The sequence below is a fragment of the Macrobrachium nipponense genome, chromosome 45 (assembly GCF_015104395.2).
Source record: "Macrobrachium nipponense isolate FS-2020 chromosome 45, ASM1510439v2, whole genome shotgun sequence".
NCBI classification, from domain to species: domain Eukaryota; kingdom Metazoa; phylum Arthropoda; class Malacostraca; order Decapoda; family Palaemonidae; genus Macrobrachium; species Macrobrachium nipponense.
In genome coordinates this window covers 26,761,748-26,833,836 of record NC_061105.1, presented here as the reverse complement: position 1 = coordinate 26,833,836, position 72,089 = coordinate 26,761,748, and the positions used below count along the sequence as shown (strand labels likewise).

The window sequence follows — 72,089 nt, the reverse complement described above, 5'->3', positions numbered from 1 at the left end:
CCTCTTCTCTCAACTTATCACATTAACAATTATTGTTCCATCTTCCAGATAACCACATACCCTCAAAACCTTATTCTTGCTCTCATTTAATCACAACTTTCGCTTACAAACACTTTCAAACTTTTTCAATAGTTCCTGTAATTTTTCTTCAATATCTCAAATCAGTATTTTGTCATCGGCAAACATGAGTAAACGAATTGGCATAAAAACAAACCATACAACTCATTCTTTTTTTTTATCCTACACTTTGCACTTACCTCAAATACTCTTTCCATGACTTCTTGAATCACTTCACCCATAAATCGTATTGAACAGTAATGCAGACATAGCACACCCTTCTCTCAGACCAACGTTTGCACCAACTCAATCACTCACCTGTCTGCAAATATAATGTACTTTGTTTTACATTATGTAAACTTTTAATCACTCCCATCAGAATTTCCTTTATATGCCATACATTCCCAGTTCCTTCCATAATGCCTATGGTGTTATTGTTATGGGCTCTTTCAAAGTCCATATATGCCACATACAGCTTGCTTTCAGGCTTCTTACTAACGGTGCAGCGAAAGGTTCAAGGGACGGTCAGAGTCCACAGCTTACTGATATATGCAGATGTTGTTTTTGATTATGCTGGCCTCATGCCAGCACGGGCTCTTGCTCTTAAAGCAGCCCGTAAGTATATTCAGACAACAAACACACAGGTCAATAGCTTTTGCGAGCGGAAATGTAGCGCCTGACATCAGGCGGACAGAAACAGATTAAACACAATCACTTGCGTTTGTTAACAGATAGAAATATATACATATGGATTGGTACACAATACAGGAATGAAGTTAAGATACATATGGCTAAAGAGCTGATATTATAATGCGTATGTTGATGACGATACATTTAACATGACAATAATAATAATAGAGATATATGTATAAAAGATGCGTGATGTATGTTGTTTCTTGTGTCCGCCTGTTGGCGCGCAGGGTCGTTGTTGTGAGATTAACCGGCCGGTGCGATGATGTGTGGGGTCCTCGTTGGGCCCTACAACTGTTTCCCTACAAACATCTATTCCTTGTCTAAATCCCCACCGTTCTCCTGTATCAATCTTTCAGTCACCTGTCATAACTTTCTGAATCAAAATTTTAAATCCACTCTCTCCGCTACTGATACGAATAATTCAAACTTAAGCCTCTCTTCTAACCTCTCCATAAACCAAACTCACGTCATATTTACTTCCAGATAATTTTATGCATTGACTGCTAACATTTGAATACAACACATGTTGATGTTTAGTACTCGATCCTTCTGAATTCCATTAGCTCTCATAACCTTATTCTTGATTGTATTTATTATCAACTTTCTCCTTGTCTTCTTCTGTAAGCATTTCCAAATTCTCATTGCTATCCAGAATCAGTTATTGTAATATCTGCATAGCTCAGTCATTTCATAGTCTGTTCATGACATATTTTCTAAGCCAAGTTTGCGTTTCCATAAACTGTTTCTTCTTTGACTTCTCACATCACTCCATCCACTAAGTCTTAGTGTTTAATTTGTTTAAAACTGGGGTTTTCAACCTGGGGTACGCGTGCCCCTGGTGGTACGCCGAGGGTCTGTCAGGGGGTACGCGCTCGCCACGGGTTATTAGGATTATGGGTCTGGCCGCCTACTTGCTGACAGCAGCTCTACTGTATAGTTTAGATGGTAAGCTTATAAGAGTGGATTGCCTTTTCTCACTGCAAAATGAAATAGACAGGTACTTTTATGATGTGTCTAAAGGAAACTTAAAGCTAATTAAAGACCCTTTCCATGCAGATGTTGCTTTTGTTAATGATGCTATAAAGGAAGAGTTTATTGAACTTTTAATTGGCTCCAGTGCTTGTGATCTATTTGAGAAAAAGTCTTTAGTCAGGTTCTGGTATAAAATATCCAAATCATATGTGAAACTGGGTTTTATACAGCTTACTTGTCATAAAATCAAAACTAAGGTTTCGAATGAATATGGAAGCCGGCCTTCGATGTGCTTTAGCAAAAATTGCTCCTTGGCTCACTAGTCTAGTTGATGAAAAAGTTTCAGCAATCTCATTAACTCTCTTTGCTGCTGATGTAATAATAATGTATTTTGTTTTTGCCGTGCAGTACAATAACCTTGAAAATTTGCTGCATAGAAACAGGTAAATGTTTTTTATGGAATTCTTTGTTTACAATAATACTGGTTATGTCAGGAGAGTTATGTAGTACTTCCTTCCCTTCAGCACAGTACTTGCAAATGTACACACTGGGATTTTTTTTCTGCCATTGTTTTGCTTTCTTTATACGAAGAGTAGGGGGTACATTACTGACATTAAAAATACCCGAACGGGTACGTGGTGAATGAAAGGTTGAAAAACCTTGGTTTAAAACATGTGCCACCATTGTTCTTCCAGGTTATTGTGGTAATGATGCACAATACAGAAATAGTGATGTAAAATTATGTCAGGAATCCCATATGTAAGCCCATGTATCCAATACATGTTTTTATTGCCAAACATTTCTGTACAAGTTTGAATTATAAGTCGAAGTTAGCTTTTTTTCCAGTTTTTGTTTATCTAAACCGAATATAACAATGTCCTATGATGAGAAAATGTGACATTGTGTTTAGATTTTTTATTTACTGCACGCGCGAGGTTATGATTCGAACATGCAATGAACAGGCTTTGTCACTTTAATCTATTTGGTATTAGAGTTGGAAGCCAGCCACTGTCAGAATTTTCTTCGTCCAAGAAACGACACGTTTTTTCATGATTATGGATTATTTGCTTAAAGGCCCTATTGTATTCGATGTGTGATAAGTTATCCTTGGTAAAGTCAAATTCCTGATGGCACCTAGATGTCGCACACATCTCTAAAATAGTCCAATTTGACTTTTTGTCGCATGAACACAAGGTAGCCAGCTGTTATAGTGCATCAGATAGAAGAACAATTTTATTCTTTCTGGGTCGTTTATTGAAACGGTAAACTTAATTTGAACTAGAATTCATTACAACAACCCGGTGTCAAGCTATGGTACCTTCGTGTTAAACATGACCCATTTGACGAATGCAATGTAAGAAACTTGCACAAAAGTTTTTTTCAACAAATGGGGGAAAATGTATGTTGTCTGCATGGCCATACCTAGAGGCTTATAATGAAACCGACAGAGGTACTGTAGAGGACGATGAAAACATATGGTGCTGCAGATAAAATGTTGATTGCTAGTTGGAAGGTCAATGACTAGTTTGGTTGAAAAATGGGCTGAGACAAGGCCGTTTAATATCGTGGCGAAGAACGATTAAAATACTCAAAATCATCGACCATCTGGTTCATAATTTTATAATAGTTACCTTAATGTTAATCGTTTTCTTTGAAGGCTCCGGAATCTTTCATAGAAAACTAGGTTTTATAACAGTAACCATCATAATTACGCAACATACACACACGCATATATATATATATATATATATATATATATATATTATATATAGATATATATATATATATATATATATATATATTATATAATATATATATATATATATAATATATTATATATATATATATATATATATATATATATATATATATTATATATATATATAGGCTAGTATATATATATATATATATATATATATATAATATATATATATATTATATATATATATATATATATATTATAGATATATATATATATATGAAATTATATATATATATATACTATATATATATATATATATATATATATATATATATTATATATATATATATATATATATCTATATATGGGTCTACTTGTCACCTATCAAGGATAGACAGCAAGTTGTCGATTAAGATAACATTTATTTGCCAATGCGTGTCGTAACATCATATTACATCTTCAAGGCTACAAAAGAACAATGAAAAATTCAAAGCACATGGAAAACTACTTTAAACAATAGAAATGAAAAATAAAATTAAGATTACAGTTAAAATCTTATGAAGTATTTACAAAAAAACAGGAGAGTTAAAAAAGCACCTGTTATATGGAAAGTTGAAGACTAAGTGACTACAGTACGATGGGCAGAGAGCAAAAAAAAAAAAAAAAATAATAATAATAATAATAATAATTTAGGCCAAGTACAGTTCAACAGAGGAAGTGTGCGAGTTTAGTTTGGGCGCTAACTGGTTGATAAAGAGAGATTCAAGAATAGACAGTTCGTAAGAATGGCTTGTTTGGCCCAAGACAGAAAAATCAGAGTATATAATATCGTTGTTACAAATACGAGAATGGTTTGTAATATTGGAAAATTCGGGATTGGACAGCTTACAACCTGTTCAATGACTGACACCTTTATGAGAATCGGCCCTGACCCTCAGCAATCATTTGGTCGATCCGACATAGATCCCCGAGTCACATTTAGGGTAAGTATATTTGTAAACGACCGACGATTGCAGTGTTGGACAGAGCTTATCTTTAAATTTGAAAAAATTAACCAATTGTCAGAGGATTTCTGGGGATTAAAATAACCCATAATATATTGTAATGCTTTTCAATGGTAGATTTGAGAATATTCTTAAATTTGTCAACTTGAATATAAGCAATGCTGGCAAATAATTTCTTACGTGGAACAGTACTAATTCCAGGTGAAAAAATCATTTTCATATTTGGAATATTTTATAATGTTTATAGAAAACTGAGAAAGGAAAGCAATTATCAGAAAACTATTTGCATAAAAATTCAACTTCTTTATGGAAAGAAGCCTAGGACGAGGTCAAGCAGCGTAGATATTGAGCTCAGTTTAAATCCACAAAAACAAGCACTGTTAAAATTGGAACCAAGACCAGAAAACGTCTTTTTTCTAAAGACAGTGGTATTAAAACGATCACCATACCTTGAAAACAATACGTCTAAAAAGGGTAACTGATTATGAGCCTTTCTTTCTAAAGTAAAATTAATTTTAGGATGTAGATTATTAATGAAGAAGAGAAACTGGGGTGCATGAAAGGGTGATTTAAACAGAACAAAGGTGTCGTCAACATATCGTTTGTAACTAAGAGGGTAAAAGACAAAGGGGTAGTTATCAAGCATGTTTTCCTCCAGGGAGCACAGGAAGATATTGGTAAAAGTAGGGCCGAAAGGTGATCTCATCGCCATCCTTTTCACTTGCTTCTATAAACAATCATAAAAATCAAAGGCAGTGTCCAACAACTTCTTAAAAAGAGAACGATCAAAGTTAAAATAGATTAGCCAGCCCTTTCAAAAGGAAGTATTAGCATTAGTGCACGGAGTAAAAAAACTTCCATATGTATCTCTATGGTAGGAAAAAGTCCACATGAGTTACTGACTACAAACCATTGTTAATGATTTTAGGTCCAAAAGCAAGTTTGTCTACGTTAGTAGCTGCAAGACTACAACGTTGGGCAATTACATTAGCTGCGTATTGACCAACATCAAAGATGGGTGATGCAGACGCTCTGTCAAGATTGCTGTAGACAAAGCACCAGAACAAGATGATGAAAGTATTCTTTTAATTTCTGTATATAACTTACCTATTACAGCTAAGGAAATAGCACAATAATAACATATCTACTAAAACAATTCTTATTAATCTTCTTAAAATATTCATCATTTCTGGTTTGCCTAAGGAGCTGCAGTGTGACAAGGGGACAAACTTCACTAGTGTGTTGTTTAGGCAAACTTTAAAGCAGTTAAATATCTCCCATATTTTTGCTTCACATTATCACCCACAAACATTATAATGGAGCCCTTGAACGGGTACACCAGACGATTAAAAGCCTCCTGCGCAAGTACATTTGTGAAACTGGAATAGATTGGGGGCCTGACCGGGATCTACTTACGTTTGTGTCACGCATACGCTCGATCTTGACGGATTGTGAAACTCATTTTGTTGTTTCTCTGTGATAATGGACAACATGAGTGTAGTCTATTAGTGATATTTTGCTAGTTCATTATCCAGTGGCTTACGATTCATTTGTTCTTTGCAGTAATTAAGTGGTTATTTTTTATTATTTTTTATATTATATATTCTGACATGATTTGAAATAAGTAAAGTTTTTGTTTAATTCCAACTTTAGTTTGATAATTCGACTCTCACACACACACACACATACACACACACACACACACACACATATATATATATATATATATATATATATAATATATATATATATATATATATATATATATATATATATATATAATATATATATAGATATATATATATATATATATATATATATATATATTATCCTGAGTATGACTGCATATACTCGGTCTCTATAATGTTAATTTGACAACTGCAATCTCAATTAAGAAAAACGAAGTAGAAATTCTGTCGCCCCCCCAAACCCCTACACCATAAGGATGAGATTTGAAATTTTTTTCTCAAATGTATTTCCCTATCTGCGTGAGGTCCTTTCACTGAGCCATATCTCATAAGTCCTCTTGGGAGCGTTTTGACTTTCGATTCATCAATATAAACTCGGTAAGATTTCCTCCCTTTTAATACTTGATGATAAATGGCCTGTCATACGCCTTCTCGATGGAACCGACCCGTCAGAGCAAGGCACAACCCACACCTGCAAATTTCTTTTGGGTCATGCCCCCTAAACCGCTTCAAGCGTAAAGAATACCTGCTGGGTAGTAGCTACTTTCCCTTACCAAGTTTAACGTTTTTCAGCCCCGCCCACGGTCAGCTCCTTGATCGACCTTTGACCTATTTAGCATGGCCTCAGGCGTCGTTCTGTTAGCTTTGACAATCGCTACCTCCTCTCTCTCTCTCTGTGAACAAGTGCACCTCCCCCCAACTCCTAAAAATCTCGGTCGTGGCCCAATTGTTGTTTTCAGGATTTGTGCCTCCAAGATAGAGGAGCAAAAGGCCACAGCGCTATCACTACCCTGAGAAATCAGAATCATCACAGGGTATAAATACGCCCTACAGAGTTCATACCCTTGCAGTGTCGTGCAGATAAGTCTAGACGTGTAAGAATACCTGCAACAGCTGATCCTAAGTTCAAATCCAAAAACCTTAGTATACAGTTCCAGCTATATGCCAACCTCGACTTAGACTCAAAACCACACTCAACTGAGTCCCAAACACAGCTACCATTTGTGTCAACCTCCCCCTATAGTTTCATTTCATACAACAAGTTCGCACTCTCACAGTGCCATTCTAGTGCCAGGCCTCTGCCCTTACCCTCTCTGGTCACTACACTCGAGACCTCTGCCTGCTGTAGCCTCGCCATTCAGAACCTCGCTCTGTCCGAGGACGTGACAAGGGTTGCTTACGGTCTCTTGGGTCAGCACATGGCTAGTAGCGTACCGCTACCATCACAAGTTGAGCTCCTGCCGAGCTCCTCCTACCTGCTGTCCTATTACTTGGTTCCCCGTGGAAGAATCCAGTTCGCCCACGCCCTATGGTGAAGCCATGCAGCCGGCTGACATCCCTCAGTCCCCTACGACAGACTCCAAGGAGATAAGGTAAGAGAACCGCAGTTGGTTACCAGTATTCACCTCTTTATCTTGCACTCATGATTTCTTCGCTGTCAAATTCCCAGTGTTCCAATTCCCAGAATTCTTTAAAGTCCATTTTAGTATTGATTGCGTAATGGTGTGTTTCCATGCGTACCGTATGCTTTCCCCCTTATTGTGAAATAATCAGTCGAGTAAATTACTGTTTTGATATATGTCAGTTTCATAGTGCTAGAATTGCACAATCTCGAACTCTTGTGTAATTACTGTATGCCTTGTAGACCCCTTGCCGGTCCTCTGTTGTGTGCCAACATTCGTAGACTTCAGCAGAACCACCTGAAGTCTAACCACCATGAAGATCCAGGGGTGCTATATCTGCAAAGTGATAATCATTCTCTGTAGTGTTTTACCAATGTATATTGTGATATATCTTAAGCTATATCAGTTCCTAATCCTTAGTACTACTTTTAGTTGTAGTATTGTTTACTTGGTAATTGGCGCTAGTGTTCTCTTTTACCTTGTGATTCAACGTAGACGTGAAGTACCACGGAGACTGGCGAATTAAGCGGCTTAATTGTTCCATCTGAGTATATTTTAAAATCCTTATAAGATTACTCAAGTAGAGTTCCTTCTTCAATATATATATATATATATATATATATAATATATATATATATATATATATATATATATTTATAATTTATATATATATATATGCAATTGTAATAGCCACAATGCCCTCTTAACATCTTGAGTTCTTTGCTCTTTTTTGGATATGCTTGTCACTACAAAGCCTGAAGATCCAAGTTCAAAGAAATTTGATGAAGAAATTGTGATGTCCGGTACCGGGAAACGAACCCAGGTCCCATAATCACAAAGAGGGCATTGTGGCTATTACAATTGCATATGTATCTGGTAAAAAAATTACCAGTAGATTCTATATATGTATATATATGTATATATATAATGTATAATATATATATATATATATTATATATATATATCTATATATATATATATATGAATAACTTGATCACGAATTATATAAAACGTGATGCTATGTATAAATAAAGGTTTTTTTGCCACGAAGGAAAAATGAAAAAGCGAGTTAGCCGAGTACTTGGGTTCCTATTCGAACCCTTTACTCAGTATGACTCAGTAAAGGGTCCGAATAGGACCGAAAGTACTCGGCTAACTCGCTTTTTCATTTTTTCCTTCGTGGCAAAAAAAACTTTATATATATATATATATATATATATATATATATATATATATATATGTGTGTGTGTGTGTGTGTGTGTGTGTGTGTGTATGTAAACATATATAATATGTATAAGCACACACACTCGGCTAACTCGCTTTTTCATTTTTTCCTTCGTGGCAAAAAAACCTTTATATATATATATATATATATATATATATATATATATATAGATATATATAATATATATGTGTGTGTGTGTGTGTGTGTGTATGTAAACATATATAATATATAAGCACACACACAAACACGCGCACACACACACATAATATATATCTATATATATAATATATATATATATATATATATATAATATATATCTATATATATATATATAATATATTATATATACACACACACACACACTAGTTGACTCTCTCTCTCTCTCTCTCTCTCTCTCTCTCTCTCTCTCTTCTCCTCTTCCTGTTTAGATTGTTGCTTCAGTTACATTGTTCTGCAATTTTGACATTTTATATCACCACCTCCCACTCCTATTCCTATTGGGGCTGAACCTGGACTTGACAGGCACTAGGAGTGTCTATGTCCATCCCATCGGGGATAAACTTGGATTTAAACGATATCAGAAGTGTCACTATTCATTTGGCGACCTTGAAAACTATAAATTAGGCACTGATATCTCTTCTTTTTGGTTATTTTTATATTTCATCCCTTTTGTACCCTTTCTCATTACCCTTTCCTATTGAGGCTGAACTTGGACTTAAAGGCCATTGGGAGTGTCACTGTTCATCTCAGCACCTCATAAACTATGGAGAAGACAATAACATCTCTCATTTTTGGTAATTTCTACATGCCACCCCCATCTCACCCCCTTTCCTATTGGGGTTAAACCTGGATTTAAAGGGCATCAGAAGTGTCACTATTCATATCAGCGATCTCGAAAACTATGGATTAGGCATTGTTTTCAGGTATTTTTATATGTCACCCCCTTCCCAACCCTTCTCACCCCCTTCTCCACCTCTTTCCACCCACTTCCCTATCGGGGCGAAACTTGGACTTGAAGGGCATCGGGAGTGTCACTATTAATCTCAGCAACCTCAGAAACTAAGGATTAGACACTAATATCTGTCATTTTCAATTATTTGATTTCTCTGCTTCCATAATGTGTAACATGTCATCTTTTTCAAGGCTGCTGAACACCTTTAAAAACTTAACAGGAACATAACAATAACACATACGCTTTCTACATATGAACAATTTTAATCATGTAATTAATTGAAAAAATTGAAAGGAAATTTTATTTTGTAGAGATATTATTAAAAGAAACATTATAGAATCTAGCATAAGCCCAGTAGTAGTTTTATTATTAGCAAGGGATAATATAAACTAGATAACTGGCTTACGAAATGTATTATTGACATTGTAACTATGTAATTGACTGCTTACTAGTTTCATTTCCGTTTGTAGTAGTTGTCCTTTAAGCATAGTTTTGGGCTGTGGAACATTTGGTTCTTGACTAGGTGCTTGGTTGTTCTATATTCTACATTTTTGTTGTTATTGTTTTTTTATGTTTACCTTTGAAATTTCAAAGCTGTTTTTCATTCTCATTTTGAGGTGTATTTAGAATATACGAAAGCGCTAGGCACTGCTGCTTTTCATTTTTACCTGCGGTAATAGGATATATATATATATATATATATATATATATATATATATATATATATATATATATATATATATATATATATATATATATATATATATATATATATACGTAAACTTTGATGCTCCATAATGGCCAAAAATGAATGTCTTCTACTGTGATCCAACGGTATACTATGAGCATAAAAGACCTATTATGGAACTTCAAAGTTTACGACAGATTTTCGGTTTTATCCCGGCTATCAAGCACGTCTTTAGACGGCATAAACGACAACTAGTTCATGGGCTACACAACAAGAAGAACCAAAAATATTTCTCACAAGAATGCCTACAAGAGCGAGTTTCTCCCAGAATGTACGGCTTCACGCTATGTATCCCATTTCCAAAATCCATCTACACGTTCCTCCGAGACATGCCACACACCAAGACATCTATGTGATGAGAAGAAAAATAAGTGAGTCAGCCACATCGCTTCTCCTCCTGTGCCAGAATGATGGTATGTACAGATATCCTTTTTTATTCTATCAGGTGATTTTGACAACAGTGAGACCCACTCTATAAATCTGCGTTGCAAATCAAAAAGACCCTTTAGGAATAGCGTATGGAATAATCTTGGATTACCCAATGATATGCTGAACCTCTCTAACCAACTATCTACTTATCGCAGAAGAAAAGACGATCTTATTAAATCTTTGTGTATCATTCGCTCTAAAGTAATGTCCCGAGAGTAATCGTTACTTCTTGGTTGCGTTCGATAAACTCTTTGCAAACAACAACTATGATAAAAAAAATGCGTGTCTCAAAGGTGTTTTGCTAAATGCGTTTATTAGGTTACGGAAAAGGAAGGGTATCGTAATAAAAAAGATTCTGATAAAAACGGGAAGAGTCATACTTTAATAGAAAGGCTATGAAAAGTGCAAACAGCAAAAGCGAAAAAAGATTTTCTTGTAGCACCCAACTATTTACTGGAAATTCAGTTGACAAGACAACAAGAACATTAATTATGCCCCTATTTTCTTCAAGGATATCTTCAGTAAGCTTAACATTACATAGCAGGGACTTCCATAATATTGGTTAGTAAAGGCTTGTAAATGCCATCTTGTGAACAACAAAAGCCGTCATAATGGGACTTTTAAGTTCCATACACAGCTACACAATGTCTTATTACAAATATTTGATGTGAGCATCTTCTGCCGTTTCTGGAACCATCTTGTTCATCTCCAAGCATTTTACCATTCTTTTAGCTTATTGTGAAAAGGTATTACAACTGATCCTCGTGCAATACTTTTATAGTTGCTATATTCAGTCAAGTCACCTTTCTTTGCAATATTCAGCAAGTCACCTTCCTTTAGTATCTACGCTGTGATTTCAAATTCCCAGTCATCAGAATTTGTTTCCTTATTCCATATTCTGCAAACCAGCCTAGTTAGTATACATTGTACCTTTTCAACTTCTGTAGTGATTTCATCATGACCTGGTATTTTCCATCTCGTGTCTTCATTACTAATTCCACTTCAAAAACCGCGAATTCCTTCATAAGGACATTCAGATCTTCTTCAGCTTTTGGAATATCCATCAGATTATTACTCTTATGCCTTTTATTCACGACCTCAATCATAAAAATGTTCCTCAGCATTGTCTTTCTACTTGTGATGTTATTATTTGCTCATCCCTACTTTTGATAGATATTTTCATCCTTTTTTTAACCTATGGATAATTTTACGGGCGATCTCAACAAACTACCACCCCCTGAATAGATGCCTCTGTCAGCATTCCCAGTCTTCTTGTTTCTTTTATCTCTTCTTGATATTAGACCAGCTTCACCATGAGTTCTTCATCTTGTCTGTGAACCTTTTACTTCTGTTTACGATTCATGGCATCCCAAGTCTCTTCCGATATCAAAGATTTCCATCTTGTGAAGCGACCTCCCGGTACTTCTCCATCAGATTGATTGACATTGACGTGGTAGATCTGGTCGTATTGTTTTTGTCTGCTCCTCCTCAGATATGTTTCAAGAACTAAGAAACTTTTTCGAAACTGAATTCCCTCAGTCTACCGAAGTTCTGCGACGATGCACTTCATGCAAGAACTTGCCTTTCTTCACCGCTCGTTACTTGAACATCTCATTTTGGGGATCTCACGTTTCTTCCATTGTAACGATTAAGCATGAAAAATTGATTTTTCTAAATATTTAGAAAACTAATGAACCTTGGTAAAGATACACAAACGCAAACACACACACACACACCCATATATATATATATATATATATATATATATATATATATATATATATGATATATATATGTATGTATGTATATATATATGATATATATATATATATATATATAGATATATATATATATATATATATATGTATGGATATATATATTATTATATATATATATATATATATATATATATATATATATATATATATACATATATATATATATATATATATATATATATATATATATATATGTGTGTGTGTGTGTGTGTGTGTGTGTGTGTGTATATGGGCGTGTGTGTGTGTGAGTGTGTGTATAATAAAAGGAGCCCATAAAAATGCCAATATATAGAAAGTAAGTACTATATTTCGCATACTCCCGTGTCCGAGGACACAGGAGTATATGAAATCCCATGCCTGGGACTGTGACCAATCTTTTATCGGTTTTACAGCTATTTTTAACTGTATAAATAACCCTAACCGCAGAATAAACTGGAATTCGTCACATATAATTTACAGCAGCAGATGTCGGTACAAAAGCCAAATGATAGAGTCAGCCTTGATTAACAAAGACAGGTAATGAATACCTCAAAGAGCGCCTGAGATTCAGATATCAGTGAGAGAATCTTCCTTCAACCAACGCTTAAGAAGATTAAAGAATTATCAGTGGGGGTGACTTAGAAAAACGTGCTACCTGTGGATGGATCTCTTGGTATAAATACCTCCTTTCCAGTAACTTTTCTCATTCATTACCTACCTGAAGAGAGAAACAGCAATCTCTGAAATATAGTACTTACTTTCTATATTTTGGCGTTTTTATAGTTTCCCACCCTTTTTACCGTATATATATATATATATATAGATATATATTATATATATATATATATATATATATATATATATATATATATATAAGATATATATGTATATATATATATATCTATATATATAATATATATATATATATATATATATATATATATATATATATATATATATATAATGTTATATATATATATATATATATATATATATAAATAAAAGTTTGTATACATGTATACAAGCGTCTGTATCAACTTCAGTTCCGGTGTAAACACCTTGTTTTTCGTCAACTGCGCTGTAAGAAAGATGACTAAAATAGCGGTAAAAAATTTAATACGTCGAAGGCAATTTTAAGCACATGGTAATTAAACGCATGCGCAGACCGAACCTCCGTATCCTATTTTGAATAACATTTTTTCTTTCTATAATACAGGATGAATACTAACTAATAAACATTTTTAGTTTCCAATTAACTAAAACATCTTTTTTTCAAAAATGTATTAATGTTCCTGATGATGCGAAAGAAATTGCATAACGCGAAGACTTGAAAGGTGTTCGTCTGATTGTTTTGATGAATGGTCATTTTTCAATGTATGCGGGTTAATAATAAGCACATTCATCCCAAGTGTTCCTTTCATTCTAATAGCAGATTGGAGATGATGAGGCTGAGTTTATCTGCAATGTTGGTTAAAATAAAAGGACGGTGAATAAAATTGTGAATAAACGTCTTGAGTATTTAAAATGTATTGTGTTTCAATTTTCAATGACGTGTTTGTTAATAAAAAAAAGAATATTTAAATATTGATCGTGTTTTATAGCTAATAAATGATTAGATACAAATGAAAAATATTATTTTTTTCTCATTGGTTTCTAACAACGTTTTACATTCTATGACGGCGTATATATGTATATAATACAAAAAGAACCCTCATGTTTTAACAGGAGGCATATACGGACTTTGATCTGTGTGCGCTTTCTTGTATACAGGAAGAAATCATTATCTTGAAAGACAATTTGTCTGTTTCGTTGTAAGGTATGTGGCTGTTTTTCAACGTCACACCGACCGCTTCTCAGATGGCCGTTTTCAGTCGCCTACGAGCAAGAGCTGATGAACGTGGCAGTCATGCCGCCCTCGTTGAATCAATACCGAACTCCGCCCTTCTAACCTCAAACGTTCAACAGCTTCAGCCTAATATCGACGGCAAACTCATATTTCAAAATAAATGGACATAGATTTCTACAGAAGGGAAAACAGAAGGGGACGACTCATTAATATGAGACCGAGTATTCCGCCCCTACAAAGAATGGCGGCACTCAGGGCGTGGTTGTGCATATGCGAACATTTCGACGGGTACGCTTCTGCAGGGGAAGGTCCTGCGAAGTTGCCAATTACGTCATTTGTTGGGCTTTCCTTCTGTGTCGATGTAGTCAGTCTCAAAGTACTACAGAAGGTCTCGCGATGGGCACTGGCACCACACGTGCTATGCCACGCCCGAGGTTGCGTTGAATACCGTATTGATGTACTTTTCGATAATAAGACGTTAACAAATTGACTGAAGTGAGACGTTTGCTGAGTCAAAAGTACCTTGCGTTAGGCACTGCAGTATAAAGAAGGGATGACTTACAGAACGAAGATATATGAGAATATCCATAAATTTTCATTCGTTTAGCCATCCAGGAAAGTTACCTTACATTTAATTGGCACGCACTGTGGCACTTCTCGCCACTAAGAACGCTTAATCATTTGCCCGCTAACGTTCATTCATGGTGTTCTCATTGGCCTGGCCGATGACGTCAGACTAGTAATTATTGATAAGTGTCAATATTAACTGCCGTTACTACTTGCGGATTACTACGTTCCCCTCTTGGCCCCATCCAAGGGGAATAAGAAAGAAAGAGAGAACATATAGCTGTAGGAAATACATTATGTCAAGTTTGATTCTCTCTCTCTCTCCCTCTCTCTCTCTCTCTCTACCGATCCATTCTTCCTTTCCAGGAGGCTTCCAGACTCACCCCGAGTCACCCACTCTTCCAGTGTTTTCCCTCACTCGGCTGCGTGAGGTCGTCATCACTCTCCCTCTCTTCTAGTGGTTCTCTTCCCTTCTCCCCCTTCTTTCCCCAGCCCTTCCCACCACTGCTACGCAACAGAAATAACAAACAGCCAATTATCTACCTTTATATCACAAAGAAACCAGGACATCGGCGTAAGGAGATTCTATTTTGATATCGTGAATGAAAACAATTTTCCCCCAACACCGATTTCCTGCAGGATACAGGACTGAACTGGTCGGAGTGCGGGAGCGGAGATAGATTCTATCAGCGGCGACATAAACACAGTTTTGGCTGCTTTCGAGTCTTGTGTTCGACAGTGGCTGTCAACGTTACCCACAACGAACGAGTTCGCGATGGACCTTCCACAGCTGGAATTGAAGAGAAAATTCGGCTTTGCTCCGACTGAACGGAGTCACTGACAGCGTGAGCAGTGTGGTCAATCCCTTTTCCTCATCCTCTTGGTCGTGCAGTGCATTGCTGTCAGGCGATGTTACGTGAGGATACGATATCTTGCTGCGTCAAAGTATGCTCGACTTGATGCGTTCATGAAAGGTTTCCATGGACGTTGGTGGTCATGAAAACGTGCTGGTGGAAGACATTTTAGCAGTGGTAGCGGAAAGTGCCAGTGATAAAAACATCGTTCCAGTGAAATGCAGTGTTGGATTTAAATAAATATTGCTCCTGGGTGATGTGGTGCATTGCAGTCTGAGTGGTTAACAAACACAATACTACTGCGCTCCTCAAGTGTAATGGATAATTCAATCAGGAAGAGCATTACTATACATATTTCACTCAATATAGAATCCTTTTCAAGCTAACTTAAACGAATGAAATGAAAGCTGTCATATAACAGAAAGCCATATTCCTTTATTTTCCATCCGAGATAGACTTAGAATGAGAGAAACCACAAAGCTGAAATATGACAGATATCTGGACAAGTTGTGAATGTCGAGTACGGAAGGTCCCCAGGAGGACAAGGCGCCCCTGACTGGAGGGTGAGAATATTTTCAGTTACTGCCATGGAGTGTGACCGGTCACGAACATCATCCAAGTAATGGCAAGGCATTATAACCTACGGTTGAGGTGAGTCAGTTTATTATTGTGATTAATTTAGAAAAAGATTACCGATGTGTACATTAAGGAAAAAAAGTAAATGTAGAAAGAAAGTGTAGAATTGATTATATGATACAGAGTTACATATTCCATAACAAATAAAAGCACATTGAATTCATAATGATCATGAAAAAGATAAATTGGTAACTGATTAAATAAAGGGAAATTGTGATTCAGCTCACTTTTAAGCAAGGGATTCAAACCCAAGTCAGTGGAAAGTTTTTACTGAGATTTGGGGTATGTCCTGGGTTTGAGAAAGTTGGGAGCATGCCCCAACTGTCATGCAAGGGAATGAAGAAAACCCACAACTTCCCGAGATATCGTCTGCAGATCGGAAAAATAGGCGTTGGGCTTAATGAAACTTTGCTCACAATAAAGGAATTTAAAAAATCTTCAAGATGTAATGTCAGTAAAAACTCATGCTGGTCATGGCAGTTTTGAAAACAGAGAATTGTTAAACGAATATAGAACTTTGGAAATATCATTAGCTATAGGGAACCGATGACAGAGTATTTGATCGAGAATATGTTGCAAAATAAAAATAATACATTGTTACTTCGACACTAAGGTCAAACTAAAGTCAATTTTATCAACTTGATTTACGTGATAATGATATCATGGCATTAAACCTTGGACGGCCACCATACCTTACTTGCAAGATGAATGGAATCAGTAGTGATATCAAGGCAGTAGGTACAAGAAGTTTCATGCAAATGAAAATGCTTCACAGAAGGGCCTATGAGGCCAGAGGAGTGAGTCTACTTGAAAACGAAATGAATAAAAACAATGACATTAGGCTAAACGTTTTGCCATTTGACCGAGGTGGTTTAATAGAATGGTCATTCACCAATTAATTAACAAAAAATAAATGAAATTGACAGTGACAGGATTGAATTGGGCCTTGGAATTCTAATGGAGTGAGAGCTATGGAAAAGATATGTATAAATGAAATGACAATGCATTATGAATTTAGGTTAAACATTTTGACATTAACTGAGATGCTTCGATTAAGTGACTGGTTAATACGAGTCATGAGGTTAACAGTGACATCGCTATATCAGGCCTTGGAAATCCAATGCAAATGATAACAGGTCTCAAAATGACCTAAGATGGTAATGGAGTGAGAGCGCTTGAAAAAGATGATTGGAATCAATAGTAAAATACCATGACATTAGTCTAAGAACTTTATATTTACCGAGGTTCTTTGATTGAATTTCTTGTTGTCATGAGCCAAGGACTGAATGGAATTAGTAGTGATATCATGGTATCAGGCGTCTGATACAAATGACAATGAGTCTCCAAGAGGTCTAAGAGGCAACTGGTGAGACATAGGAAGCCTGTGGAATAAGTGACTGGAAAGATGTGAATACAATCAGTGGCAATACATTGACAATATGCTACATATTTTGACATTTGCCAATGTACTTTGACTGGGCGGCTCACAAATTTATTCTATTGGCACTGGCCCCCAAAATACGTAATGACAGCAGGATGTTAAGAGCCAAATCCCTCTGGCATTCATTTATGATTACCAATCTAAGTACTAACCAAGTATTTTATGTTGGAGTTTGGCTTTACTGAGACCTGTTGTTTCTGAAAACAGGCGCCCCACCCCCCACCCACTTTTTTTTTTTACTTGTGCTCACCTGTCTTCGCTGACATCGGCATTAGTGTATGAACTCATAATACAAAGAAATGTAGGTAATAGGATGACATTATGACGGGAGCTTATTGAGGAGAGATTATTAAAAGCAGAGGGTAGTAGACGTCTTGACATTTGGTTGAACCGATATGAGAAGAGAATGACAAACAATTATGAGATTGATTGAGGAGATGAAGAAAATACCTGCTGGAGGCATGAAATTTATCTTAGGAGAAATGATTGAAAGCATTGGCTAGTCATAATGATATTTGGATGCGACAGTATCAGCGAAGAAAATGAGAGGATGTTATGCGATTGGATGAAGAGATATCAGTGAAAACATCTGTCAGGGACATGACATCTTGCTGAGGAGAAATTGATGAAATCAGCGGCTAGACATCATGCTATGTGATTGAGCCAATATTAGTGAAGACAATTTTAGAACACTGTGAAAGTGGAAGAGGAGATATCAATGAAAAAGTTGCTGAAAATTTGTCATTTGACTGAGGAGAGACCAGTTAAATCAATCTCTAGACATCTTAATATGGTTGAGACCATATCAATGAAGAAAATGACTGGACGAGATGATACATGTAGAGACCATATCAACGAAAACATCTGTCAGAGATTAGACATTTAGTTCAAGAGAAATTAATGAAAGCAACTAGAAATCTTGACATTTGGCTGAGGTGATGTCAATAAAAAAAAAGACTTAGCATTATGAAATTGATTGAGGAGATGTCAGTTAAAACATTTCATACAGAGACGGAATTTCGTTGGGGATAAATAAAAGAAAGCAGTTGTTAGACATCATGGCATTTGGCTGAATGAGGACGATGACAGAGCCTCATGGAATTAGTTGATGAGATACCAGTGAAAACACCTGCTAGAGATGTGAAATTTGGTTTTAAATAAATTAAAGAAAGTAGTAGCTATTCATCTTGAAATTTTTGTTAAGGAGATAGCGATGAATAGAATAAGTGCACTCCACTGAGCCTAGTCAAGGAGACATTAGTTACAGATAGTGTCATTTTGGTTAACGAAATTTAATTAAAGGAATAACTAAACTTCATAACTGGAATGTTATTTGCAGGGAGGTAACACTTGATGAACTGCGACAAAAAACGCTGACACGCCGTAGCAATGAATGCGAGCAAATATTACTAGAATTAAAAACTACATTACGAAGGTAGAAGAGTAATCAAAGTTATAATTCTCTTATAGTAAAAGGGGTAAATTAGAGTAAATATTATCGATGATTTCAAAGTCAGGAGAGAAGACAGAGAGCATTTTCTATCAAAAAGTGAAATAAATGGGAATCAATGTTAGCAAATAAACGTTTGCTAACAATGATTCCCATTTATCCCATGTCTAGATATGGTAGAAATAAATGAAAGAGGTCGTTGCTGCATCACATGATGCTGATGTTTTTAGGTAATGCCATTAATTATGATGTATATTAATGAGGTTGAAATGAAAACAGAGATAGGATAAATTGGCAGAAATCATAATGGTAAGCTTAGGAGAACTCAAGATTACTCCAGTCTTCTCCAAATAACTTCATAACGCTCGACAGGACACTTACCTCGCATTCACTTTTAGCAAATTAGTGATATGGGAGGAATGCACATATCAGCGACAGCGTCTTCCCAAACCCTTGAACTCGCTTCCTGCTTCCTTTTATTCCCTTCCTTTTCAGGTTAAACGCCACATTTTTCTTTAGAAGCCGTTTTCTTTCACAAAATGGACCTTAGCTAGGGGTTGCTTTGGTTTCTGTATCTAAGAAAATTATCAGGGATCGTAAGATGGAAAGAAAAGCAGATAAATGAGTGCTACTGCTGAGTAATCACGACAAAAGTACTTGGGTTAAAACAAGGCAATAGACAAATACAGTAAAATTGCAGTTACTGGAGATCTTGAAGAGAAATTTAAGAAATGGATGAGGATAATTATTGCCAGAAATACTAATGCTGACAGTATTTATTGCAATAAAACATAACGTTAACCTAGAGAGAGGTGGAAGACATATATGTGCAGACATAAAAGAGGTGTAAATGGTCTAAAAAGTGACTAAAAATGTCCTAAAAAGGTCAAGTTTCAGCTTTAACTTCACACTGGAAAAAGAAAGTAATCTGAAAGTAGAGGTTAGATATTATAATGTTAAGCCAAACCTTAATTAAACGAATGACAGTAATTAATAAAAATCATAGGGTAAAACGGCGGAGAGATAGATGATATAAGATAATTACTTGAGATCATGCCATGCACATTCATTCATAAGATAGATAAGCGATAATGCAGTAATATTGAACGATGACAAAAGTAGTTAAAGTTCTTAACGTGAAGCCTGTCTGTGGCGAATGGCTGATGTCGTGACTTGCGACTGAGAAAAAGAGAAGAATAATGACCATCATTCATGACATAAAACTGTGCAGAAACAATTGCACTAATGATTGAATACCGTTGCTTAGACTGAGAAGATAGAAGTCATGTCTACAAGCCGTGAGGCTAAACTGATTCTAGAAGAGTGGCAAAATTGCTTAAGTAAACTTGGAGGAAAATACGAATCGCAGAAATGGCTGGAAGGAAATGCAAGCATAACAATGAGAAAAAAGCTCAAAATCAATTAGAGAAGAATTGAGGAGTGATGGATTACTGCGACAGTTTGACTCACGACTTCAGATATCTGATGAGAAGGGGATGATGGACTAACGTATAATAATAATCTCAAGGTGAAGCTGAGAGACGACAGAGAAGAATGGCAAGAAATGACACCCGAAGAGGGAAATAATAGAAACAGGTTTAGTTTATGAATCAAGTACGCATAAGGTGCCTAATAAATCAATTTCGCTTGTACTGCATTGCATACATCCTTTTCTGTGTTGTTCAGTCATAAAAACGTATTGATAAACGAGTAAAACGTCGATTCTCTGCTCCTTTCTTGATTGCGTGATAACTGGCTTCCCTTCGAATTTTAAATTGATGAGAATTTTCTGCCTTGGTTAGCACTACGCGGTTTCTTCCTTAGCGGTGGTCTCCCTGGGTATGACAGTCAATGAAAATATAAAACTTTGAACTGAACTGTAACCTTAAAAATGGACCAAATTGAAACCTACTCGAAACCCAACGGTTTGTGGGATTTAAAGAGCAAAGTGTTTTTCAGCAAAATGGAGGATCGTGGAACTAACCACTTTAAAAACCGACGGTTCCTCTTAGAATTTAATTGTAATTTGAAGACAGGGCACTTAAGCGTCGTTTTTGGGATCTTCACACAATTACTGATATTCTGTCCTTTTATTTCAGTTGCCTTGTGACCTGGAAAAATTAAAGCGGTCCAGGAAAATACATATTTCGAAAGATAATCGCCAATCACAAGGCGCATACCTAGTTAGTTAACTCAAAATCGGGGGAAAACTTAATAATAATAATAAAAATAATAATAATAATGATAATAATAATAATAATAATAATACTATTGAATAAAATGGCAGAATTCAGCGAGTTAATCATATATATTATCTTTTCTATTTTTCTTATTACTCGCTTTTCTGGCTCAGCGATACTTCGCAATAATTGGCCAATATTCATATTGGGGATAATGCTCAAAGTTGTATTTTATTTAGAACAGGATTTATTAAAACTGGTATTATCAGTATACTGTTATTATCATAATACTGGTGTATGAAAAGGCGTTCCTCTGGTCCAGGTCAAGCAGGGGGTGTCGTCGTCGGTGTTGGTATCATTCCATAAGAGAGGTCAATGTCAGGCCGGGGTCGTCTCTGGTATTCAGCTGGTATTAATGCTGGTGTGGCTCTGGCAATAATAATAATAATAATAATAATAATAATAATAATAATAATAATAATAATAATGCAACGAAAACTAATTATGAACATTCTAACTATGAAGTTGATTATCGAAATCGTGACCGGGGTAAGTCCCGCAACCGGGAACCATTACACGCTTATGGTTCCACGAGGCCGAGTGTGTCACGCACATGGATCAATATTGATCCGAGGGTAAAACATATACGGACTAGAATTTAAACATTTTCTAAACACTATTTGCTTTTGAGGAAGAAAAATGAATTGTGAATTTAGGAGGAAAATACACATCATATCCCTGTTTCAGTGGCTTACTGTACAGATATGTCATTACCCAGGGAGACCACCGCTAAGGAAGAACCCGCGTAGTGCTAACCAAGGCAGAAAATTCTCATCAATTTAAAACTCGGAGGGAAGCCAGTTATCACGCAATCAAGAAAGGAGCAGAGAATCGACGTTTTACTCGTTTATCAATACATTTTTATGACTGAACAATGCAGAGAAGGATGTATGCAATCCAGCGCAAAGTGAGAAATTTGCCGTCTGTCTGTTTACGCGTTCATCCCCCCAGAAAGTGGTACTAAACAAGCCGGCAAGTGGAGTTTTTCTGCAGACGCACCGATGTTAAATATATAATGCAGTATACATGCACATGTTTCTGTAAAAGATATCCTTCATACGGTATATACGTCCACACACACCCCCCCGCCGCCCCTGCGAGAGACTCTCACCTCTGTGTCGTATACACCTGCACGTGCTATAAGTATATAATTTCTCAATTATGCGGACAGTCGGTCAATCTTATCACAAATATATCGACGAAAGCACATCACTGAGAATTTATCTAAACATATGCAACAAAAAATTCACTTACCACATAATCATACACGAATTTCATTCTCCTTCACTTGTAGCAATAATATCCGTCACGTTTCATAGCAATTTGATGTACAAATGCTAGTTCAGTTTCTTGAAAATATCATGCAGAATGAGGACAGTATATTCTATATTACTTCCCTTCTTTTAAATATTCAAACGAGATTTTGCTTCAAAGACTTCATATTCTTGTGATATCAGATGTCAGTGGATTTCCTCAAGAGAATGATTCCTCGTGAATCTTGCAGTGCAATCCACATAATTGATTCTTCCGATGCAACGTAGAATATCAAGCATTTTTTATTTCCAAGCATTAAACAAAATACCAACCTTCATCCAAGTTTCGAAGAAACTAGAGGAAGACAGTATTTCGAGCCCATCGTTTCTAATGGTAAAACCTTGGATTCCATAATGTTCTGCACTGTGTCAATCAAGAATTGCCTTCGGTTTGGAGAATGACCGAAAAATTACCCCCAAAAGCCCCAGTGTTCTTGAAATTTCAGCTGGTGGCGTGTTGCCTAACTTTGGCCTACTGCAGTGATTCTTAGACTGTGGGGCGCGCCCCCGAGTGGTGCCTCCAGAAGCTCCCAAGGGGGCCGCAAGCAGGGTTGCCAGATGGTGCCAATTATTTTGTTTATTTGTGATAATTGCAAAATTGCCAATACCATTACTGCTTCCATATGTTTTCTGAATATTATCGCAAAACATTCCAAAAATTACAGATAAGAAGTCAATTATCATTGAAAATCTCGGCTATGAATTGTCTTTTATTGTTATGATAAGATTTTCTCGCGCTCTCTGCTCGAGCGGGTGTGTGAAGAGAATTTTCAGCATTAGTTGGGATCAAAACAAAGAAAAGAAATGAGCTTAATGTGGCGAGCGATCTCCGATGTGCGTCGAGTCAAACACCACCAAATATTCCCCAACTAGTTGGCAGTATAATCCACTGTTTCGTTAATATTATACATACAGTAACAGTTAAACTAGTAACGATGACAATTTTTTTTTTTATAAATATGGATTTATTGTCATCAGTATCCTTTGTTTTCCATACTACATAAATGTGATAAAGAAATCACTAAGCAGGATGTGTATTAATTTTTTGTGTGGTCATGACCCATGTATAATTTGTTTTTTTTATTAATAATTAGTATTTTTTTCTAAAATTTTCTATCAATGTAATCTGTATAATACTGCAACTGTTTGAATAAGGATTGAGATCAAATTTGGTTTCATCATTTGCTTGTTTTACCAGTTTTCTATGAACATTGTTTATTTCATTGAAACAGTACGGTGCATACTTACAAAAAGTTCAACAGCGTTGGAACAAAAAGCTATCATTCACCCATATACTCATATAGGCAATGAATTATAATGATGTACAAATAGAGATCATATTGTTTATAGTTGCAAGGATTATAGGGGTTTGGCGGGTGGGATCTATACAATATGCAGAAAGGGGGGGGGGTGGGGGGGGGGGGGGGGGGGCTGGGGGGCGTGTGTGAGGGGTGCAAGGCAAAAAAGTTTAAGAACTACTGGGCCTTAAAGGCTATATCATCATCATTGGTTTCTCGTATGAGTTAGCCTATAGGTTTCCACACTGCTCAAATGATGTATCCTGTTACCTTCTGTTATCTGAACTTGTAAAATTCATGCATTTTGTTACATTAACTGCTGTCGGTCCTTGAGTGCGTCAGGTTATATGAAATAAACCTCTACCTAAATACTAAGAGGAGACAGCTTCGTTCAAATATCATTAGGTAGCTTCAGTCAAGTCATTTTCTATCTGGTTTAAAAAGTCAAGAGAGTAAATGACGGATGAATTTTGAAAATGCTGTGCAAATGTTTCACAGAAAAAAAAACCGTGCTGTACATTTAGTAACTAAAAATTATATCCACGTTATTGTAAGGAACAGATTTCAATATCTGCTTTCCTCATATTGCGAAGCAGATCTCTCGGGTTTACTTAAATCATTAGACATTGTTTACATAACAAAATCCTTCTTTTATCGACATAGTCTTACAAGTTACAGAAAACAGCAAACATTAGGAAAGGAAAGTTCATTGCTTGTTATATCAAGCGGTTTGACATTAGTCATCAGATTATTTTTGTACATTTACATCTCTGAAGCTGTAATGACCAAATTCTGTTCTCCATTTTTCTTCATTTTGACTTTATTTCTTAAGGTACTTTAGAAGAACTCATGATACTTATTCTCCAAATTTGAAAAGGCTGAATTAAAAAAAATTAGATTTAAAAAATGCTAAGAAAATAAGAGAGGGAACGATATAACACTGGCTTACAAACACCACACTTAAACCCTCCCCGCCTGCGAGGAGACTGAAGGCTGGGAAGCTAGGCTGAAATTGGTTTGGATTTTATGGTTCTTTCTTTGTCCAGTGTAGCTTGGACAGTGTCCATGGAACGGAACACGTACTCAAACTTCGTGATGAGAATAGTATGATAGCAAGGAAGAGAGGCATAGGGGCCGATTGCCTAGGATGAAAATAAAAGGAATTTACTGAGTTTCACATTGGGAATTTGCACAGCAGTGGAATTCTCACCCTTTCTATTTTTGGTATTTACATCTCTGCACTTATTCAGGTGAGTCACCTTTACCTTGCCTATTTTTGGGAACCAGAGTTGCCAGTGACGTGCCTCTCAATCATGATAACGACTTTCTGCATTTGACTAAAAATCAGGGGCTATTATATTACATATACGGAAGTTTAACAAAATAAGTCTGGATCGGTTCCTTTGGATAAGAGTTGAATCATTGCCCTCTTACATGAGACTTGAATTTCTTGACCACTTCATCAGGAGGCTTCATATATATATATAATAGATATATATATAGATATATATATATATATTATATATATATATATATATATATATATATATATATGTATATGTATATATATATATATATATAATATACCATTTATTTTTTCATATATATAAATGTATATATATATACATTTATATATGATATATCTATCTATCTATCTATCTATCTATCTATCTATATATATACATATATATATATATATATATATATATATATATATATATATATATATATATATATATATATATATAGTATATATGTAAGTGTTTACATAATAAAAATATGGAATGTTAGTCCATATATATAAAAGATTGCTTGCAGGAATGTGATCAGACTAGAGACGCTAAAGATACGTATACAATAAAATAGGCTAAGATAACGGCCGTCACCTGTAGTCATTCAATTGTTTATAAACATTAGTCCAAGCTCCCTGCTTGAGACAACTACCGCCTACGTGATCTGTAGCGTGTCTCATTTGATTGTGTGTTCGTATGAAACTATGTCATTTGTATGTATGTTCATATGTTCGAACTACTGTCTGTTCCTTCATAACTTGTAACAGAGATGGTAGACAGGCAAAATAGAGTTAGCTATCATCATTAGAAGACCTGTACCTCTTTACCTAACCTTTATCATGTAGAGGAATAGGATTAGCCATCATCATTGGCAGAAGCGATCAAGCTATCGTTATTAGAAGACTTGTACAATCATATCTGATCTTCAGCATGTAAAACTTCAGAAGAATACATATCTATTTTTATACTTCGTGTTTTCTACAAGAACCTCCTCACCGAATCATCATGATTTTAACACATCGTCGTAATAACCAAGAACATAATACCGACTTCGTAAGTAATCTACAAACCCCAAGACACTCCATTGAAGATGGAAGTGCAATACCAACCGACTTAGCGTAAGATTATCGCAAGTCTAACATTACCTCATAGGGCGCCTTATCGTACAAGGCACAAGCCCTAATATTGGTGGCAGTGGACCAGAAGAACTCTACAACGTCCTACGAAGAAAAAACAGAATAATAAATCATGAAGTCAACGACGACGAAAGCAGCAGATTCTTCAAGCAACCTAGTATCATCGTTTAGTGCGACTTCAGAAAACAACAAGATTCGTCAAGCAACTTAGTATCATCGTTTAGTGAATAACTTCAAGAAACAAAACCGACGTGTCCTTTTCCTACGGCAACGGAAGCTTCGTCTCTCATTAGAATCATTCAAGAAAACATCGTTAGTGAGCGTTTCCGGCACTGCAAGAAACAAACCGAACGCGTCTGCAGCATCGGATTTTCAAGGGCTCGAATCATCCCAACAACGCGCACGGGGGAAACTCAAGCCAAAAAACCAGGTCATCCGCTAAATAGAGAAGGAGGACCAAGGCCGTGTGTCGTTATCGGAACACCGTGACTTCCCACAAAAGCAAGCTAAGTACAATTTTTTATTCATTTGGAGTAACTTTGAGTGTTTCCTTTGCAGGTCGAATTTCGTTATTCCTGTGGCTGAAGTTACGAGACATTCTTAATCTTACTTTTTTACAGAAATTATCTACATCATTGAGATTTCGCTACTGCGAGTTTTTTATCATTGAGTGTCTGTTTCCAGAAGTTCTACTGAAATATCATAATCATATACTATGTTAATTTTATCATTTTGGTGATTATTAATCCCTTACGTAACAAATCATATTAAACAGTGAATATGCGTTTACGCAGTGGACGTCTGTATTTATACAGATGCATGGATAGGGTCGTTAAGCACCGTAGTGATTAGAAAACACACAAAAAACAAGTGGAACACCCATACAAATCTATATAAATTAGAGGTAACACTATTTCGGGTCATGACAATAAATGCTCCTTTGCAAAGTCCCGATCGCAGTTTTAGCCTTGAGTTTTTTTGAGTTATATAAAATATCGAACCTCAATGACTCAACTTAACTTTAAAAATATGGCTGGATTGCAAGGAATAACATGTCTGTAAAAAACTTTCATCAGGCTAAATGCGCTGACCAGGATCCCTCACTATTTCAAATTTTAGCAAAGAATGAAGTACAAACAGTTAATATTGAATGCAGTAGTGATAACTTGTCTTATTAGTAATCGCTCAGTTCCTAATAGTTCGTCTTTCATTGCTTTATACGTAACCAGCAACAATAATGCTAAAAAAACACAACAAACGTTGGCTCCGATGGTAATAAAGAGAAGGATCCTAATTATTACAAAAAGAAATAGAAACAGTAGCCCGTTCAGAATCAAACAAGCAAACTCGGTGACTGTGTCACCTAGTCAAGCGGTCAAGGTCAGTCAAATCTGCCGAGTGTTCAAAGCATAGCAAATTCCACACAATAAGCGACTCTAGCAGAGTGGGGAAAAGCATCTTTTTGAATTAAAAAGGATTTTTCCTATGAAACACACGACCGTATAAAGTAATCAGAGCAGGTTTTCGTTTTTTTTTAATATGTAAGTTATTGTAAGTAGTGGTGGATAAAGCCCAACTGTACGCGCCGTAAAAATTAGAGTATCTTGTTTTATTTCTTTAGTACACGTAATATCCTGTATTTACGGACTCACCGTCTGTTGTTCGAACTTCCCTAATGAGAAGTCCGGATAAGCGAGCGCTTACAGATACCTCTATAGTTATAAAAAACATTGATCTGTATCTAGTGTAATTGTAAGATTCATCTAGGGATACACAAAATATTATCTTACATCCTGCAAAATAAGGCGTGTTTATCAAAGGAAAATCCTATAAACCTTCAAACATATCAAAATCAGTTTGAACAAAAAAGAGACAATTAATCAAATAATAACTTATATAAAGGAACAATACATTTGTCTCATAAATCGTAACATTGTTCAAATGACCCAACAGAATTCTCCCACAACCGCAGTCGCACTTTGCACGCAAAATCTCGAGAAGCATGCACCCTCGAATGTCTTAGTGCGTGTAAAAAGACTTTGCTGGGAAATGAAATTTTAATCCTTCCCGACACTCTGAAATATAACGATTTCCGCGAACAAAGCCCTAGACACGGTTGACTAGCAGCAAGTTAAATCTAGTGATCCACAAACGTATACATATCGTGGATACGGAAGTTATAAATATCGCATTTTTTATTGTTGCTAATTTTTAATCCCGCCCAACCAGTCGTAGATGAATCTCTCTGATAATCTATCTAAAGTAATATCCGTAAAGTCATTCAAGCAGAGGTGATTCAGCAGAAATTTTTTTTTATCTTTTACCTGAATACCAGGAAGTTTCTCCACTGGCGAGTGATCTCTGGAAAAAACGGATGTAATTTAACACAAAACACGGTCTAAGGACAAACATAAAGCTATTTACGTACCTTCGTATAGACTCTCACTGAAATTTCAAAATAGAGGTAAATGACGAAGTTGAAAAATGTTAGTAATAGGAGTCATTAGGAAATCACATAAGCCCATATAATTTTTCCCTCAAACGTCATGCCATGAAAGATCGGACTTGGCGTATCTGCGTAGATTTCTGACGCTTAAACAAGGAAACGACTCCCGATAGTTTCCAGTGCGATTGTACTCCGACCGACATCTTATCTCTGTTAGGTTAGAATAAATTTTTTTTTTTTCACCAACTTGGACTTACTTAAAGGCTTTTACCTGATACCATTACCTAAGTGATTGTACCTCATACACCGTTTTCAGCACACTCAGGGGACATTATCAATTTTTTACGTATGCCTCCGGCTTACGTTGCGCCCCAATTACAATATAGTGTTTGGAGACTTTTAGGGGATAACCTACATGCCTATATGGATGATCTTGTAATCTTTTCTAATACCTTAGAAGTACATTCACATAAACTAGAGCTAGTGTTACAGAGACAAAGACAAATAATCTCAGAGTAAAATATCTAAATGTGAGTTTTAAAAAAACCGAACATGTTTATCTAGGTTTTATGTGTCTAGTCAAGGTCTTAAAGTAGTCCATGGTAAGGTGTCGGCTATTCATAACTTTCCGGTACTTATTAACGTAAAAGGGAGATACAGCACTTTTGCGCTGTAGTGGGTATTACAATCGTATGTAAATATGTAACTCTTCAATCATGACAGCTCCTTTAACAGATCTTACGAAGAAGAGCGTAGATTTATTATGGTCTAAAAAGCATCAACAGGCGTTCGATATCTTAAAAGCGAATAATGCAGCTCACCTAACTTAAAAATCCCTGATTTAAATAAGGAATTTTTTTTTATTGCAACAGACGCCTCAGACCAAGGGGTAAGAGGGGTACTACTTCAGCAATATGATAAACAGTTCTTTCCTATAGCTTTTTATTCATGTAAACTAAAGCCCTCTGAAAGTAAATATACAGTAATAGGCAAGGAAGGGCTAGGTATCTTTAACTCATTAGTACATTTTAAGTTCATAATCTATGGCTATCCTGATAAAGTCCTTACCGAACATGAGTCCTTTACCGAGTTTTTCAAAGGCTTTAATCACAGTCCAAAAGGAACTCGGTGACAAATGATCATTCAGGTCTTTGGAGCCAAGATAAGATATCTACCTGGGAAAGCAAATATCATAGCTGATGCATTATCCCGCAATCCCGCACCATACAGCAAAGAACCATTAATTAGACTAAAAGATATAGAAACATCCGTGCCTATTGTTAAAACCGTATCTAAACAAGAAAATTCCTTAACCCAAGAGATCGCGACCATTGAATATCTGGGTTGGAGCGCAGAACTGTTACAAACTGAACAAAGCAAGAGTCAACAGACATAACCAAAACAATAAACACTTTGAACGGAAACCGAGTCAGCAGCAATAAGCAAACAATAAACACTTCGGACGGAAACAGGGTCAGTGGCTAAGCAAACCAATAAACACTTCGAGCAGAAACCCTAAAGCAAAAATACATTTAAAGTATGTGTATCAGAATAATGTAATCAAATGTAATATTATATGTAGGTCTGTGACGAGGAAAACCCGAAGAACACAGCAGATGACTAACGACCAGGTAGTAGTAATAATCTTTTTCATACCAATCGTCATAAACTGGTTGCATTCCATCATCCAGGGTTCCCTACTATGTCACAGAAAGCCAAATCACTATTTTACTGGCCTACAATGCTTACAGATATAAAAAGCACATAACTAATTGTAACACGTGTCATGAAAACAAGGGATACACTAAGACACCTGTCAGTTTAGGAGCCTATCCTGTGCCAAATCAATCCTTGAAAGAATATACGTAGAATTATTAACAGAATTACGAGTCTGACAGAGGGAATAAACACTTCTTAGTGTTAATAGTTCCTTGACACGTTATATAGAAGTAATAGCACTAAAAACAAACCACCGCAATTGTGTGCGTTAGGAATATTTATGAGTGCTAAATCAGTAAACATGGAATTCAACACATGATAATCTGACTCGGGTGGTGTAAATCAATAATAATCTCCATAACACGTGGTGTGAATTCCTTTCCATTAAGAAAACCAATAATATATTTTATCACCCAGAGTCAATCGGTTTGGTAGAATAACGGATAATTAAATAGGAAGTGTCAATGTCTTACGAGTTACAACTCGTGATATTGGATACGAACTGGATTATAGCGGTTCTCGCGGTTTTAAATACCTTTATCATTTATATCTTGTATCTATAGAATTGATGCCGCAAGTAGCCTTATACGGTACGCCGCTAGAACACTTTTCCACATATTCAAGCCAACCATTAATTTATCAAATATATATATAAAAAAAATATATAAATAAATATATAAAAAAATAAGATAAATAAAATAATCAAATAAAAAAATTAAAAAAATTAAATATGGATACAAGTGGAGTCAATATAATACACTCCGTAAGAAGTCGGAAGGGTTACAAATTATAATAAAAAAGGAATCACGATAAAATCAATAACGCTTTAGTAATGACAAATAAGCTAAAAGTTCAAACACATATCCAAAACCTACTGACATATTGTCTGTCCCGGTGATTTATATTCGTAGTCAATGAAAAAAAAAAATAATAATAATAATAAATAAATAAATAAATAAATAAAATAAAAGAGATTTTAAAGTCAGGAAGTCTAGAAGTGAAAATGTTTATCTATGGAATAATCCTATATGAATCTTATACAGGGCTAATAATATATATAGAATTTGTATGGAAACCTTTTTCATTAGTTTCAATAAGGAATATTTAATTTAACATAATCATGCAGTTTTCCAACATGAAACTAATATATTGTTCAATTTTGGTACTGTTTTTTTTCAGACATTCTTCTCATGTGGGTCGAGTATTAAAAAACAAAAAATTTATCCTAAAGTCGTATTTATTACAGCAAGTAACGTAACTCTTAGCTGGCTGAGAGCAATCTCCTGCCAAGTGACGACGTCATCATTGCCGTATCAGCATTTGTTCCTTTTAACCTCAATAATCTGCTTACACAGGCTTCATCTGTGTGTCGTCTCTGCTTGCAAAGCAGATTGACTGGAGAAAGGAATGCTTAGCCCGAACTTCTCATGGGCGAGGCAGACGTTAGGTACAAGTGTCTATCGGTATGCGCAATGCAACTTGCAATCATTTTAAAATTAATAAACAAAATAAGGCAATAGAATTTCTATAACAACAAAATGGATTAATTTTTTCTGAACCTCATAGACATTTAGAAGTATCAAGATATGCGCGCGAGAATATTGAATATGAAACTTTTGTTAGGGCACATAGAATCATGATTAATATTCTCTTTGACTCTTATGTTGCCTGGCAATCTTACAAATGGCTCCGTTTTCCACTTTTGTCTAGTAACTTACTACCAGTAATATCGAATTTTCTTTGAGATTCGTAATGATATCTATTTATTTTTTATAATTATGGATATTTTTACAAGTCATCATAGACCTGGATAGGTTCACTCATTGTTAATGTCATGGATAAAAAAGTTTGTACAGCTGACTCTTTTGAATTCCAAAATATCAGCGAATTCATGTGGGTTAAGTCTGGTCTAAATGGCTCTCTCCCCTCCCGTATTTGGATGTTGTCTGAATTTACTTTGCCCTTGTGACAAGTATAATTTCACTTGCAGGCTGATTAATGGAACCTGGTTACAGTATCCTGCAGTACGAGAGTTTCACATCGCAACTTCAAAAAATCGTTCGTCGCTGCGGATGACTACAGTTAAGTAACAACCGCCTACAATGTGAAAGGAATTTCATGGATTTCTTCGACCGACACCGTATCTCGTCGTTAATCTCGTTTTAATGCGGAACGATCCGGTGGCTGTGGGAATCGACTACAAATGGGACATACTTCCGACAATTACGACCCGAAGGATATTCAACTCTACTTTGCTGGCGAAGGACTCGTGCTGGGGATGTTTTTTTATTCATCGCGAACGTAATCGTGTAGCTTAGGATGCAGAGAATAAGTATGAGCGCAAAATAGAACGTTGGACCCGCCCAGGCAAATTTTCCCCTTGTTTTAACCCTGTGAAATCGGCCGTTTCATTGGGCTATAGGTGGTTGTCTGGAACTGTGTAATGGACGAAAAGTGGTTCGAAAGCTAGTTAAATGTGAAGTAGTATAACCTCGGTCATGTATCCTATATATATAAATGATCATAAATAACAGAATCGAAATATATTTTTTGCGTGTACGCACTAGGAATCTATATATAAATGATCATAAATAACAGAATCGAAATATATTTTTTGCGTGTACGCACTAGGAATCTATATAAAGTGCACATATATTAATCATAATTATATGAATCCATATACATATGTATAAACAAATCAGGTAGCCTATAATCAATCTGTTACCTTTTATCTTACCAATATCTGCAGTTATTTATGAGTTAGTATATGAATTAATGAATCAGATATATAACATTTAGCATAAAAATCAACGAATCAATCAGCATAAACATTAATAATTTTATCAATTCATATATGAAATTTTTATCAGTTAAAATATGATTTTTATCATGTTAATCTTCATTCTATGCAATTATCAGAGTACATTAGTATTTTCTGTAGCATATGTATCTTAATGAGATGAAGTGAAAAACTGTATCATTATATATCACGTGATCACTATTATTTACCAATATCATTGTTTTATATTTTATTACTTGAATCAATTCATGTACACCATGAATTTTTATTTACTTATATATATATTCACATAGTGTCTGTATCACACTCCTATAAGTCAAATGCAAGTCAAGTTTGAGTAATATTCAGTAGTTGGTTTTGGTAGCTGACCGAGCTAATGTAAGTGTTTTACATAATAAAAAATATGGAATGTTAGTCCATATATATAAAAGATTGCTTGCAGGAATGTGATCAGACTAGAGACGCTAAAGATGACGTATACAATAAAAGTAGGCTAAGATAACAGGCCGTCACCTGTAGTCATTCAATTGTTTATAAACATTAGTCCAAGCTCCCTGCTTGAGACAACTACCGCCTACGTGATCTGTAGCCTGTCTCATTTGATTGTGTGTTCGTATGAAACTATGTCATTTGTATGTATGTTCATATGTTCGAACTACTGTCTGTTCCTTCATAACTTGTAACAGAGATGGTAGACAGGCAGAATAGAGTTAGCTATCGTCATTAGAAGACCTGTACCTCTTTACCTAAGCTTTATCATGTAGAGGAATAGGATTAGCCATCATCATTGGCAGAAGCGATCAAGCTATCGTTATTAGAAGACTTGTACAATCATATCTGATCTTCAGCATGTAAAACTTCAGAAGAATATATCTATTTTTATACTTCGTGTTTTCTACAAGAACCTCCTCACCGAATCATCATGATTTTAACACATCGTCGTAATAACCAAGAACATAATACCGACTTCGTAAGTAATCTACAAACCCCAAGACACTCCATTGAAGATGGAAGTGCAATACCAACCGACTTAGCGTAAGATTATCGCAAGTCTAACATTACCTCATAGGGCGCCTTATCGTACAAGGCACAAGCCCTAATATATATATATGTATATATATATAATATATATATATATATATATATATATATATATATATATATATATTACATATTGCTACTTTCAAAATGCATATATTCTCTCTTAGACTGTACAAAACGTTATGTAGAATTGTGCAACATTTTTTCAGATTCGTAGGTAGCTTAGAGATAGGATGTTTTAAATGTGTGTTCAGATTTCGCATAACACAATAGAAAAAGAATATGTATATAACGTAGAATGTAGAGAGAGATTTTCTTTGTCCGTTCAAAGCTATAATTGTTTCAGTAACTTTTCATCTCCCCGAGATTAAGAGGGCTCGAGTCTTCGCGTTGTTTTTCAAAATCTGTCAATACGTTTGATAGGCGAGCTCGAGACTTCATTTGTGTTTAGAGATTGTGTCATCACGTAAGATAAAGGGCTTCTGCTTCGATCGATCGAATCGAGTACGTGTCTTTTTTTTTTTTACAGACTGGTCTCATATGTGTATGTCTTTGTCAAAGCCACGTGCAGATTACACATTTTGTATGTAAAGTTGTGTAAGATTTCGAAGCTTCTAGAAAGAATTGTCTCAAAACGTTTTGTGTCTCCCCTGTCCAGCTACCATAAGGGAGAAGTTTTTTCATTCGGGCGTAGATTCTCAAACCGTTCACATCTCTCTCTCTCTCTCTCTCCCTCTCTCTCCATCGCATAGCACTTTTGATTTTTAAAGTAATGTAACGGTTGCGTACTCATTGAATGGTCACTCGTAACTTGAGAATTTCATATTTGATATTTCTTACAGTTTATTTAGTGTTAAATAGTGTTTTTTGTGGAATCTGAACAAACATTGTTTCGTAACGGTGCCTGGGTTTGGTAAAGTGAAACAAGCCTGCAGCAAAGAAAGAAGTTGGTATACCAAAAAGGTAAAGTGTGTTATATTTTTATTAGTTGCAACTAATAACTGGTAGGAACAGTGATTAGGTAACAACTAATACCTGATAGGAACAGTGGTTTGGTAAAAACTGATGGTTACAATATTTTGAGTGAAAATATTTACACTTTTACACATCGCAGATTTTTGTGTTTTGTGTTTGTTTCATTTTTGTGCATTTGTTCATTTTCTTGGTGAAGTGTGCCTTTTTATTTTGATATTGTCCACATTTTTCTGTATTTTCATTTGCATTCACAATTTAATTGACTTAGTTATTTTCATTACCTAATCATTGCACATTTAATTAAATTTAACACTTGTGAATTAATTTGCATTTACTTAGAATTCTTTTCAGGTTTTATTATTGTTTAGCATTTGTGAATTAATTTCAAATTTTCAATTATTACCTAACACTGTTGAATTTTGATTGAATTAATTTTCTTGAATTTTGTGATAAAGTAATTTTGATTTAATTTTACTTAATTTGAGTCAAGAAATAATTAAACTTTACTTTGTTTTCAAGTAACAGTAATTTTCCCTGATATTGTGAATTTCACTTATAAATTTTGAGTTTAATAATAAATTTTTTATTTAAAATTTCTATAAGTGTTTTCTTTATCTTACACCAGTATATTTGCATTTAATTATGATTATATTGATGTTAGGTAGAAACATAGAGTGGTAATTGATCTGTTTTCCTTCAATTTACTTGAAGTGACTTAGAACCAGAGAAGTACTTAGACTTCTGAAATCAGGGAAATACTTAGACTTTTAAAGTTGTTGATGGAGTGATGCCTTTTGATTAATTTAATTACTTACAAGATTACCTCACACCTGTTTTGATGAACTTAGTCTGATTTTCTGCAATACTGGTAAGTTGTTAAGGGATCACTGTTGCCTTTAGAGTATTCAGTCGTTTAATACCTGTGATGAGGGTTCAGGTGTCTGGCTTTTGTGAGGTATCGGTTAATGAATGGTAAGTGTAGTAACCAGATACTTGGCACTTCGTCACAATATATATATATATATATATATATATATATATATATCATATATATATATATGTATATATATATGTGTATATATAATATATATATATATATATATATATATATATATTATATATATATATATATATATATATATATATATATACACACACATACATACTACATATGCGGGCACGGCGGTGGACAAAAGTACAAATGGTGATACAAGCAATAGATCTCACATGTGAATTCTTTTTATCTCCTTAAATCAAAATCAACCTCAGGTCATCTCAATATATTGTTATATCCAAGATGGCTGACGGTCCTCCAAAATTATATCAATTTGCTTATGTTTTAGATATTTCCATTTCATAGGCCTGCAAAAATTGCATCTTTCCATATAATGACTGCAAATTCATATATTGGTATTCTTACTGTCACTAAGAGATTAACTGAACCCACGATTTTTGCAAGAGCAGCTGCAAAGTGCTGTGCAGCTATGTCCATCCAGAGATATAGCACTTGCACCAGATGGCATTCCTTCTTACAGCCATACTTATTCGGTTCTTGACAAAGATTCTACAGCTGCTGACAAATTTGTCCAATGAGCAAGCTAGGCAGCACCAATCTGCTGCCACCCCTAGTGTCTTGGACTGGGTATTGCTAGACGGCATACTAAACACTAACTCTAAATATACCCTGCTTGCATCCCTTATAGGTGGAATGAAATCATAAGTTCTTTGTTTCCTTGCAAAGACATCTTTACATGAACTGCTTCTGTCGTACGTTAGCAACACTAACTCTTCAATAACTTGAAAGTGTCCACATTCTACAGCTGCTGGTGTTGAAAATTAGTTGGGCTAAGGTGGGGTGACACACTGAAACGCAATCCATGTTTTCCATGCAGGCTTCTTCCCCTTTGCATGTTAGCCAGATCTTGCTTCTCACCCACTTAATGCATGGAGAAAGAGAAGGGCCGAGGCTTTTGGTCAGTGGCTACTACAAATTTCATGACTGGGTATCCCCCTCATATCTTTTACTGTTCCAAATTTAATCCATAGTTTGCTCAAACCATTTTTTTCCCATACTAGATACTGCTTTGACAACAACTTCCTTGCCTGAACTGCGTATGATCGTTCCTGAGATGTCTTCATGCCTTGCAGAATATGCAGCATGCAAAAAGACTAGTATCTGCTTGCATTATCCCCTTTGGTAACAATAATGCATGTTGTATCTCGTGCTTGATACGAAACAATTATGTCGGCCAAATATACAAACAGTTCAATTTTGTTCCGGCCATTCCTAACGACGCTGGCCCAATTGCTGGGAGGTTTTGCAGTACTGATCACTGCAGCAAACTTCTGTACTTCTTTTTTGTGTTGTTTTGGTTTTCCTATTGTCTGCCCTATATACATGAAATACAGCGTTTGCTTGATTATATGCCTGTACATTGGAAAAAAATTCATCATTTGCTTAAGACTCAAAAGTAGACCCTTTCATTGGTCTCAGAGCGTTTACAGGAATAGATTATTGTCTGCCCTCATGGTTTGCAATGACTTATTGCACTTGAACTTTGTAGCAGGGATTCTGCAACTAAATGCGCTTGGTGTTTTGAGTCTCAGTAAAGTTAGTGAATGGTGCCTTTCCGAGGGTTTTCATAGATCCTAAGGATTCATTCATTCTGATGGCCATAGTTTCATGACTGCCCAACACAATCAGATCTAGTGAATCTTCCTCAAAAGGGTTGCCCATTTTTCTGAGTACTCTTCTTAGATTCTCAATCATTTCAAGAAATCTTTTCAGCACGCCTCCAATTTTAACATCATGGTTTTCTTCAGATTTTGGAAATGTGTCGGTTTTGGAGAGCCCCCATATGTCTCAAATGAATTGAAAGCCACTTGTCATAATGTGCACGGTCAAGAGCAAAGAGGAAATGAACGACTTTCTGCAGAACATCTTTGTTCAAGTTGAAATTTGATTCCTAGTATGACTTTAGTATTTGTGATTCATGATATTTGCTCTTTTCAAAGGTTTGCTGGATTCTGTCACCTTTGTCCAGCCATTTGGGATAAAGTGCTATAGGCATTGTATTTAAGTTGTAAAAATTCAGGAATATTTGTCGCAAGGGAGAATTCACTAGTCTTTCATATGTATGTTCTTGGCATAAGCAATAAAGAAAGCTTCCTGTTAGACTTCGATTTTCACCATTGTACTGCCATTGTTTTTGTTCTATAGGCCGAGGGTTTTTCCTTTTAATAACCTATATGCACTTTCAGATATGAGCTGCAATTATAATCCTACCCTTTGCCCGAACATTCATCCAATAATATTTCATTCATGTGTGATCTGTACACATGGCACATCATGTCAATTGAGGTGTGGCTGAACTGAGGCTAGTTAAACAGCATTTGGGAAACGAGCAACATATGACTACTATTAGTTAGCACTGAACCCCATGTTGAGTCCCACACTGTGCCATGGTAGTACACAGACTCTACATCATTACACTGTTACATTGAGATAATTACCCATTTTTCTTATTTTATGAAGATGACAACGAGTTAAGAAGGGCTTAATTTATCTTTAACCTACAGAAATAAACTGATCAACTGAAGTTACCCCCAAAACGCATGTTTTTTTTATATCTTATGTATCTAGACTGTATGCTCTTGTCTATTCTTTGTATATTCCATGTATTTGGCCTTGAGATGAAAAAGAGAATTATTATTATTATTATCATTATTTCTTTGGAGTAGACCCTCTTTCAAACAATTCTTGTTAAAAAGGATTGCTGCATCAGCTCCATTAATTTTGTATAGAGTCTTCTCTATTTTCCTTATCAAGGATTTCTCAAAGTTGCTAAAACTGGCAAGCAACGTGCCAAAGGGAATCGTCAAATCCGGTATAGTCATATTGAATTATGTTTATTACTGCTACTATAAGTTGCTCTCTCTCTCTCTCTCTCTCTCTCTCTCTCTCTCTCTCTCCTCTCTCTCTCTCTCTCTCTTTTGACGCGACGTTTCGCCCAGATCTGCCAGGGTATTATCACAACGACGGTTGCTGGAGGACTGAATCTTATTGTTGTTGAAGATTAAGCTGGCTTTATGCCAGCACGGGCTCTTGCTCAAGAGCAGCCCGTAGATCTTGGTGGGGAGTCCTCTTTATATTAAGGTCTTGCGGCCGCTCACGAATGCTCCTGCAGGACCCGGGGGATATTCGACATTTCGTTGGCTGGCGGCCAGGCGTCGGAAACGTTCCAGGCGCGTTGACCTTCTCAGGTGTGTGGTGTCACCTGGAGCCGGGTTTTCATTGGCTGCGACCGTGGTGACGTCACGTCTGGTATTACTGCCATCTTCTTCAATATTAGGCCCGTCCTGGGCGCTGGTGTTATCCTCTGGAGGGGGAGGGGGCTGGGCCCTCCTTACACAGGTGGGCAGTACCTTTTACCACCTAGTACAAATATTTGGCTTTTTGGTGGTCATTTTAGATATACTGGTAGTCATCTTTGAAGCTTCTAGGCAACACAATTACGTATCTTAGTATTTAAAGGTTTGCTTTCAATAATTCATCATAAACTGAGAGTGGCTGAGGAATGCCAGTGTGGTTAAGCAATTAAATGTTAATATTCAAATAACATCAGGGCACCATTATGAAAAAACTGCCAGCCATATTGGAAAATAGTAAAATTCTGTATGGCCGTAGGTTGATTATGAGAGAGAAGGCCAAGAAGTGTTGTGCCGAAATTCAGACATGTATCACCATTTGGAATTTTTCCTGTCATTTTGGAGCTACATTGCTCCACTATTTTATGATAGACACCATAACCTCTTAACTTTCAGCTTTCTGTTACATTTGTTTAGCGCTTACCGATACAAGTCTGTATTCAAGAAGAATATAACTGGAAAATAATTTCACCTTCTGTGGCTCGATTCGCACCTACATACAGTTTCCAGCAAGGGAAGTAAAAGTCTTTTACAATTATTTTTCCATCGGATACAAGATTGTCATTGGAAATTGGAAGCACTCTCAAGGCAACCTCAGTCGGAAAATTGGAAAATTAAATGGTAGTTGTGGCTATTAAAAATGTGCACGCACAAGCGCTTAAGTACATTAGGTATAATAGATATGCCTGAATATTATAATCAATACTTTTCTACACAGCTCACGCAAGCACGCGTCAGTTGGGAGTCAAAGGTTTCTGAAAGTCAATCATCCTTTGCAGTAGTTCCTGTCTGTCATCAGTCATGACCAACTTCATTTTTCTTCCACTGGACCCTTTTCAGAAATAATAGCAAAGGTCTATCTGTTTGTCTGTGATTTTAATCAAGTTTTGTGTAGGTGTGGGGTAAGGACCGAAGCGCTAAATTGATGAGGTTCTGTATTGGGTATATTTTTGGCCCTAGCAAAGATCTGTGTTGTTTTTGTTCTGTTTTTAGCATGACATTAGTTCTCCTAAGACTTCACGGGCATTGTGTTGCTATACAGGCATGATACAGAAGACAGAGTTAGAAAGGAACAATAACCAAAGTCTCAAAGGAACAAGGAACCAAGAAACGCACACCGCCTGTAAGAAATAAAAGACGACCGCCCGCCCTTCTCCACGTCCCTCCCCCCCCCCCCACCCCCCCCCCCCCTCTCCCCTCTTCCGGTTTCTGATCCATCCCAACATTCAATAACTTTCTATTATGCCATTGCACATAGGGCCCCAAAATCTTATTTAAATTCTTCCGTTACTTTTTCCTGCTTTATGAATATCATTTTAGAAAACAAAAAACTGACGTGTGTGAATATGTAGCCCCTATTCAACTTTGTTTCCTTAGGTAGAAAAAAAAGATTGTTGATAATATAACACGTTAGTCAGCGTGACTAGCTTGTCTTACCTTATAACTTCTAATGAACGTCCGAAGTTCAATATATATATATATATATATATATATATATATATATATATATATATATATATATATATATATATATATAATATATTTACACACACACACACACACACACACATATATATATATATATATATATATATATATATATAATACTACACAAATATGTATATATATATATATATATATATATAATATAAAATACTAACATACCAAATAATTGTTCATAATATGCACCATTAAAATAGTATAAGCTTACAATCACAGATGCACAACCTAGTGACTGAAATAATATGACTTACAGCTAGAGGTAATTCATGATGGGTTAGTTCGTTACAAAGACACTCTAAAATATAATCTTATTGATAGCAGTGATTGGACTAATAGTGCACGTCATGATTGTGTTGTTATTTTATCAAGTAAACAAATAAGTGAAGATGTTGTGAGTGTCCTTGGATATGGTTTATCTTTCTTTATATCGAATAGACCCTCTACTTTAACGATTGCGTCATCCCTAAGTAAAATGGAAAAATATTGTGATCTTCCTGAAAATCATGAGAACTTAATTAAAGGTATTGTTTATGGAGCTGCCAATGTTATTCATGAAAGTAACTTCCCTCCTCGTCATAAGAAATGTTTAACCGATCTTAGAAAAGACAATACAATCCGCATCACAAAAGCTCATAAGTCAAATATTGTAATTTTAGATAAAGCTGACTAAATATCACGTCCTACTGGACGATGATACGACTTGCAAAAAACTAAAAAAAAAAATCCCCTTGATCACTAGCAAAGAGAAAAAAAATCCTTAAAGATAAACAAGAACTACTAGGTCAATTATCAGTCAGATTTCCCTCGTCACCTTATTTGTACGGATTAGTAAAAACGCACAAAGAAAATAATTCCATGTGGCCTATTATCAGTACTGTTGGCTCAATATCATATACTACACGTTCGAAATATATCGCCAAGCTATTATCCCCGTTACTTGGAACAATCTCCGATTCTCACATATATAATTCTGTAGATTTAGTTGATAAATTAAATAAAATCACTTACTGCCCCACTGATAGATTCATAAGTTTTGATGTTTGTTCTCTTCTTAGTAAAGTCCCTATAGATTCTATTTTAGAGTATCTTAGTAACGAATTAACCCCTATTATTTTACTCACTAGGTTGTGGTATGCCAATTCTCCGAAAAACGTTATTTACCTAATATCATTCATATTCCTTTAAAGTGCCGTTGATATGTTGGCGATATTTTAGCTCCTTTGCCTGCTTGTATTGCTGTAAATTATTTACTCTCTAATTTGAATAACCAGGTACCATCGATTAGGGAAATATAATTGATGCTAACTGGTTATTCAATTATTGCAAGAGACTTCAATGATAGAAACAACACGATTTTTTCAAATATTGATGGAATTCTTAAACCTTTGTTTTTTTAGGTCTTCATTTGCTGTGACTAGAAGCCCTGAAAAATGGGTTGTGAAAAATGTAAGTGATGCCTTACTTCATTTATGGAATCTGTTGAATGGATCACCAAGTGTTGTAGCAAGCAGGTTCTGATAATGAATTTTAGCATAATTAATGATGCTGCTGGGACGCTGTGAATTATTGATACGACTTCCTGTACTGATAGAGATTATAATATCAATGCCAGGTGTTGACTCAGATCCCTGTAAATTATTCGGAGTAGTAATTCAGTGTCCCCTGTCTTGTGTGGCACATAGTTGACGATCGTCAAGGTTGATTGGAACAAGTCTAAAGGTCTACACCAGACCTCCTATTCCTTTTAATACCAAGCCACACAAGAACCGTAATAGCATAAGATCATGTTAATGTGGAAGAACCCACGCAACATAAAAGCTGAATAGAAGAAAATCAACCAATGATGTGAGGGTACGCCAGTCTTTGGTGCATCCTTTTTGGCTCATCAGTCTGTCCAAACATCCGTCTTTCTACTTTCCTTCCTATTGCTTTAGTCTTTTACCACTTGCCTGTCTAATTTTTCACGCAAAATTTATAATATCACATATGGAAATACGCTGAGGATCATCCCAGTTGCTTTGTTACGCAATTTTATCAGTTGCTTTGTTACGCAATTTTATATGAATAGAAAACTAACAGGATTATCATTTTGATTGATTGATTGACAGATAACTTAATTTCTTTTTCAGAGGTGGACCGCGATCCACAACCACTCGATGGGGCAAAGCTCTTGTGTGGGTCGTCATAGTCTTCGTCGTTTCGACTTATGTGGTCATCTCCAATTCAGGTAAGGCCATCGAGCTTTTGTACTGGATGCAAGATACAAGGCAATAGAAAGGTGATGGAGGATTTGATATATAATAATAAACAGATATGCGCATAACATGCGGCATGATGAGTGGCACAGCGATCAAGATGATGATTACTAGGATCGGATTTACTCCCAGACTATCGCTCGTAAATACACCCAGTAGCAATTGGGTGCCAGGACCTGCTGGGGTTGAGAGAGAGTGTCTTTGTGGCTAGCAACTTCACCCCTAAAGCTTATGAGACACCAAAATGCTGTTCCATTTTGGCGTCACCCTTTGTAAAACACAAGTATATTAATATAATATATATATATATATATATATATAATATATAATATATACCTATATATATCCAGGTTGAAGAGGTAAAGGCATGTCTTTTATAAGTATCGAGTTCATTATGCCAACGTTTCACAACACATAATGCATCCTCAAGGCTAGAAAATTACACACTATGAATACCAATATATCACTTATGCACATATAAAATATAGAAAATATTTTGACATTTACAGATACAAAAATCAAAACAGGAACTTAAAACGAACACCTTTTCAAAGTGAAGGACAGGCTGAGCCTTTCCTGGACATCCAACATTGTTGATAAATATACCTGTCCTAGGTGTAGTCTGGGAACCTACGTTGGATGTACGAGGAGGCTTCTCAAGGTCCGTTTCTGCTCCCATCAAGGTGTCATCTTCAGGACATGGTGCAGATTGTCCAGTCCCGAATTATCCAATGTCCGGAATCATTCTCAGATTTGTGGTGCCCACTTGGACATAAATGATTTTAAGATTATCGGATCTGCCCGTAAAAACGACGAGTTGGTGTTGGAGTCATTTCTCATAAAAACTAATGTACCAACACTAAAAACCCAATCGTCGTCCACACAACTGTTTATAGCATAATTGCCTGTATGTTTACTCTCCACGTTCGCTCTAGTCATCTTACGCATGTTTATTTTCTCCCTGTCTTTTTAGTCACTTTTTAACTCTTACCTTGGCAGGTGTTCCTTTCAAGTTCTTGTTTTAATTTTTTTATTTGTAAATGCCAAATATTTTTTTTATACTTTTTATATGCATAAGTGATGTTTTAGTATTCATAGTAGGTAATTTTCCAGCCTTGAGGATGCATCATGTGATGTGAAACGTTGGCATAATAAACTTGATACTTGTGAAAGGCATGCCTTTACCTCTTCAACCTGGATGTTGACCGGGTCTGCTGCCCCTGTGATTCTTCTATATATATATAGGAGAATTGCCACTTGGAATATTGCCCTTATGGGAGGATTGCCACTGGGAACACTACCGCTGGGAACTTACCCATGTGTGAACATTGACACTGGGAACCCTGCCCAGGTGCTTTCAGTTCTTATAACTAAAATTCAGGTTAAGAAGTTATTTTAAAATTTAACTTTTGTTTAAAAGAATTTCTGAACATGAATAGTTAGAAGTTGATAAAATATTTCAGGAGTCACTTTAAATGTGCCATCAATAGCCAAGTTCTTGAACCTCTTTAGATCTTCCATACCTGTTGTAGTTGTGACATCGGAACAGCCGGAAAATTTGCGTTTTTCTGCCTCCATTTTCGAACATTTCTGCAAATGCTATTTACAGAGGGTAATTGAGAAAGTGTAGCTTCATCTAAGGTTACAGCCGCTTGTGATACTACTACGCGACTCGATTGATGAGATATTGCAAAAGTGGCCCTTAAACACTTTTGGCATCAACTACATCCTTGGTCGCAGTGTCAGTGCTCATTAACGTACTTTACAATTTCAACATTTTCTGTCAATACGTTCGTGCGCAATCTTGCTTTGCATTTTTTTGCTATGTTTGAGAACATTTCCAAAAAATAAGTGTGCCACTCTTATTTTCGCTATGTTTATGATACATAAATTGCAATTCTTCTACAAGCATATCTCTTCCACGTTCACTTTTGTGCACACGAGCCATTATCGGTCTTAACTTGAACCTTTGTTTGTTTGTATGGTGTTTTTACGTTGCATGGAACCAGCGGTTATTCAGCAACAGGGCCAACGGCTTTACGTGACTTCCGAACCACGTCGAAAGTGAACTTCTATCACCGAAATACATATCTCTCACTCCTCAATGGAATGGCCGAGAATCGAACCCGCGACCACCAAGGTGGGACGCCAACACAATACCAACCACGCCACTGAGGCGCTTAGTTTCTCGTTTAAGAATCGTCAGTGGTAAATAGTTGTACTAAATGGTTTTAAAAGGCAATTTCATATTTTAAATACCAGTTTCCAATTTACGAAACATCACTGATAAAGGCTGTAAATGGCTGTAAAAGGTAATTTCTTATTCTAAACAAAATCAGTATCTAAATATAGTAATATCATTCAAATGACTCTTTACAGAGGATTGACATATATATATATATATATATATATATATATATATATATATATATATATATATATATATATATATATCTTCAATTTCATTTAAAAGAGGTGGGGTGTTCGGAGTGGCAATGATCACTCATGGGCAATGTTCCCAGTGCAGTGCTCCCCTTGGCAATTTTCCCACATGGGCAATGATCCGCATGGCAATCATCCCAGTGGCAATTTTCCGTGCACGATATATATATATATATATATATATATATATATATATATATATATATATATATATATATATATATATATATATATATATAAGTCATATCACATTACTGTGATTCATATACATATATCGAGCTACAAATGTCCTTTCATATCCAATTCGCTCTACCTCAGAATTAATATATTTTCATATATGTTTAACCGAAGGGGAATTTATTCGGCGATAATAGAATTGCCGGCTGACGGGCACGAACCATCGACATCTTCAATTCCAGGACTGGCAGTGAAGCCTTAGCCCATCCCGCCACCGCAAGAGGGTATAAGATTATGCCGCCTCCCACCTCAAATACCTGTCACACTCAGGTATTTGTAGTTTTGGAGACTGCATCAAACCCACCTCGTCCTCGGTAGTGTTGTAGTGCTTTTGCCCGCACGTAGCCATTATATAAGTCATATCACATTACCGTGATTCATATACATATATCGAGCTACAAATGTCCTTTAATATTTAATTCGCTCTACCTCGGAATTAATATATTTTCATATATGTTTAACCGAAGGGGAATTTATTCGGCGATAATAGAATTGCCGGCCGACGGGCACGAACCATCGACATCTTCAATTCCAGGACTGGCAGTGAAGCCTTAGCCCACCCCGCCGGGCAAAAGCACTACAACGCTACTGAGGACGAGGTAGGTTTGATGCAGTCTCCAAAACTACAAATACCTGAGTGCAACAGGTATTTGAGGTGGGAGGCGGCATAAACTTATATCGTCCATGGATGAAACATACGTAGATAAAGCCAGGATGTCAGCGGAAGGACTTCGATCGCGTGCAGTTTCTTCACTAGGGAATAACAGAAAGAGTGCCCTTCATCAGAAAGTGCCCAGGTACTTCAGGGTATGACAGCTTTAAGTGGGATGTCGGGTCGGATTTCAGGACAGAGTCTAGCTTCCAGACGGAGTAGTAGATTAGGAAGCTAGCCATAATTCATAACCAAGACTTAAGTATTCTGGATCGGCTTACCAGGTCGTCGCACTCAGTCATGACATAGCTTCGTTAGGGCATAACGCCACGGGTACAGGCTAGGGTAAAATACAATTTTGATGGGCCATGCCAGCCCATATTTATAACCGGTTTTTGGGAGTTACCAGAAGTGTCACTTCTGACATCTGTGAAAACTGTGACGATCTCCTTCGGTCCTTTCATCTCTGCTGCTTGCAGGTACCTGGAAAGGTCATAGAACACCAGCAGAGAAGGGTATGGCAAGAAAGGATGTAATGAGGTGTTAAATTGGATCGAGAGAGTTGGGTCAGTAGGCGGAGATGCAGGTGTGAGAGGCCAGAGTTGCAGGTGCAGGACACCGCAATAAACAAGGCCAGGGTGAGAGGTCAGGTCAGAAGGACTACACATGAGAGGGTGTGAAATCTAACGAACTAAGGGGTTGATCCCTTTCAACAACTCTCGTCTTGTGAAATTAGTTAGGGACCAAAACACAATGGCGGAAGGGACGGTAATCCCTTAGGCATTCTGCTTCTCTTCAAATCTTAGGTCGTTAGGGCTTAAGATCACTTTTGACAGGACAATAAAAGAAATTTATGTTTTTCTCTTCGAGACATTATTAAGGAAACAATAGAACAAAAGCCAAGTCAAAAATATTGCATGGACCTCAAAAACATCACAACAACAATGTTTTGCTTTACCCTAAGTTTTACTTGAAGCAGTTACCTTATTTCTTTTTATATCCCTTATGTTTTTTTTATTTTCCCTCGTTTCAAAATTTTCCCTCATCATTTGTAATAAAAAAAAGAAAAAAACAAGTGTCAGAAGGACACTTGTAGTAATGTATATATATATATATATATATATATATATATATATATATATATATATATATATATATATATATATATATATATATATATATATTGTAACGAAAAGGGTTCTTTATAATAGTCCACTAGAACCAGACATGGACTTTATTAGATTATCAAAAGCAGGAAGGGTTTGAAACAAAGACTCATAATCAAATCTAACATTACATTAACAAAGTATAAAAATAACACATATTTAAGATTTCCAGTCTGAAGATTGACACAACCACCCACATTACAATTTCAACACAAGAGGCTCAAATAGTTCCACAGGCACATCTCACTAGTACATATTTCTGTGGGAAAACTACAGGTCTTGCATCATAACCCTCGCTGACAGATGATAATTATATAATATAAACTTGGTACATAAAGAAGCTAACCAGCTTTATAACTATGGATATAATTAGCTCATTTACTAGAGAGAAATAGCATATCGCACATCAATTATCGTAGCAGCTTGGGAGAACATCAGACATCTGGCCCGACGTGCAACCTCCTTCTGCAACATCCGATGGTCCAAGAAATTAGCACAATTATGCCCTTATCATAGAGCAAAACAATGGAAAGCCATATAACATCTGCAATTATGATATGGCTACAATGAGTCCATGCTGAGACTTTAGATTGCGGAGTTCCTCGCCAATGTGCTAAAGTGCTACAGCTTTCCATTCAACATTCTGCGAGCACCTGGGAGAAAAATATTTTCATTCGGAAAATACTCAAGAGTTGATGTCAGACAATCCCTTGGAACTTGCAAAATCCTTGTATCCATTTCCTCCTCTGGTTTTTCTTCGTCTCCCCAATTCATCCTTCGTCTCTCTCTCTCTTCCCCTCACCATGGACATGGAAATGCCCCAAAAAAAACAAAAAGAACAAATTCCATGGGTGACATAACTGACTATGCGCATGTACAATAGATGGCGTTAAAGTGACTGGAAAGCTTATTTGCTTAAATAGCTTCAATATTTATTTTTATTGTAAATTTAAGATTCTTAATGTATATCTATGGTAAAGGCAGGCATGTGACAAATTAGTTTAACTTCTAATTTGTTTGTTTCTTTTACGATGATGACTGCAAAAAAGCTATGCCAACTAAAATATTTTATCCTTAAAAAGATTTTTGAGCAACAAAAATGAAAGTTAGAAAATATATTGCAAAACAAAGCAAACTAAACCAAATATCAAAGATTTTATGACTCTAAGTACTTGTACTAATGAAAAATATTCATTAAGGAAATATGTAAATCAAGACAAAACCCTAAATTAATTAGGGAATCCCCTGAGGGAAAAAACATTGCATTAGTATTACTAAAGTGCTGGAAAGTGACCATAATGGGACAGAATGTCTAGTACAGCATTGTCCTTTCCTGGCATACGTTGGATGTTTAAGTCCCATTCCTGCAATATCAGGCTCCACCTCAACAGCCGCTGGTTCTTGTTTTTAAAGCAGTTAAAAAATACCAAAGGGTTGTGGTCAGTCTTTACCACCACAAGTGTAAGAACGTTTGTTAAATATATCTCAAAATATTCTAAGGCTGAAATCAAACTCAGATTCTTCTTCTTTACTGTGGAGTACTTATGCTGTGCATCTGTAAGTTTCTTAGAAAAGAAGGTAACGGGATACTCTATCTGCTCTTCAACTTGAGATAGTACAACATCTATACCAAAATCACTATCATCAACTGCCAGCTGGAAATCAGGGGCTCTTAAGACAGGAAAGTATCTCAAAACTCCTTTTAACTGATCAAATGCCTTCTGACATCAATAGATTAGTGAGAGGGTTGCGACAGTGGCCTACCATGACAAGAAAACGATGATCAGCTCTCTTGTCATACGACACACACAACTCTAGAATAGCTTTGACATTTGCATCCTTAGGAGCTATCTTTCCATGACCTATCTCGTGGCCTAAATACAACACTTTAGCTTTTCCAATTTCACATTTTCTTAGATTAATGACTAGCCCTGCTTGACTAAGCACTTCAACCAAATTTCTTATCCTCTGAATATGAGTGTGCCAGTCATCACTGTAAACCACAATGTCATCAATGTATACTACAATACCTTCAAGAGAAACTACTAGGCAGTTCATTAATCTCTGGATTGTAGCAGAGGCATTTTTCATGCCAAAAGGCATTACATTACAGGCAAACAATCCCTCATTAGTCACAAATGCTGAAATGTCCTTGGCCCTGGATGTAAATGGAACTTGCCAGTATCCTTTCTAATAGATCAAACTTGCTGATAAACCTTGCTTCACCTATGTCATTAATGCAGACCTCCGCCTGAGGTGAAGGAAAACTATCCGTCTATGTTACTGCATTAACTCTACGGTAGTCAATACACGTGCGATACTCACCATTCTCCTTCTTCACCAACACTACTGGTGAACTCCAGGGGCTGCGACTACTCTCTATCAGATTGTGATCCAACATATACTCTACCTCTGTCCTTATTATTTCCCTTATTGAAGGATTAGTTCTATAAGGAGCTGTTTTTGCTGTTCTGACTTTTACATCATGCTATATCACTTTGGTAAAACCTGGGGTGTCTTTGAATAGTTCTACCAACTCCACAATAGATATCTTTTGATCTTCATCCAAATGAGGCAACAGACTAGGTAATTTTATTACAATTTCCTTATTACTTTTGGGCCACTCACCATGAAAGTCCAAGGTACCTTTCTCTGCTCCTACCTTTTCTAACAACAACATAGGTTTCTGCATTACTCTCTCTCTTTCAAGATAAGGCTTTATCATATTAACATGGCATAATTGGTATTTTTGTTGTTTGTTGGGAGTTTCAACAAGATAATTTAAACTACTTACTTTCTTAGCTATTTTCCATGGTCCTGAAAACTTAGCTCCTAGAGGACTACCAGGATTTGGCAACAAAACTAAGACACTTTCTCCTTCTTTAAAGTCCCTTACTTTAGTCCTCTTTTCAAAATTCTTCTTCATTTTACTTTGTCCTCTCTCTAAGTTTTCCTTGGCAAATCTTCAAGCTGCACATAATTTCTCCCTTGACTCTCAGAAATTCTAACAGGTCAATTTCAGGGCTGTTCTTTTCCCAACTTTCCTTAATAATGTCCAATGGACCCCTACCTTCTGTCCAAACACCAGATCAAACAGACAAAAACCTGTTACATCACTTGGTACAGGTCTGAATGCAAACAATAGATAAGGTATTTCATTATCACAATTCCTCGCATCTTCCCCACAACATTTCTTTAACATGGTCTTTAGAACTTGGTGAAATCTTTCTATCTGGCCCTGACTTTCAGGAATGTTTCTGTGCAGAGGTTAAATGAAGAATTTTCAAGTCTTTCACTTGTTTAGCAAACTCCCTACTCTTAAAATTATTCACACAGTCTGCCTGAACTGATTTTGTCTATCCAAACCTAGTAAAGAACCCAATAAGTGCTTCTTTTACCTTTCTACTATGAATACATCTTAAGGGTATTGCCTCAGGGTACCTAGAGGAATTAACATACCTCTTCACATCTGCCTTCATTTCTGGCCAAAAGAAATTTTCAGAAGCCGTCCTAAAAGTTTTGTTAATTCCAAAATGACCCCACAAATATATCATCATGAGCAAACCACAAGATTTTGTCCCTATATCTTAGAGGAATCACCACTTGCTTTCTTACTTCACTCATTTCGTTCAAGGCTTTTCCGGAGAGACTTAATTCATGCAGGATGCCCTTTTCCCATTTGAACTTGGGTTTTGTCAAATCCAAGTTCACCTCTCCTACTTCTCCTTTAAATCCCTCCTTTTGAGCAGCGCTCAATGACTCATGATCCCATCCCACAGTATCATTCCATTCAGATACCGGACTAACCCTTAAAGCTTATCCAAATCCAAATCCTCATCATCAATCCTTGATGATTGGGCTGTAGAATGAGTCACAACCATTATGAGCCACAACTTTGCGTTGTACCACTGGGTAGTTACTAAATGAATCTGCCTCAGCATCATTGGCAATTATGACCTGTATGGCATTCACTGGTAACTCATCTGCAATTGCCAGCTTCACCGGGCCCTTGACCCAATCAGAATTTAACCAAAACTTACCTATAGGACATGCTACTACCATATTTGGGAATCCACCCAACAACACATAATCCAGCAATTCCTCTTCAAAATTATCAGGCAATGCAAATCTCAAAATAAGTGACTGGGCAGCCCCTGTATCTCGTAACACATTAATCTGTCTCCCAGAACTCTCCAGGTCCTTGGTGAACACCTCACCCCTTGAGACATACCTTTCAAAGTTACTTAGATCACAGGAAACATGCCCAGACTTCTTTCCAAGCAGACCTACTGGCTTCTTTAAACCTCCCTGCCTCTTCCAGGCAGAAAACACTGAATTTATAATTAATGTCCTTTCTTCTTTCAGAAGAAATAAACCAAGTCCCTTTCATTTGCCTTTAGAGGAGACAGAACTCTCTTCACTGGACAGCTAGACTCAGAGGACTTAACTCCTCCTTTCTCTGGGGATCTTTCATAACCCCTGTCCCTGCCCCACTTGGTTTGCTACTCAGCAAACCTATACACGACCTTGTGTGAAAGTGCATATTCATCTGCAGCTACTGGCATGCCTCTCACAGTATCTATCTTTAGATCGTCTAAATGCATCTTCAACTCTTTACCCACATTATTCTTAAACTCTTCAGTAAGGTTTAACTCTATTAGCCACTTTTGACTTTACATATTCATCCAATGTTAATTCCTTACACCGCGAAAATTGTACGAGTTTGAGTAGGCAACTTTCATAAATCACGAAACCTCTGACAGTATGCTTCCAGTACAAGCTCATATGCCTTCAACACAACCTCTTTTACCCTAACATAATTCGAACTTACATCTTCACTCAAAGCCACACTCACTTTCTGTGCTTTACCAACCAATCTACACTGAATTAAGGTACTCCACATTGTCTCAGGCCAATCCAATTTTTTGGCTAACATTTCAAAAGCAGAAAAGAACTCTGCAACATTAGCTTCATTGAACACTGGCACTAAGTTAATTGCATGACCTAATATTAAAGTTAACTTCCGGTGCTCCTCTAAATCTAAGAACCTGCAATTCATGTTCCATCTTAGCGATTTCTAATTCCCTCTCTTGTGCCAACTTGGCCCTCTCTAATGCCATCTCTCTCTCTCTCTCTGTATTTTCTACTTCTATCTCTACCATCTGCACCTGCAACTTCAACCTTTCCACAGCCAATCTTTCTAATTCTAACTTATCTTTCATCAACTGAGCCTCACTTGCCCCATGGCTTCCAACCCTGACCTTTATAGCATTCACTACCTGAAGCAACACATTTCCTTTCTTTGTACTAGGGGATACCACTAACTTCAAGTATTCTCCAATTGCTTCCAACTGACCCTTGCTCGAATCACCAATCTTAGTTTCCCAATCCAACCTACCCAAAAATTCAGGGACATTAATGTCAGTCACAGTACCTGACCAGCCTTATAACTATGGATAGAATTAGCACCTTTATCAGGGAGACATAGCATATCACACATCGATTATCGTAGCTGCTGGGGAGAACATCAAACATCTGGCCCGACGTGCAACTTCCCTCTGCAACACCTGACGGTCCAAGAAATTAACACAATTATGCCCTTACCATAGAGCAAAACATTGATTGGCCATAAATGTGTGCTGAGTCCATGCCAAGACTTGTAGAGCATGGAATTCCTCGCCAATGTGCTGAAGTGCTACAGCCTTCCATCCAACATTCCACGAGCATCTTCATTCGGAAAATACTCAAAAGTTGATGGCAGACGATCCCTCAGAACTCACACAATCCTTGTGCCTGTCTCCTCCTCTGGTTTTTCTTCGTCTCCCCCGTTCATCCTTTGTCTCTCTCTCTCTTCCTCTCACCATGGACATGGTAATGCAAAAAAATGTACAAACTCCATGGGTGTCATAACTGACTTCGTGCACGAACAATAGATGGGGCTAAAGTGACTGAAAAGCTTATTTGCTTAAATATCTTAAATATTTACTTTTATCATAAATATAAGATTCTAAAAGTATATCTGTGTTAAAGGCAGGTATGTGAAAATATATGTATATATACTATATATATATTATTTATAGATATATATTATAGTATATATTATATACTAGATATATATATATGTGTGTGGTGTGTGTGTGTGTGTGTGTGTGTGTGTACCAGCTGACCAACCTGGTGCTGCCTGGAAAAACTCCAATTATGACTGATAAACTCTATCTCTCTCTCGCTCTCTCTCTCTCTCGCTCTCTCGCTCTCTCTCATTCCTCTTAAGGTAATTGCTTCTCAGCCTCCTTCCCACTGGAACTGAACTTAGACTTAAAGTGCTTTGGGAGTGTCCACTATTCATCTCAGCAACATCGAAAACTATGAATTAGACACTAATATATGTTGTTTTCAATTATTTATATAAGTCACCCTCTCCTCAACCCTCCCCCCCTTCCTATAATGGTTGAACTTGGACTTGAAGGGTATGGAAAGTGTAACGAAATTCATCTCACCGACCTCGAAAACTGTGAATTAGACACTAATATCTGTTGTTTTCGGTTATTTTTATGTCACCCCCTTTCCACCCCGCCTCTTATTGGGGGTAAACTTGGACTTAAAAGGTATTGGGAGAGTCACTATTCATCTCAGGAACCTCGAAAACTATAGATTGGACACTAATATGTGTCGCTTTTGTCATTTTTACATATCCCCCCCATCCACACCCAGCCAACCCTTTTTGGTGGCAGTGATGTCATAACCCCAGTGTTCATTTGCCCAGTTGTCAAGTGTATATGGAACACACACACACACACACACACAAATTTTATATATTATATATATATACATATATATATATATATATATATATATATATATATATATATATATATATATATACATATATATATATATATATATATATATATATATATATATATATATATATATATATTAATTGTTTTGAAAGAAAACAACGCTCACCTGAAGTCGTTGTTGGCAAAGCGGAGTCTAGCGAAGAAGAATCTCTCTCTCTCTCTCTCTCTCTCTCTCTCTCTCTCTCTCTCTCTCTCTCTCTCTCTTTTCTATCTCTCTCTCTCTCTCTCCTCTTTTTCTATTAACTAAGCCATTTAAATTAAATCCTGAGCTACAAAAATCAAATTTATTTGGGAAATCTAACGTGATACTGGTCAAATTGCAAGAAACAAGAAACGAGTTATGAACACTTACTTCAAATAGAATAGAAAATGGAAATCAAGCATTCCTTACCAGCCATCGTCACTAATTATTTCACCTTTACTGCCATAAGTCTATTACACATAAGTCTGAGTGTCTCTGTCAATTCCAACTACATGACCACTTCCACAAGCCATTTTAAATGTTCGTTGCATTGGAGCATTTCTCTCAATGATTACATGTCCACAGAAACATATCTGTGGGGAAAGAAAATATCCCAATATCAATAAAACAGGAATGGCAATAGAAATCATATGAAATAAAATGGTGACCAATGATAGAAAAGCATAATTCAGTCTGCAAAGGAATGTTCATAAAAGTTAGTAATTTTCCAAAGGCTACCCACTCTCATCTTTGGGGATTTCCAATTTCCGAGATGTCCTAACGTTTGACCGAGTGCTATCGTAGTCTGTCCCGGAGTGAGGAACCTATCACAAAACTCTATGCACCCAAACCAAGCATAAAGTAACAAACTTTTGCACGTATATTTCCGTTTCACACCTTCGAATCCGATTTCAACCGGAATTAAAAGTTCCATGGTCCGACGATGGGAATTCCATCACGTCACGTGACACTGAGCCCGGTTCGGTTCAGGGCAACAATCGAACATGGCTGAATCTCACTTTAGATCTCATGTGAACAGAATTTCCCCGGTTTCCAAGCGGACGAACAAAAGATGAATTTACGCAGAACAGCTATTTGCCGAATCAATGTTAAAGACACCTGGAGGATCGCTGAATCACAATATTCGTAACATACATCACAAGCGAAGAGTCACGCATTCTCGTAACAGTTATATATATATATATATATATATATATATATATATATATATATATATATATATATATATATATATATATATATATATATATATATATATATATATATATATCGAACTACAAATGTCCTTTAATATCTAATTCGCTCTACCTCGGAATTAATATATTTTCATATATGCTTAACCGAGGGGAATTTATTAAGCGATAATAGACTTGCCTGGACCAGGGCGCGAACCCGTGGATCTTTCAAATCCAGGAACGTCCAGGTTCACGCCCTGGTCCAGGCAAGTCTATTATCGAGAAAAAAATTCCCCTTCGGATAAGCATATATGAAAATATATGAATCTGAGGTAGAGCGAATTAGATATTAAAGGACATTTGTAGTTCGATACAGTTATATGAATCAACGGTAATGTGATAGACATATTATATATATATATAATATATTATATATTATATATATTATTATATATATATACATATATATAATCATTACTAATCTATACTTATATATATATATATATATAATTATATATATATATTATATATATTATATATATACACACATATATATTTGTGTGTGTGCCCCATGACCACCTGGTGCTGGAACATCATTCTTCATGATTTTGGAATATTTCTAGGGGAAGAAGTTACTAGGCTACATTCTTTTTCTTGGAACCCAGATGACACTAATATTCATCAATAACTTAAATACATTTAATATCTTGGCAAATGGTGGTCGGCAGGACAGGACAGGACTGAACAACTGTCTTAGCAAAACATAAAGTCGCGATACTCAGAAGCACATTGAAATTAATTATAATTATTTCATAATATATTTTCCAGGATCCGATCAGTACAGACTACCTATCTTCCAATGGCTGCTTGGAGATTTCTTCGGGGACAACTCTGAAACGTCACAGGTGAGAGAGAGAGAGAGAGTGAGAGAGAGAGAGAGAGAGAGAGAGAGCAGTGGGTTTGTAAAAAAAATCATGCGACAAAATTCTCCATTAACTGAAGGGTTTTCTTGATCGAATAACTGGTCTTTTTTCTCTTCTCTGAGCAGCTCCAATAAAGATTTTTATTATCGAAATAATACCAATATTTTTACTGTAAAGACAACGGAATATTTTTTTTATCAGATAAATCACAAAAATTCGTTCTTTAGAAGGCTGACTGCCATTTTCTTAAAAAGAATGTCTTACTTCTTTAAATATCACTAATAATTCTAAAAAAATCATTAACTTCACTAAAACGTGCTTTAAAAAAATTATTAGACTTTCAATGAGGAACATCAAATGAATTAGGAAAATTCTGTTTCTATTTAAAGAAATTAATCTTAAATTCTGAAAAAAACTCACAAAACTAAACTGACCACGGATTACATTATCTTCAAACGGTATTCCTCACCTGTTTTTTTCACCCCGAGATTCATTTCCTAATTTTTTATTCTAATTAAAGCAGTATATCCTTCCAGAAAATGACTCCAACCCTTCATTTCCAATCTTGAGAACTTTTTCATTCTGAAAACCGCCACCAATTTCTCTTGCTATTGGAAAAAGGATTTCCATTATAAAAGCACCTTCCAATCCATTCTGAAAGGATCCCAATTATTGCTACTTCCATCCAAAGCAATATTTTCATTCTGCAAGTCAACAGGAATTTTAATTTTCATTTTGAATATTATTCCTATTCTAAAAACATTTTGCTTCATGAGAAAACTTACCAGCGTTTTAGGCTAGTCTAAACTATATTTTCAATCAGCAAATGCCAAAGGTTTTCTCCTTCTTCCAAAAAAAGTATTTTGCTATTTTGAAAACCTCCATGAATTTATAATTCCATTTAAATAGCATTTCTATTTTAAAAACACTTTTATTTACATTCTAAAGTTCCCCATCAATTTCTCCTTTCATCTAAAAAGGTATTTCAGTTCTTTAAACGCTCCACTATTCTCTTTCTATTCGGAACAGTATACTCAGAACGGCAACATGACCTGGGAGCAGATCCAGAAGATCAGAGTGAACCACCTGGTGAGAGCTTGCCAAGGTCTGAACCTCAATCAGACCGTAGACGCCGTTGTGAGGAAACACATACTGGTAGACACGCGCCACAAGGTTCTGATGTGCTTCGTACCAAAGGTATGCAATCGTTGCTTCTTCTTACTCGTAGGGAGACTGTGACCAGCAAGGTATCTGAAAAAGGTTTGTCACTGAAAGGGACGACTATGTGTTTGAGCGAGGGAGAGAGAAAGAGAACGTTCGATATATGTCTTACTCCTGTCCACACACACACACACACACACACACACACACACACACACACTCAGAAGGAAAATATAACTAGCTAACTTTCTGAGGAGAAAACAAATTCTTTATAAGAAGAAGCGAACTCTGCAAGCACCGAAGAAGGAAAAGATTTGGAAAGTATAAAAGGGCACTTTCTTTATTTCCCAGTTTTTTATAAGTGAGGGGTTGCGTCTCTCAATAATGCTTCATCTTTCATTTGCAAAGGGAACGGGACATTTTTCTCAATAGAAAATGGAAGGTGACAATTAAATTCGATAAATTGTCAATTTTACAAAAGAACATCCGTAGTTCATTCTTCATCTTTCAGGTCTCTAAAGGGTTTTCCTAATATCCTGTATTTTATTCAGCTTTATAGTAACGAATCAAAATTATTAGGAGAGCGAACAGTCTATCTCTTAATGCTAGCTGTTTAGATGTATATGTCTTTTTATGTACATAGGAGAATTACGTGGATTTATGCTTAATTCTTATACGTCAGAAGTAGGATCTTGCATCATACCTCAAGAATGAAATATAATATTGTTTATACAGCTTTATACGTACGAAACTAATCCGTGAAACATTCGCACTCGATGATTGTGCATAACTATCATATTTGCGGATACTTAAGACCAAGGCCAATTCTTGAGGTATCCCTGGAAGTTAATTTGACTTTGTGACGTGTAGTTTTCAAAACCTGAAAGTGGTTAGAAGAGAGGCTGATATATTATGTGGACATTGAGAACTACAGGGTCAACTGATCTGAACATTGTATTATACCATTCACTCTCAGAAAATGGAATTCTTCGCTTTCGTCTGTTTCATAGATCAAGTCAAGTTCTTCTTTACCCGAGACGTCAAATCCATTTTCTTGCAGTAGTGAAGCTGACATAGATAACCGTGTCCCTCACAGTGTATGTGCCATAAAGTATTAAATTTGATTTACATTATGGAACATTTATCGCCAAATGAGACCTTTGTCGAGTGAGACCTTTGAGAAATCCAATGAAAGCTTGGCTAAAATGAGTCCGTTTCAGGGTGAGACAGAACTGACCTGATCACCCTGGTAAAGCTATATATAGGCTAGAAGAAGCAAGGGAAGACAGAAATTAACCGCTGTAGAAAAGATTAGGGTAGAACCACTTAAGGATTTTTTTTTAAATCATTGCTCTCTTCTAGCTGGAAGAGGGAAAAACTAGACTCTTGCAATAACTTCCACCCCTTCTACATCAAAATGTCAAAATCACATTACTTATTGTCTCTGAGCTGTGAATTATCAGTGGAGTCATTTTTTTTTTATTAATTCTCTTTACCGACAGGTGGCTTGCACGTCATGGAAAAGGATATGGTTTTGGTTAGCGGGCCTACTGGAGGAGGACGAAAACATCATGGATTTAACAAGGAGTCAAGTTCACGGCAAATTCTTGCCGACTCTCTCGAGCGTCAAATTTGTAGGTGAGCTCCTATAAGCTGCTTAAGAATGAGTAGGCTTCTTCCTTTGCTAAAATTCCAAGTCACTGGCAGGAATTAATAAAAGTTTTTATATCAGATTATACTGAAATTTTTAGCTTATGTCTGCAAGGCTGATGAAATTTACTGATAAATGAAAATGTGCAAAAGATTTGTTGTGGTTTCTTCTAAAATGATTAGTATTCTCTTACGGAATTCAGATTTAAATGTTGTTATTGGAGAAGTGGCTGATATTTACGGCGCTGCCGAGAGTGGTTTGGAAATTTATAACGTTTTATAATTCTTTTAATGCCGCAGATAAATGTAAAGTTATCAGCAATCCGAATGCGTTCCAGAAACATTCATTGGTCAGGATAAAAAAAAAAAAAAACTCCCACAACATTTTGAACTTTGTAGGTGATAAGCAAAAGAAGAGTCACTGAAATTTGTGGATGGATGTGAAGACAAGGTTAAAATTTAAAGAACAGTAGAAAAAATATTTTTGATATACGAACTGCACGACGGGTGCCATTAAGGTGATGAATTCTATGATTGACAATAAATAATCCCTTGAGAGTTTCTAATCTTTAGACTTAATAGACACGATGTCATTCACGATTACTTTCTATTTATAGTTATGAATGAGTCAAGGTGCTGGAACTGACTGGGAAGAGTTCTTGCTTATTGCGACAAGTCATGAGAATGAAACACTACTTTGGCTAATTGAAAACTTCAAGCTTTTCTTTTACTCTCATATTTTTGGTATTACAAATAGTTTTCCAAGTTTTTTCTTGAACACAATTTACAGCTTCATGAAGTAAATCAATACCTTTGATTGATAATAAGTGTGAATTTTAAAAAGAATTTTTCATCTCTTCTTGGTGATTATCATAGACATACTAAAAATAACACTTCACGACTAATCATTCCTTCTTTCATTATCTAGAGTCTGCAGTAGTTCATGTATTCAAGAACAGAGACATAGCTTGTAAATTCTTGCAATTTCGCTTCCTGATAAACCTTGATGATTCACAGAGAGGGAAAGGCTCGAGTTCTTGGCGACCTACAAGAAGTTCTTATTCACGCGCCATCCTCTCCACCGCTTGATTTCTGCCTACAGGGACAAGCTGGAACACATAGATAAAGAAAGTAACTTTGACTTCCACAAACACGTTGGACAAGAGGTCGAGAGTATGATGCGAGGAAAGGTAAAGTCATACCATGTCATACTCTTTCTCCGCATAGGCTGTACCCACCTTGTTGGATGGTAATTCTTCAGTGAGTTAAAGTAGAGAGTTAATATGAATCTTTTATATAAATCTTGAGTACACTTTCTTGGATAGGTTGGAGCTGTAAGCAAAATCGGGTTTTTCTTGTGGGTTGTAGCTATTAACATGACTGTCATTTTTTAATGTTTGTGGATTGCAGCTATAAATAGAACCCTTAAAATACATTGTTTGTGGTTGCAATTGTGAGTTGTATCAGGAATCATTCTTGTTTGTGTGTAGCAGCTGTTCATAAAATGGGCATGCTTTCTTTGTTTGTGGGTTGTAGTAAATCAGCTTATGTGGGCTGGTTGTACGTTTTGATTGTCTGTACTCTGAAGCTATATGTAAAAAGCATTAATGGCGTATTTTAGTTGCCTGCAAAGAAAAGTAATCAACTCTCACTTTCTGTTAGCCCTCTTTGTGGGCTGCAAGTGCCCACAGAGCCGGGAATTCATTCTGCTTTTACGGTTGCAGTGTTACAGCCTTTTTGTTTAATGCTGATGATGTAAAGAGCAATAACCATTTTATTTTATTTACAGGCTTCAGTTCTACACGAAATTGATAATTCCTTGTTTAAGAGTGCTGCTTTGCACCATGAAAATATAATGACTTATTTTATACCACGGGAAGCGTACCTCAAAACTTCATAGTATACCGTTGAGGAAAATCTTTACTGGCTTCCTAGATTATTCAATGCTTCCATGCTTAAACGTGATTATACATGAATGCTTGACGTATGTTCCATATCAATAACTGAGACCTTGTCGATCACAGGCAAAATTCTTTCCTATAAATTCCCAAACAAGATTTAATGGAAGAAAACTTTACCTAAAAACCTGAATAGTTTTTCACTCGAGTTTTTATAAAAACTCTGGCACGAGATTTACATTCCCACTTGGGTCTCAGTTCTAGTCTTGCAATATCACAATGTACTTTCTATTCTTACAGATTTCGTGAAGAGAACAATCGAATGAGTATTATATCTGCTATACTTTTATTCTGTTATAAATTACATTCTTGATTTTAAATCTCACGGATACCCATGAAGAAAAACTTTGTTGCAATGGCATTGCAGTAATGGCATTGCAGTAATGTGAGGTTTTTAGCCTTTTTTTGACCTGACAAAGAATCACAAAGTATATTATCGTATATTTCCTTTTTGAAAATATATTTAGTAAATGATGATGACTTATTATTACTATTATATCCTTATTATTCAGAAGATAACTCCTATCCATATAGAACAAACCCGGAAGGAAAATTGGCTTGAAATTCAAGCTTCCAAAAAATATGGTACTCATTTTAAAGAAATCACATAGGATAAAAGGAAATACATAAAGAAAGAAAGTTTATGATCCTCCCTCTGGAACCAGAATATCTGCATATTTAAAGATCATTGTATTCCTTTTCAGCTGAAACTTCTTTTTTTTTTTTTAACATCCTTTTTGCTAAAACTCGACAGCGCATCACTGTTAAATCCCTATGAGTTTTGTCTATAACATTTCTCTTTATTCATGAACCCCATGATTGCCATTTATTCTTTTTATAGGTCACTGGAGGTCACAATATAACGTTCCAGGAATTCATTCGGTGGGTAACTCCTCCTAATGGGACTTGGACAATGGCCCAGCAAAACGAGCACTGGAGGCCCATAGTGGAATTGTGCGCTCCTTGTGCAATACAGGTGGGACGTCTAGAAAATTAAATCTTATGTTTGTCATCTATACAGACTTGATTTTGTTTATACTCACTCGTATCGTGCCAAAAAAATATCACTAAATACCGGATCCGCAAAACACCTGAGGAATTATAATTGATAATTACATCTCCCTAGGCCAGGATTCGAATCTTGGCCTTTGGTTTAGATAAAGCGATAGAAGGTCGGCGTTTCTATTCTTTAGCTAACGAACCCATTTCTCTATCAACAGTACGACGCCGTTGGGAGATACGAAAACTTCCAACACGACGCCAACGAAACACTATACTGGATGGGTGCCGGGGAGTTGGCAGACCGGTTTCCACCACCCGACAGAGCCTTCCACGCGTCTCAGCAACTTCAGAAATATGAAAGTAGTCTTACCTCACAAGACAAGCTGCAGTTCTTGCGGACCTATCTACTGGACTTTCTTCTCTTTGGCTATGACATGCCTTAGAAGATCAATCAAAATATATACATTGTGCAAAGAGGAATGACGTCTTTTAAGTCTAGTGACTAGATTTTGTACCATGACAAATGCTCGTATTTTCTCTCAACAGTGCTACGCTTGTGCATGAGAATTATACAGACTAGACGGTCCTATTTCTCTTAGAAGGAGAATCATTATTTTTTTCTTCTCATATTACTTTATGATTAATAAATTCAGCAATGTCTAAAAACTCTGTGGAGGTAGTTCTGCTTGAAGGTGCCGCAAGTATTGTTATAAATCTTATTCAGTATTCATTGTGCTCAATCCAAATGCACTTTTTTATTTGCATTCTCAGATTTCCAAAGGTATCAGCAATGCACGCTGGATACTTACTAGATGTATGTAAGGTGTTTCAGAGTTCTGGTAGATTTAGAGAACTGTGGGCAGTGTTACATAGCCTGACGAACTGTTAGCATTCTGGGTGTTGAATTGACATTGTAAACCTAAATTTGGTTTGTTTAAAATTTGTTAGACTTAGAAGATCTTCTGAACTGCATAATGAACACATCATCAAAGCTGTTAAATGTGTGAATTTTCGAGAAAGAATGATTAGATTATGAAAGTTAGGTCTGTTGTTATTTAACTATAGTTGACCCAAAAGTTATGACCCAGTTTAATAGCCGACTCTTATATTCTCCAGAATTGTTATTGATGTATGTTAGCACAATCCAATAATTGGGTCTAAAGGAACAGGATGCCAGATTACTTTAGTAAAGAGCTGGGTCTATCAGCACTCGGTATTTTAGCCTTCTCTTTGGCTAGTACTATTTCAGTGACGGTGCCGTGAAACTCGAGAAGAAGAGTCCTCCTTCCGTTTTGTTTGGTTGATGTTTCTTCCCCTAACCTCTACTGACAGGCTGTGGAATATTTCTAGATTGCATATCCCGAGCCGTTTAATTTATCTTTTTTTCAAGGGTCATATCACCCCACACAAGTTTAGGTCCCCCTCTTTTCCCCATCCAGTTCCCCATCCAGTTTTTTTTTTTTTTCCTTTTCCTTTTACTAACTATGAAAATTTCGTCGCCCAACCGTCGGCCCTTATGCAAAAAAAAAAAAAAAAATGATTTTCGCTCTTGTACCAAACTCAGGAGAAAAATAATCAAAATCTCAAAATATATGGTATACTATTGAACGTTGGGCTCGAACCCCAGTCTTTTGACTAAAGCCCTTTTTACAGTTATTATTCCCTCATGTCGGTCTTTGACTCGATCAAAGAAACAAGAATCTCTCCATATATATATATATATATATATATATATATATATATATATATATATATATATATATATATATATATATATATATATACACACACACACACACACACTTTTATTCTTCTGATTCATGACGATGCTAGAATATGCGGTTTGCTCCACAGGGAAATAGAAGTAAGTTGTTCAGAGTTAAGTATATCGAAGTTTAACCAGACCACTGAACTGATAAACAGCTCTCATGGGGCTGGCCCGAAGGATTAGATTTTCATTTACGTGGCCAGGCACCAATTAGTTGCTCAGCAACGGGACCTACGGCTTATTGTGGGATCCGAACCACATTATATCGAGAGAAAGGAATTTATAATCGCCAGAAATAAATTCTTCTGGTTCCGCATTTAGTGGCGGCGGGGGGGGGGGGGTGGGGGGGGGGGGGGGGGGGGGGGGGGGGGGGGGGGGGGGGGGGGGGGGGGGGGGGGGGGGGGGGGGGGGGGGGGGGGGGGGGGTAGGGGGGGGGGGGGGGGTAAAGGGGGGGGGGGGGGGGGGGGGGGGGGGGGGGGGGGGGGGTGGGGGGGGAACAAACTCAGGCTACCAGATTGATAGGCGAGTATGCAACCCACTCGACCAATGAGGAACTAGAAAGTTATTCAAGTTGTTCAAGTTGCTCTACCGTTTCGGCCTCCACTCGCCCTGTTCAAGAGCCTTTATTGACTAAAGTACACATAAGTCAGAATTTACACTGTAATATTTACAAACAGAGAACAAAATAGAGAGCAAAAACAAGAGAAACACAGTTCTTCATACTACATAATGACCATCAAGGAGTAAGCACGTCCTTGTTAATATTATGCTGTTGTTGGGTAATATGTAAGAAATAGAGGGTCTGTTTAGTAAAGTCTGTATTGCCACTGAAGTTCTCATTATTGCTAGTTTGAATAGAAACACCCTCCAGTAAGCACCTTCCTGTATAATTACCACTTTTGAACAACACTGCTTCTGTTCCAGTCTATACACCATTACACTGACCATAATGTACATTGATTGTATTGCTTATGTTGTTTGTACGTATACAATACTGATGCTGTGTGATTCGAGTGACAAGATGGTAACCTTCGTTATGATTTGGGTTGTTTTCAGTAAAAATCTTACCTAAGGTAGAGGGGAATGAGAACATGACTTGAATACTGAGAATTTTAAGTGGTTGAATTATGATATACAAAATGAGGTGATATGGAAGGGTGAATTGCATTCCGAATTTTTGTATGTAAAACATACCGTTAAAAGTGAAGCAGGTGTCGACTATATAAAGTTTAATTAAGCTAACAGTGGTTTCATTAGGCAACATGCATACATATTTACACAATTCTTCTTTTGTTTCTTAATTGCATTAAGTCAAGGTAAGATAAGAATATTTATGATTAACAGCAATACGAACATATTGAGTTAGAGGTCGACAGAGGAGAATAATAACTGAAAAAAGGGATATAGTCAAAAGAATTCTGTTCGATCCCATTGTAAGTATTTAGTGAAAACTCACCGAGTACTTTGTTAACTTAGTTTGTGTTTTGATAACCTCCAGCGTAATTGGTCAGTTCAGTGAGACCTTTCTTATCGTTTTGGTTACCTAGCTAACTGACTGAGTTGAGTACTTGATTAATTCATGGGAGACTATATTAACTCGTGAACAATTTGATAGTTCAAGGGGTATCTAGTTAACGTAGAGAGCTGGGTACCTTGGTTCACCCTCTGGCTACTCGGGTAAACTCGTTCGTACTTAGTTAACTCTGGGGTTTCTAATAATACTTATAGTATTATATATTCACACAATTGAAACTCTCTTGATTTCAGTGGTACTTGGATAACTCAGGGATACTTAGTTTAACCCATGGGATACTAGGTACTTGGTTAATTCAGGGGACTTCGATAACTCATGGGTATTATTAGTCAAGTTGTATTTGGTTAACTCAGGGGGTTGTGTACTTTGTAAACCCAATGGTTATTTAACAAGATCGAGGTATACTGCTAATTTATCTTTTACTTGGTGAAAAAATGCTAGAATTTGTCATTAATTTTGATATTTCTCTTGCTCAGTAAAGAATTGTTGGAAACTCAAAGACACTCTTTATGAGAAAAGTCGTGCTTTCTCTCTCTCTCTCTCTCTCTCTCTCTCTCTCTCTCTCTCTCTCTCTCTCATTGAATATTTGAATAGTGGAAACTTGGCAGTGATCTTTCTGTCTGGAGTTCCAGAGAAGTGAGTGATGTTTATTAGAGAAATAAACAGAGATGAATGTATAGATAAATAGATAAAAATATTGCACTACTCAAGGAAGAAAACTATATTCTTTTAAATGTCGAGAAAATATTCAAACTTTTTAAAAGCGGAATGACTGAATCTTATAATTGCTATTCTAAATTAAATCTCTTGACCTTCAATTATAGTGTATTCCCCGCCTTCACAAATGGTCTGCCTAAATAAGCTCAGTGTATTGCTGTACGTAAGCTTCATGTACAAAATGTATCACGTAGTCTGGTACATATAACTAATGAAAATAATCTCCCATCTTTTTGATAACATCAAAGAATTGCAAAATGGGATGTCATGCTTTATTTTGATATGCCATTTATCAGTTAAATATTTGCCAATTAAACACATCATTTTGAAACAATATCGTTATTGTATCAGTAAACGAGAATCTCCTTGGTCATATCTACATTTGGTGATGTTAGTAAGAGAAAATTTATGGAATTTCACTTGCAACAATATAGTCTGAGATAAAGCTATCTCGTGCAAAATAGTTTAAAATTCAGTCATATAAGCGTATAAATCCAATCGGCAACCTTTAAATTCCTTTTGGCGAAATCCAAATATTAACTGCATGCTTTGTGTGATTATAATATGTCAATTTCGCTGGCATTAATATTCATCCTGAAAAGGTATCAGCCTTCTGGAAAGTTCTTTTAAAACACGGTGATGACAATTAGCAATATTGTAAAATCCTTCAAGGACGTCATGGAGTCACATTGCTCGATCATGAAAATAATAATTTAAAGGATTTATTCTCAAGTTAGAGTAGTTGGAAGTTTAGGTCAATATAAACTAAAATATGCGAAGAGAAAACATGAAAGTAGCAGCTTAGTTTAAACTTAGCCTCATAAGTGTTATTTTTTTAAACTAGATTCTCACGGGCTCATCGTAAGAGGTACCTCCTGGCGTGGAAGAAGACGTTTAATATATTATGCTAATCAACTGAATTTCAAATCAAACAATGCCCTCAAGGTTTTAGGTGGACTTCCGTACTTCAACCACATTCCCCGCCAACCTCTTAAGAAAGGAAAAAGTATCCCCGAAAGTACAAACCGAAAATATTGATGATTTTCAAGGTTTAAGTAGGCCTATGCACTTTTTCTTTATTGCCACATGCACGCTATTTAGTATATACCATCACTGAGGGTTGTTCACATGTAAAGCATACATCATGAGGGTGTTCTCACTGTAAACAGTTTTCTGGTTTGCGCATAATGTCAGTAAACGTACCACTGAGTATTTCACTATGTTGAAACGAAGATTTCCCTTTTTAATTTCACCCATTCATTCTTTCTTTTAATGATTCGTTCAAGGTACAACACAAAAGACTTCACTATAAGTGCCATAATGGTTGAGCAGGATTAAAAAAAGTTGTTAGTGCTTTCCCATTGTTATATATTTGCAGGATGCTGCTGGGAGTAAGTGATGCTTCGCTGGTTGCACAGCAGACTCAGGCTTCTGAAGAGTTCTACATTGTTCATCCCACTGCTTGGCTGTGTTTTTTAGTCTCCATCGGTCTGTATACACCTCCATGCTCTGTATTATCAAACATCCTTGTGTTATTAAACATCCTTGTATTATGAAGCATCCAGGATCAAGTGCCAGAGCTGGCATAAGGCCAGGTCAGTCTCCAACAGCTATAGCACAGGTATATGGAGCTAATGACAAAACCTGTTGCCTAGTAAAGTCAGAGGGTGGAACCATAGATATAAAGAGGAGAGATTGGACACCATATAACATCCAAAGCAGTATGTGACGTGCTCTTCCTGGCGCCATTGCTATGTGATCATTCTTAAGTAAACAATAGCGCAATCCCATACAATCTTCTGGGAAACCCGGTACTCTTTAAAACGTGTTTTCTCGGATCTCCGCCAAGACTGTTAAATGATTTATACACCATTTACTATGTACTGTATGCAGAAGTAAAAATATTTGATTTTGGTGGTATATTTCTTCTACGGTTAATCCACAAAGTTTTGAAGATATGGCAACTACATTATGATTATTTTCTCAGCAGTCTTTAATGAATGGTAAATTATCTTTGCAGTAATTACCAATGACAATGTGTACTACATGTAGAAATAAAAATCTTAATTCTTTCTGCTGTACTAGTTTGTATACTCTTGAGCGACATAATTGACAAATTTTGTCGACGTTATGTACCTTTCTTTCCACCGTAAATTTACAGTCCTGTTTTACTCTAGAGGCAGAACTAATTATTGTTGAATTTCAGCAGAGTCCTCTTCATACCAGGTTTAAGACCTTATTGATAACATGTACTAAATAGGTAAATAACCGAATGGCAAACTGGAGTTCACCTCAACCGTAGCATAACCATGGTCGTATGGACTGATGGTAACCCTACATGCCAGTGACTTTTCAGGTGGATTTCAGTACACTGAACCACTTTTATTCTTTACAATTCGTTATTTGGAATAATATTCTACGAGCTGTAGGCACGTACCATGGATAAACAACACCCCTGCTTTAATAAAAAGCTTATTACAACATTCATTTTGTATTTTTATTAGATATAAAAGCAGGAATGAAGTTGACTGCGATCTAACACACTTACTTCAGGTTATTTCAACAGTCATAAAGATTCTCATGAATGAAAATGGGTCTCTTATTTGTGGAATGTGATCCCCTCTTCTTTTGTGAGCTTGTTCCTGTAATTGACACAGTTAATGGCCCAGCATTGGCTACCTGAAGTGGCTTTTTTTGCCGCTGGTCTTCGTAGTTGACGCCAATGCCCTCTATGAAAGTTATCTCATAATAAAGGCTCGTTACGTGCACGCGATCGTCGCTTGTCTGTCCCATCTCTCTTCTCTCTATCTATGGGCGGAGCAGCCAGCTCATGAGGAAATACCCAGCTAGTGCATCAGAAAAGTGATGAAATACGGTTGTTTTTATAAGTTTGACTGTAGTTAACATTTCAGTTTTCCTTGTCATTTATATGCTAGAATTCTTTGTAATATAACTCAATGAATAAAGTGCCTCTCCTGTAAAAACGACTTTCAATACGAAAGTTCACAAGCACCCTACAGCCTCTCCCGAGTAAGTGAGCACTGACTTCAGTTTCAATAAATTTCCAAAGATGAAAAAGGCTCACGTTTCTTTACTAATGTACTATGCCATTAAAATCAACCAGTAATACTTGTTTCTGATTATTGTTATCAATGTATGCAAGCAACAGAAGCTGCCACTCTTGGAACTGGCTGTTGAACACCATATCTACCACCACATACTGTTAGCCTAATGCTCCACTGATCAGTGGTTGATTAAAATCCCCAGCGTGAACAGGTCTTATTATCAGTACTAGTATATGAAATTCTACCTCACATCGGGATCTCACACAGGACTCTTGGTAAAAGGAAAGGGCGCTACTAACTGATAGCCAAGTCATAAAATTGGGAGTCTCTTTACTTGCACAATGCAAGAATTTACCAGGACGGGATGTATTCATTGCATACTAGTGAGATATACCCAAATTCCTGAGATGGACAAAACTGGGTGGGATACAAAGTGAGCAGGGCTTGTGGTAAATCCTCAGGTATTGTTGTGTACCCTTGCCTTTCAATCGCGATGTGAGTTAGAACATTATTTCTATCTTCCACTGATTTCCATTATTATTATTATTATTACTACTACATCACGACTGAAGTAGAGAGAAACATTGGAAGTACAGACACATCGATTGCTGAGTAAAAACCGAATGCACTTTATGCTAATGTTATTAGTATAGGATACACACTTTCCGTATATACAAAACTAAGAAAAACTCACAAAGCACAAAAACAAAATGTATTAAACTTTCGATTGGACCGCCTCTCTTGGTCCTCTGGGTACATCTGAAAAGGAGGGAGATGGTCCCTTCAAAAACAGAATTTAATTTTCATGTTTTGCAGGTATTGCTCAATTTTATTGCTCCTCATAACTCGTAAGAGATATAGTCATTGCTGTTTCTGAACATGGAAGTCATCTGAGTAACTCCAGAAAACTGGTAGTATTTGGCCTTAGGAAGCAACTGATGTAGCTATTACAGCCTGTTTGTTTGTAAACCCCATAAGGGATCAAGCAGAAGCATCACGATTTGATATTTATATTGGTTTTCTATGTTGAACATTTCAGCAACAATGCCCTTCTTGGATTCGCCTCTGAACCAAGGTCTCTCAAAAACTTAACGAATCGTCCTTTTCACAACAACCACACCTCTGCATAATTTTGTTAAACTCATCAGTCACTTTTCGCCCATTCCCCACTTTTTGGGACATCTTAACTGGAGAGAGAGAGAGAGAGAGAGAGAGAGAGAGAGAGAGAGAGAGAGAGAGAGAGAGAGAGAGATTACTTCCCAAACTGTACTAACCTCAATAACATTTTACGAAATGTTGTGAAATGGGACACAGACAAATAGACTAGTGAACAAGCACATTTACATTTATAACTCTCATTCAACTTGTCATGCTAGGGTAATAAAATATGAAAAATCGCATCCTGTTTTGTATTTAAAGCTCAATATAATATCACATGGTAAAGCATTAACAAATCTTGCCTCTGTAAACAGCTAAAAAAATACTGAGCATTAATAATAAAAAAAAGAGTACAAAATACCTTTGTATTAAAAATATCTTGTTTGAAAGTATGTGACATATTATATTATATATATATATATAATTATATATATATTATATATATATATTATATATATATATATATATATATATATATATATATATATATATATATATATAATATATATATAATATATCACGACTAATCCTCCAAGCACAAATTTGAAGTAATCATAAAAATCTTATATAATCAGTTATTATTTAACTTATAATAGCATAATTTTCTGAAGGGTCACGTGCCCATATACAAAACGACATCAGTGATGTAAAATTCTCATAGAGATTACTTCATCTGGTGAATGTTTTGTTATTAAACATCTCCAAACATATATACATACAAGACACACACAAAGCATAGCCCTGAGCATCGAAACGTAAGTTTGAAGT

At 36.2% G+C, this 72,089-nt stretch overlaps 2 protein-coding genes across 2 annotated transcripts in view; one reads left to right on the top strand and one right to left on the bottom strand.

The window, feature by feature from the left end:
- The first annotated feature begins 15,443 nt into the window (after positions 1–15,443).
- Positions 15,444–64,781, top strand: LOC135214454 (carbohydrate sulfotransferase 11-like). The gene is made up of 8 exons (XM_064248754.1): positions 15,444–16,548; positions 43,745–43,842; positions 57,214–57,290; positions 58,338–58,505; positions 59,972–60,107; positions 61,137–61,309; positions 62,919–63,053; positions 63,298–64,781. Exons 1-8 carry the CDS (start codon positions 16,520–16,522, stop codon positions 63,520–63,522), a joined length of 1,041 nt encoding a protein of 346 aa, XP_064104824.1. The 5' UTR covers positions 15,444–16,519; the 3' UTR covers positions 63,523–64,781.
- Positions 64,782–71,830: 7,049 nt separating this feature from the next.
- Positions 71,831–72,089, bottom strand: part of LOC135214453 (uncharacterized) — a 26,556-nt gene continuing 26,297 nt past the window's right edge. The window contains 1 exon segment of the mRNA XM_064248753.1: positions 71,831–72,089. This exon segment is cut by the window's right edge and continues 4,787 nt beyond it. The gene's annotated coding sequence lies outside the window, so the exon portion shown is untranslated.

Coding starts and splice junctions, on each gene's coding strand:
- LOC135214454 (XM_064248754.1), top strand. CDS start 16,520: ATGGCAAGGCATTATAACCTACGGTTGAG. Junction 43,843..57,213: donor TGTGGTCATCTCCAATTCAG/GTAAGGCCATCG, acceptor TATATTTTCCAG/GATCCGATCAGTACAGACTA. Junction 61,310..62,918: donor AGAGTATGATGCGAGGAAAG/GTAAAGTCATAC, acceptor TTCTTTTTATAG/GTCACTGGAGGTCACAATAT.